The sequence below is a fragment of the Sus scrofa genome, chromosome 16, assembly GCF_054392235.1.
Source record: "Sus scrofa isolate SSC_HxYL_T2T_F1_AM1 chromosome 16, Sscrofa_HxYL_maternal_Yorkshire_Landrace_v2.0, whole genome shotgun sequence".
Lineage (NCBI taxonomy): Eukaryota > Metazoa > Chordata > Mammalia > Artiodactyla > Suidae > Sus > Sus scrofa.
The window spans coordinates 26868924-26941012 of record NC_139398.1 but is presented as its reverse complement, the minus strand read 5'-3'; positions in this window follow the sequence as shown (position 1 = coordinate 26941012).

The following is a 72089-nucleotide window of genomic DNA, read 5'->3' as shown; positions in this document are numbered from 1 at the left end:
AGTTCCCAGGCTAGGGGTTGAATTGGAGGTACAGCTGCGGGTCTACACCACAGTCACAGCAACACAGGATCCTAGCTGCATGTGCGGCCTACACCATAGCTCATGGCAACACTGGATCCTTAACCCACTGAGTGAGACCAGGGATCAAACCCACATCCTCATGGATACTAGTCAGCTTTATTATCACTGAGCCATGATGGGAACTCCTGGTATTATTATCACATTTAAAATAAATCTAATAATAGATTAACCTTTTCAAATATGGCTGTGAGGATGAAAATAGATACAAAATAGTAGATGTCACTTCTAAAATTAATAGATGTCACTTCTAAAATTAGTAGATGTCACTTCTAAAAATAATTGTTAGGAAAAGTTCAGTAAAAATTTCATTTCAATTTAATTCTTATAAAATCTTTGAAGGATAATGATGAAAACTGGTTTAGAGATCATTTTGTATGTTTGTTCACTCTAAGTTATATATATTATTGTGATGGTTAATTTTATGTGTCAACCTGACAGGACCATGGGTTGTTCAGATATTTGACTAAATATAATATATGGGTGTGTCTCTAAACTTATTTTCCAGCGAGATTTACAATTTAATCATGAAGTCATTAAAGCAGATTATCTTCCCCTATGTGAATGGGCAGCATTAAATCAGTTGAAGGCCTGCAGGGACCAACACATGGAAGAAGGAAGAATTTATCTCTTCTTCTGCCTAACTGATGAAGCTGGAACATCAATCTTCTCCTGCCCGGAGACTGGGGCTCCTCTGGTTCTCAGGCCTTCAGACTGAATCTCACCACTGACTTTCCTCAGTCTCCTGCCTGTAGATAACAGACTGTGGGATTCTCAGCCTCCATAAGCACATGAGTCAACTCCTCATAGTAATCTCTTTTCCATTGGTTCTGTTTTTTTTTGGGGGGGGGGTAACCCTGACTAACACAGATTTTGGTATCAAGAGGGGTTCTAGAGGAATAGAATGATGATTTAAAGATGATTTTTAAAAATTTGTTCCAGGGGTTCTGGAATTGATTTGCTAATCTGATTAGATTTAAAGATGCTCATGACTCTATTTCTAGTAGTTAAGAGGGCCCATGCTAGATAAGATGTCTGCACTAGATATTCCTAATCAACAACTTAAAAGAAGCAAAGAGCTGGGTAAGTACGTATGCAGTGCCTTTGAACACTTTTTAGAAAACTATTAAATATAATTGGGTTGGCTGCTTGCTCCTAAAATCACTGGATGAGTGGTATTAAAAAACATGAGCTCAAAGATTTAAATCTTCAGACCCAAGAGCTTCTACGTATGCAGTGAAGAAGACCTTTATCTTCTGAAGCTGCAGAGCTAAAATTGCTGAAAATCTAATGCAGTGTCTGATCTGGAGAATAGCTAAATTACAGTGCAAGGTGAGCTTACAGCTTCACAGGATGCCTACTACTAAAGTGAGGACATCGATTAGGAAAAAAAGGGATCCTATGGTGACGTGTGGAAAAACCCTGATGAGGCTACGGACATTGGGCTCCTAAAGTCTGATTTGGAGAATTAATGAAAGTGGCACTCTTCTTTGCCAGTGCAAGTGGCACTCTCAGTAGAAGAGACCTCTCCCCCCAGTGGTACCAGCCTGCCTATCCTCCTCTGAGGGGATTAGCCCTCTGCTGCCTGAGGAAACAGTAATGGACCTCCTCTGAGGCAGTTACCCTGAGAAGACTAAACAGATTCTTCTAGGGACCCACCACCATTACCTGACTTTGTTTTTAGACCAATAACCAGACTCCAGTCTTAGCAGACCCCTAAAGGTGAGGTACAAAGTGTGACTCCTGAGGAATAGCACTACTCTGCAAAATAACTGCTTGAATTTTCTAATGTAGAGAGGTAGAAATCTAGAGAACATATGTGGGAATGGATATTAATGATGTAGAATAATGCTGAAAGGAACATAAAGTTGGATCAACCTGAATTTATTAATATGGGCTCACTTAGCAGAGATTCTGTTTTTAATGTTGCAGCTCTGAAAGTTAGAAGATTTCTAACAATTTTTTTTGGTTGGTTGACTGAAACATTGACCACAGTGAGCAAACTGGAAATTTCAGACTTCCCTTGCTTTATATAGAGAAAGAGGTTCAAAGGCTTAGGGAGATTGGAATGTTAGAATGGATTTGTCATTTAAGACCTATTCAACTACACTGAGTGTCCAAAAAACATATGCTGTGATAAATAACAGTATGAATGGAGCAAACCCCAGCATCCTTGAAGATCTCTGTGACTGCACTTCTCTGTAGGCCAGACCTTACCATGATATCTGAAGTTACTGAACTGGGAAAACTAACTGCAAGAGGAGTAACTGGCTCCCTAGGAGGCAGGAGCCAAGCAATGGCATTCAACTGCCAAAGGCAGGGGAGTGGTTTACCATAATGGAAAAATACTCTGACTTTCACAGAACTATGCCATTAAGAAGTTGATCATGGTGTCTCAGGAAGTGAAATAGAGAGACAGAAAGTCTAATTTCTATTATTACTTGATCTGTATAGGCAAATTTTTCTAGGTCAAATGAATACAAGTCTAATCTGAATTACAAAAACAGAGAGTCAAAACCTGTTGATCAATTCCCAGCCTTGAGTCAGTTTACAGACACAGAACTACTTAAGGGAAGGGAAGCCTGGGTCCCCTTGAGGAAGGACCTCAGTAATGATAGTTTATATTATTAATCTTTCTCCTAGCATTCACCAAGGGGATTTACATCGTTTTGGCAGGGTAACTGTGATTTTGGAAAAAGAAAGTAATAAGAACTTTCAGGAATTATTGGACACTGGCTTTGAACTGACATTAATTCCAGGAGGCCCAAAACATCACTATGGCCTTTTGATCAGCATAAGGTTTAAGGAGGTGATCAATGGAGTTTGAGCTAAGGTCCATTTCACAGTGGGCCCATTATTTCTCAAGACCTAGCCTGTGCTTTTTTCCCTAGTTCCAGAATGCATGACTGAATAGACATACTTGAATGGGCAACAAGGGAGGATATTTGTGTCCCACATGAATGCTTATCAAAGAATTACCTCACCAGAATAAGATTTTAAATTATCAAGCAGGAGTTTCTGTCATGGCTCAGTGAAAATGAATCCGACTGAGAACCATGAGGTTGTGGGTTCAATCCCTGGCCTCGCTCAGTAGGTTAAGGATCTGGCATTGCTGTGGTGTAGGTTGTACATGCGGCTGGGATCCTGCATCGCTGTGGCTGTGGTGCAGGCTGACAGTTGTAGCTCCAATTTGCCCCCTAGCCTGGGAACCTCCATATGCTGTGGTTGTGGCCCTAAAAACAAACAAACAAACAAACAAACAAACAAACAAAAACCAAAAAACCAAAAAGGATGGCCTGTTCTATGGAAAACAGTTACCGTCTTTCCCAGCCTCTTCTATTATTGTCCAACAGGCTCATGAGCAAATGTTCATAGTGGCAGGAATGGAGATTATACATGGGCTAAACTACATGGACCTCCATTCACCAAGGATGCCCTAACTACAGCTGCTCCTGAGTGCCCTATCTGCCAGAAGCAGAGACCAACATTGAGGCCCGTCAGTCTTTACCAGGTGATCAACCTGTTACCTGGTGGCAAGCTCCATCATGGAAAGGGGAAAGGAGAAATATTTTGTTCTTAGAGGAATAGACACTTACTCTGGAAATGGATTTACCTTTCCAGTACACATGCTTCTACTGAAACCATTATCAGTGGACTTGCAGGATGCCTTATCCACTCTCATGACATTTCACATAGCATTGCTTTTTATCAAGGAACTCATTTCACAGCAAAATAAGTGAAGCAATAGACCCCTCATGAAATTCACTGGTATTACCGTGTTCTACATCAAACCAAGTAAGTGACTTGATAGAACAAAGGAATGATCTTCTGAAGATCCAGTTAACAGTAACAGCTAGATGGCAATACCTTGTAAGGCTATGACAAGGTTACCCAGAAGACTGCATACTCCATGAATCAGTTTATCTATTTCTGAACCAAGGGGTGGAGGTGGGAGTAGCACCACATAATATTATCTCTAGTGACCCACTACTAAAATATTTTTTTCTTGTTCCCCTGACTTTATGCTTTACTGGCCTAGAGGTTTTATTCCAGGAGGAGAAATGCTTCCACCAGGAGCCAAAGCAGTTATTCCACTGAACTGGAATTTAAGACTACCACTTAGTCTCTTGAGCTTCCTCATGCCACTGAATCGAAAGGCAAAGAGGGGAGTTACTGTGATCCTTGGGTAATTGGTCCTGATTATCAAGATGGAATTGGACTACTACTGCACAATGGAGGTCAGGAAGAATATGTTTGGAATATAGGGTATCCCTAAACCTGTCTCTTTGTATTATGGTACCTTTTGATTAAGGTCAATGGAACAACTAAATAAATCCTGTCCATACAGGACGAGTAATGCCTCAGATTCTTGAGGAATGAAGGTTTAGGCAACCCTATAATATTAAAGAATCACAACCATTTGAGGCGTTTTTTGAAGCAAAGTGAATACAGAGTGGGCAGTGGAAGAAAGCAGTTATAAATCCCAGCTGTGACGATGTGACCAGTTACAGAACAAGAACTGTAACTATTAGTTTTTCCTTCTTAGTTTCTTATGAATACATTTGTTTGATATGTGTGTATATAAAGGATATATCTTTGTTTCTTTTCCCCTCGTATTCCCTTATTGTATAATACAGAGGTGTTGACTCTATACCATAGTATTTAGTATTTTAAAATCCTACATTATAGTATATAAGTTATCAGATCAAGGAGAAGAGTGAATCTCATTTAAGGACTTTACTTCCTCTTTTGAGGGAAGTGATTAGAGCATATTCAGTTGTACTTAGGATAGTTATACCATGTTAGACAGAATTATAACCTTGCTATTGCCTTTATTTAAAAATTAAGTATTGGGAGTTCCCGTCGTGGCACAGTGGTTAACGAATCCGACTAGGAACCATGAGGTTGCGGGTTCGGTCCCTGCCCTTGCTCAGTGGGTTGACGATCCGGCGTTGCCATGAGCTGTGGTGTAGGTTACAGACGCGGCTCGGATCCCACGTTGCTGTGGCTCTGGCGTAGGCCGGTGGCTACAGCTCTGATTGGACCCCTAGCCTGGGAACCTCCATATGCCGCGGGAGCGGCCCAAGAAATAGCAACAACAACAACAACAAAAAGACAAAAAAAAAAAAAAAAAAGAAATTAAGTATGGTTTAAGATTTATTTAAGCCATGCCAAGTTGAGAATAATTGGACTTTGATTGTTAACTTTTTTTTGTCAATTTGAGTACCTTACAGAATACCCAGATATTTGGCTAAACATTATTTCTGAGTATATCTGTGTGGTATTTCTGGATGAGATTTGCATTTGAATTGGTGAAATCAGTAAAGCAGATTACCTTCCCTAATGTGCACAGGCACCACCCAGTCAAATGACAGCCTGACTGGAGGAAAAGAGAGGTAGCCCTTTCTTCTGCCTGACTGGTCAAGCTAGGATGTCAGTCTCCTCCTGCCTTCAGTATGGGATTTACCTGATTGGCTCCTCTGGTCCTCAGGCTTCTGGACTTGGGCTGAATTACACCACCGGCTCTCCTTGGTCTCCAGTTTGTAGACAACAAAATGTGGGACTTCTCAGCATTCATAATAACATGTGGCGATTACTCATAATATTTATGTGTCTATGTGTGTGTGTGTGTGTGTGTGTGTGTGTGTGTGTGTACTTATGGCCTATTCATTGTTTTTCTGGAGAACTCGGATTAATACATTAACTGAGGCACAAGATATAATAATTTTATAGGACACTTTCTGGAACTTTTAACTCAGAGTAGATGGAAAGGAGGCCAAGAATACATTTTTTTTTTTTCTTTTTTGCTTTTTAGGGCCACACTGATGTCATATGGAAGTTCCCAGGCTAGGGGTTGAATTGGAGCTTCAGCTTCTGGCCTATGCCACAGCCACAGCCACACAGGATCCCTGACTCACCGAGCGGGGCCAGGGATCAAACCCACATCCTCATGGATACTAGTCAGATTTGTTTCTGCTGCGCCACAATGAGAACTCCAGATTATGCATTTTAAGTAAGAACCCCAAACAATTTTTATAATCACTGTTTATTCCAGTTCAGACCTAAAAATAGAAACAAGTGGGTGAAACTATATTGTCAGAAAGTTCTGGAAGAAATTGCACTTACTAGATATTTGAATATGGACATGGCACTGAATGTTTTTGTTCATAACATGTGGGAAATTATACCTATTTTATAGGATTATTATAACAATTGAAAGAGAAAAAATGTATATCATGGATATAGTATAAATATTTGTGATATGAGTTTTGTCTAAAACAGAAATCTTTTTCTTGGTATCTTTATCATCTATCTACCTATCTGTCGGAGTTTTCTAACCATATATGTACTAATGTTGACAAAACTAACTGAAAGAAGGAAATGTCAGAATTTCATAATATTACAGGTCATTAATGGCTTGATCACAAAATTAATGAATTATACTTTGTTTCTTTATAATAATAACAGAAAAATATATTGAATAGATTTTCTTAAAAAGATGATAGAAATTAGCCTTAATTCCCCAACTCAGAAGCAACAGTGTTAACATTTTGAATTTAAACAAATATTTTTTTTTTTCATGAATCAGCATGTGTTATTCACACTCATTTTTAATTTTTATTCTTGCTAAAGAATTAGGAAATTTCCACAGCATCATTGAGTAAATGATTCTTGCTTTCCTATTAATTATAATGCTTTTTATAAAACACATTAAGTACTTAACAAATTCTAAAGCTTATTTATATTGTGTATATATGAGTGCACATTTTTATATATTAATTATAATAAAATTCATGTAACTAATATAAGCCATATCTATTAAAATATAACAGACAAGAGTCTTGCTTTATCTGAAAGAAATGTTGGATATGTTAAAAGTTAAATGTACTGGCAACCACTAAATATTTTTGCTATATTAACACCAATCAAAAAGTGAAATTCCATAAATTTAAATAATTAATCTTTTTGGGAAAAATGATTTTAGCTGTCATATAACTGAAAACAATTATTGTTCATATTCTTGTTCTAAGATATAAGTAGTCCTAGGAAAAAATAACTTGTATTAGCAAACTGCAGTACCAACTACAACTATGTACCAACTATACACACACACACACACACACATACATATATATATATATAATATTATTAGTGGTATTATCTTGGTATTTTTTTCTCCCTATACACCTTTTCAAGTTCTGAAGATATACTGCCCTTGAGGGACTTAGAATCAAATAAGTAGTTTATCTCTGATTCCCCGTCTCTGTGATGAACTTTGTTCTCTTTATTTTTCTCTTAAATCTACAATGGTCAATAATTGTTCAGTATCTCATATTTTTTTATTTTGAATGGGGGACCTCCTGATTATTGGCCAGCAGAGGAAAGACAGATCATGACCAAGTCCTCTAAACTTCCCATTACTTATCCATCAACGAGGTTTGACCAACATTTAGTCAGGCTTTCTCTCCTCCCCACATGTACCTTGACTTACATTTGCCCCTGAGCTCAAATAAGAACTAAGGTCAGAACACCTTATAGCTCAACTGAGAACAGACTGATTCCGGGGGAAAAAAAATCCTGTTAAGCATCCCTAATAATACCATCTATTTACCCCACCTGCTATAGTTTCCTAACAAAGTTCCTGCTAGTTCTGCTTACTCTTCCTTATACAAGAAAAGTCTTTCAGTTTGATTTTGAGACCACAGGTCTTATTGTCAGAGAATTCCCATTATTGCAATAGTCTCTTTGAATAAAATATTTTCTTACTTAAACTCATACTGATTGTTCATTTGATGGTTACAAATGCAAATTTAAGGGGAGAAATGGAACCCCCAAAGTAGTTACAGATTTGGGTAGGGTGACAAAAAATTTCACAAAAGGATAATACATATGAGACATATGAATATATATGCATATGATAGCATATGATAGAAATATTGACATACACAGGAGAGAAAGAAAGAAGGTAGGAGAGAAAGAAGAGAGAAAGAGAGAGAGAGAGACAGAAAAAGAGATCTCAAGTGCCTAGATTTGAGTGGAGGACTTTAGGGAAATGGAAATGGGAATATTTCATAAATAAACACTTTTGTAGCTTTCTTTATGCTTTACATATATTAATTAATTAAATGCTCACAACAGTTTTATAGAATATGGATTATAATTATTTTATTTTTTATGCATGAGTAAAATTAGAGACAGTAAAGCTGAAATAACTTGCCCAAGGTCATGATTTTAAGTGAGATGGAATTTGAACCTTAGCTGCCTGGCTCACATCACATTCTCTAAATCATCCTATTGGTGATTTTTAAAAAATGCCAGTTTGGATCATCAGAACATGGCAACTCATTATTTCTGAAATAGTACATGTAAAAAAGTGAAGCTAATTATCAATTGAGTGCCTCAGAAACACTCTGTAAACTTTGTTTCAAGAAAAGTAAGGAGATTTTGTACTCGGATGCAGCTTTCATTTTAAAAGGGAACCAATTACCTGGTATGATTATACCATTTTTTTTTTTTTTTTGGTCAATTCTTTTTGGGAACAGTTGCTTTTTTACCACCATCTTAGACTTCCACATCATAATATAATTAGTTACTGTCACAGTGACAGTGTATCTGTAAATTATTAATGAGAATATTTTAATTTTCTGGAGCACAAATTCTTTTGAAATAAAAACCAAAAATGCTCTATAAAATTGATGCTTATGAAAAATAACAATGTTGACAGGAGCAGATGTTTCCATCTCATTCTTAATCCCTTTATAAGTCAATTCAACTTCTCCTGACTCCCTAAAATTCCAAAAATAATTAGTGAAAAAAAGTGCTTGGAAAGGCATCCAACTTTGATAAAACCATAATCTCTCTCTCTTCAGATAAATCTGACTAACACTGGATCTGAACAACAACTGGCAATCAGTGACACATTCTGTATTTTCATAACTTAAAATGATGTCACCCTTTTTGTAACTAAATTTTAAAAATAGTAATTGAAAATTGCAGACATTTATTTTTTACTATTCCTTATGTAGGTTTTAGTTTAGAAAGTCAAATTAAAGTACTAAAAATCAGCTTTTATGTTTGCAATTCCTTCAATTTGCATAGTTATCTTTAAGAGAATTTTTTTAATATTTAAATCTAATTCTATTCTTGACTAAACTGCTTTCCTAGTCTAGCATTCTGCTATGTTTCTCTGAGTAGTAATATAAGGCCATATCTAATACTTCAAGTTGACAATGTTTAATTGAAGAATCTTAATAGAATTTTAAAATTGGAGAAAATATTACATCTGACTTAGAAGAGCAAAAAAAAAAATCATTTAATAAAAATGATCAAACATCAAGAAAATTAAATTATATAATCTAAAATATACTATTTCCTAAATTACTCCCCGTATTTGTCTAATAATTTTTAATTTTTAAATTATTTTCCATATTAATTTTTTTATTTGAAAAGTTTATATATCCTTCATTTATGTTCATATTTTTAGCATCTTTCTATTGATTTAATTTCTCAGTTTCTCACTTTCCTTCTTGTTCTCTCTTTCACATATATTAACCACATGAAATTTGCAGACATCCTGACACTTTATAAACTTTAGCATGTTTTACTGAAGAATATGTCATATGATTATAATAAAATTATTACACAAGAGATTTAATACTGAAAATATTATTATCTAATATACAGTCACTTTCCAAATTTGTCCCAATGTGTATTTTATAGTTGTTTTATTTTTCACTTGTTTATTGGTCTTCTCAATCCAGGACCCCATAAAAGGTCAAGTACTGCATTCAGTTATCATGTGACTTGAGTCTCCTTGATCTTGTATACCTTCCCTATCATTGTGTCTTTCATGATATTGGTAGTTTGGAGGAATCCTGATTGGTTGATAGATTTGCATTACCACCTTTGTCCCCAAAACACGTCAACATGTCTAAGGAATTTTACTGCTACATGCCTTATCATGTCGGCCCCCAATTTTTTTGGTCTCTATGAAAGAGTAAGAAGGTGCTAACACCTGTTGATTGATTGCTATTTATAATGTAATGGTTTTGCCCAAAATTTTATTACTAATTATTTGTATGCATATATGTATGATTTTATATGTATATACACATATATATTTTCATACATATGTAGGAAAACACATACATACACATAACATCAAACATGGGTGTATATTTTTTAACAAATGTTGATCTATATTATTTCTTTTAAGGTAAATCACATTATCACCATTTTGGTTATAAGATAAATCAAGGCTTAGAGCTAAACATATTATTCAAAACCACTTATAAGTAGAAGTTGGGGATTTTATCTCAGACTCTTTCCATGGCGGTATGCTGCTTACTCACTGGATGACATGTTTACAGAACAAATCTGTAAAGTGTCATTTCTATATATTAAAGCAAGAGTTCTCAATTGGGACAATACATAAAATTTATGCAGCTATTGGGGCAACTTAAAGTTGGGGATGGGGCAGGGGCAGATTGTGGGATAAGCAGGCAAGCTTTTCTATTAAACAAATCCTGCTGAGCTAACCTTTGCCATCAATTTATTGAGAAATACTCTATTCAGGAAAGAGTAATTGTGTCTACTCTTTTCATTTTGATAACAGTAATAGTGTCACTTAATTTTTATGTTAACTGTCTTACTTCTATAACGCATATAATTGAATTGAGTAAACATTTTAAGTTAGATGTATCCCTCAGCAATGTAGTAAATCTGCATTAAGGTAAGCATATTCCTTATATTTTGAGGACAGAAAGAATAGTTCTAATGATGAAAATGTAAAGTTTTCTAAGACAAAAATAGCACCACTATTGGTAAATATTACATTATTAACATATGTTTATTTTCTTTTTTAAACATATGTATTTTTCTTTTGCTCAAAAGGACAACATTTTGAATTTTCCATAGAAAAACTAAGAAAGCATATAATTCCCCAGCTCTCAATTGTATTGATGCCTAACAACTTGATTGCTGGTTAAAGTTCCAATTCCTGGGAATCTCTGTTAAAATGCCCCTTTGGTTGATATAAGGTCCAGTAATTTCAGTGTTAACAAGCACATCAGTTTTAACTAGTCTAATGCTCAATATTGCATGAAAACAACTGCTCTGGTACACTTCACAAAGAGGAGCTTTTGTTCCCAGTCCTCCTTAAATAATTTGGCAGTTACCACTCTATTTTCTTTGCTCTTCACCATTGTTAGCTCCATCCTGGGTCACTAAACTCTGTTCCTGGCCACTAGGTGAAACTTTGTAATGAAGTCTTATTTCTACTGCAGAAGTTAAAAATGAATGAATATAGAACAAGAATTACTTCTCTTAAATTCCCATTTTTATTAGCATAGCACAACTGTAGGAAAACCAAATGACTCTGTAAGGCAACTGCACCCTTGAAGATTAAGTCATGGGAATTACGCCATTTTCATGCAGACTTAATTTGACTGTCTTTTATACCAAGCATAAAGGAAAAAGCAAACAGCAAACAACAAAAACAATGATGCATATTTACCAGGAGGTCACTGCATGAATTTATTCAATATCAAATCTTTATCCTTATCCTTAGTACCACCATCTCAGAGGAGAAAAATTCTTTCACAACCTGAAATACAACATCCAGGAGTTCCCCTTGTGATGCAGCAGGTTAAGGATCTAACATTGCCATCACTGCAGGTGAGGTTGCAGCTATGGTTTGGATTGGATTCCCTGACCCAGGAACTTCCATATGCCATGGGTGTGGTAAAAGAAATAATAATAATAAAATAAAATACAATATCCACTTTTTTTCTGAAGTCTCTAAGTGAAGAATTAGCCTTGCTTTTGTCTCCATTTTTATGTCTCATTAGTGATTATAGAAAATGGGTGAAGACAGAAGGTGGGAAGTGTCAAAGGAGACATGGTCAAGTGCCTTGATCAAAGCTCTGTAACAGAGAAAGGTGGACCTAGATTTTGAGCTCCAGCAGTCTGCCTCTCAAGTGAGCCTCTTAAAAGAAAACAGGAACACTCCTTTAGGTTCAGCCATTCCAATACCACCAGGATAGTAATAACATGGCATCTTCAACCTTACTGGCAAGCACATGTTTCGACATCCTCATTTCTCTGTAAGCACCAGAACCAATTATTCTCTGTGGTCCTAGTTATGCACTCTCTAATGTAAGAGTTCATATTCAGGTACCTTTGTACACAAGATGACTATCTTTGTATAAATTTCAGTTTCCTGATGCATAAGTTTTCAGCTGATAATTTTAGAGACTTTAGACTAAAATGAACAATTTCTGCATAACTGAATGGGTGCTGTGAAACTGTTCTTATCCTAACACATTTAGCACTCTATCAGTTTGTTGTGGGGTTTTTTTTTGGCTGTCTTTTTTTAACTTTGGGGACTAAAATATTGTTCTTCACGTTATAGCTCTTGGTGATTTTTCTTGAGAATGTGTCGTTTGTTGTAAGTTAACACAATATTCTTATGAATTCTGCCTCCCGTGATCAGTGACCCATACATGCTTATGAGATTTTGAAAACTAGAAGCAGTTTTTTTAGAAGTTAGCAAATACAAAGTTTTTTCAGAATGTGGGCTCAGTGATATAGTCCTTTAAATCTTATTTTTAAAGAAAAATTATGAATAAATTATATATAAAATTCAGGTATACAACATGATGCTTTGCTATACATATACATAGTGAAATAATTATTACATTTAAGCTAATTACATAGCTTCACTTCATATAGTTACCATTTTTTTAAATTTATGAGAATTTGTTGAATCTGTTAAATTTGTGTCTCCAAAAACTAAGGGAAATATGGCCTTAAGAACCACAGTAGGTTGAGGACCCTGTTTTTCCAAGTACGTTCAATCAAATAAATTGTATCATAATCACCTGTGATGTAAAAGTAGATGATTCTAGACCCCAAACCTCAATTTCCTTCATCTGAATCTCTGGAATTTGATCATGATATCTGTATTATGAAGAACCACCACAGGAGTTCAGTCAGCATTAAAGTTTAGAGACCACAAGATTAAAGGGAATTACCAAAAAACTGCTTTCAGAGTTTGGAAGATTCATGCAAATCTGGTTTCTTAAAGATGCTTCTCAGATAAGACAAAATCACCATTATGATTTCAATAGCCTCCAACATGTTTCAAAAGTAGCTTTTTGCAACTCTACAGATGCAAAAATGCTAATCTGTGTAGGTTCAAGGCAAATTGAAGAAATGATTAAAAAGAGAGGTTACTCTGGCTCTGGATGAAGGACAGAGAGATCATTTTAGAAGTTCTGGAGACAAAGCTGAACAAGGTTACTGTAATTGAAAAAAGGAAATAGGTACCAAATTTTGGAAGTTAGATAAGTTACAAGATAGCATTTCCACTGGTTCACCAATGCCTATGAGTCCAAGTTGCAGAGCTGATATAACAATAGGCATCTGGCTTCTAGAACAAAAAGGTGATAGTTTTCTCAATACAGAGGGAAAAAGAGCAGGATGACAACATCCCCAAGATCTAAGCACTATTTACTGTTTCGTATTTTCATTTTTTTTTTCCATTTTATGGCACCTGTGGCATATGGAAGTTCCCAGGCTAGGGGGTCAAATCGGAGCTGAAGCTGCCGGCCTATGTCACAGCCACAGCAACATCACATCCGAGCCATATCTGTGATCTCTGCTGCAACTTGCAGCAATGCCGGATCCCCAACCAAGTGAGTGAGGCCAGAGATCCAACTGCGTCTTCATAGAGATCATGTGAATTCTTAACCCACTGAGCCACAATGGTAACTCCTATTTATTCTGTTTCTAACTTCCTAGTAAACTTTAAGCCCACACACATGGTATGTGCAAGAATTGAGACTGTAATCAAGATTAACAGAAGGCCAAACCCTATGTTCTTTTTGCTACTTTGAGGTTATCCTGGTTACTAGGGATAAAATAGATATGTTTGAGAACTATGTCTAGATACTCATGTTGCAGCAGAACAAAGGGTGGGGAAAAAAATGTAATGTATATAACTTGATCCCCTTGCTGTACAGTGGTAAAATAATAATAAAAAAGAATCTAACTAAATTTTCCAAATTAAAAAAAATAGATATGGATCACCCAGCTCCTATATTGTGTTGTACCTGTGGATCCTATCCATGAATCTGCCATGACTTTGGAGACTTTCCATATCTTCAGAGCCATCTTTCCATGGCCCTTAGGACAAGGGGGTTCTTGCATAATCATCCTGTTTTCATCAGTCTAAAACCCAAAGTGTTGGCATTGCTCCCCACTGTTCTCATTATGTCTTGTAACCTGAAAAACCTTGATGTAGATGAGCACCCTTCTCAGGGCTTCCTGTTGCTCAAGCATACTCTATACCTTCACTTCTTTACCTGCAAAGTAATCCTCAGTGTTGAAGGTACCAGTTCCACTGAGGGCTTCACTATGTTAATTGTTCATTTCTTCATACTCTTATTACTTTTAGAACAGGAGGTAGAATTGATATACTATCTGATTCACTTTTTTTTTTTCTTCACCTGCAGCATATGTAAGTTTCCAGGTCAGGGGTCAAACCCACTCAACAGCAGCAACATAAGCCTCAGCAGTGACAATGCCAGATCCTTAACCCCCTGAGCCACAAGAAAACTCCAAATCCCAAATATTCAAATGGACTTTTAGCTTCTATTGTTCCTAAGAAACTCTGATATGTTAAGGTTTCTTCAATTAGCATGAAGGGCAACAATGTTGTCACTCTCTTTTAATTTATTTTTCCACCAATATACTTCTTTCATTTATTGAATAACAACAATGGACTGCAAGAGGCCAGCTCCTGCGGCCAGGGAGTGTACACTTTTTCCCTATCGGACATGGACAGCGTCAGCGGAAATGTACAATACAGAGACAGCCCCTTTGTCCCTTCTTGCAGGGTGTTGGACTGCTCAAACTTTATTGGCAACAGTGGTTGATTATATAGACAGTTTTTCACTACAGATTACATCACAGTGTTAAAAGTACATTGGTTAACTATTACATGGTATAGCAGCTATACATCATGTTTTAAGATCTCTATCTTAACGAAACTTAGTGAGTACTTTGGAGAGGCCATAGACACAAGAATTTGGCATTCACAAACCTTGTTTGTAGACTGGTGCTTATCTTCAAAGCGTTATGGCAGGGAGATAGTGTAAGTAAATATAAACCAACTTAACTAAACTAGCTCTCACTTAAAAGCTTTTAAAATCAAGGACAAAACTCACAGCTAGGTTTTTTAGATAATATATGTCTAACTTTTGTGAACCTCATTAGGATCCTAACTCTAAAGTTTGCTATATAACTAGTTAATAGATAAACACTATGTTTTAACTAAGTTGGATTAAAATAGGGGAAAGTCCTTTAGGATGAAATTCTTATTATATTATTGTTGTAATTTTGTTAAATCACAAATCACCACAGGAAAATAAGAATGGGAAATAAGAATAATAAGTAAATAATCAGGAAAGGCTGAGGAAAACTGAATAGCAAGTGAATAACAGAAAAGACTAAGTTATCCATGGAACCATCCCCACTCAGCAACACAAAATGGAAATTATTTCCTGGGAAATTTCGTTTTCCACCCATGTCAGCAGGTGAGCCTTATTGTCTTCTGGGGCCTGTCCTCGGAATTGTGCCGTGCAGGCAGGCCCCTTTTCCTGATTAGGAGCTTGTCCTCGAAACTGCACCGTTCAGGCAGGCCTCTTTTTCTGATTAGGAGCCTGCCCTCGGAATTGCACCGTTCAGGCAAGCTCCCTTCCTTGGCTTCTTGTATCTTCTCAGCTCCCCGCAATTGACAATAACAATAAAGAATTAAAAGTAAGAAGAAAAAAGAAGGAAAGAGAAAAAAAAGAGAAGCATTGCCACTTGTGTTTGTCTCTTCTCTCTGTTTTATTAGCCTCCTTGTAACCCCAGCATCCATGGGATAAACACTTAAACTTCCAGTCTTATAGTGATTCAAATTTTCCATGTATAACATTTTTCTCATTGTTTCCCATAATACAACACAGCAAGCACCATAACTTGGATTTTTATCAGTTGCTTCCGTCTTCAAAACTGCTCAGCATATAATCCCACTCTCTACTTACAATCTCTTTTTCTTCCATCTTCTTTCACTAAACTTTTTCACTTTTGCTTCACGCTTATTCAGAAGTTTCTGCTGTCACTATATCCATTCATTTCATGTCTTCCATTATTAACCTCAGCTTTCTTGGTCCATCTCTTCTAAAATAGCTTTCCATTAATTCCAAATTCTCTAACTACGCTGTCATTTTGTTTCACAACTTGAACAAGTCTCAAATCCTAAATGAATTCAACTTTCTGTTCTTTCCATTTCTGAACCAGAGCAGTTTGGTGCTGATAGAGGAAGTCACACAACAGGGAATGTGAACGTGGTGAGTCATATATATTATATTGGCAATAAGCCAATCTTAATAATTGCATTAATTTTTCAATGATGAATACACTTTCCTATAATCCACAACCCTTTAAGTTCCCTTTCATCACTGCTGCATGCATAGAAAATAGAAGTAATCTGATTGAAATTTACTCATTTTGCAGATGCAATGTATGCAGAACTATTTTATTTTCCAATTTTTAGAACAAAGATAGTCCTATTTCTATTCAAATATCTACCAAATATTTTAGAGTCCATCACTACCATTTTTTTCTTTCTCTTAAATATTATGTATCCTAGCTCTCCTCCTCTGCTAGATATTTCTCACTTTAAAAAAAAATTCAAGAAAAGTAGGGAGGCACACAGAAATTAACTGAGGTTATGAGGTCTGTGTAGACCTCTCTTTCAACAACAAAGACCATATAAGGATAACTGTGAGAATCTTCCTAGTCTATGTCTCCAAGTATTTGATAATCTAGAGATAGATTGTTAAACCAATTATTAGATCCCACATGATCTCCTTATTAAAATTAGCTAGATTCTCATCCTGTCATTAGAATATAGACAGTAGACCTGAACAGAGAATTACTATGAGAAATATAAGATAAAATAAAAAATACAAGATAATAGCAAAGCTTTATATAATGTTTACCACATTATATGTAAGGGTCTACCAATTCTGTGTATGGGTCATCTCTTTCCATCATCATGAAAAATTATGATTATCATATCCTCAAATATAATTCATTTTTAATAAAAAGTGTTGAGAGAAAATTTGGAGACTATATTAGGATATGGGAACATCAGAAAAGAATGATATATTGGGAGGAGAATGGTAAGCCTTCAGTTAAATTATTGATTTCATAAAGGTCCCCTTGTATATTGCATATAATACTTTCTTGAGAAAAATAAACAAAAAATAGCCTAAATTTTTCACTTTTTAATGATTATAGAAATAAATTTTGAACTGAGTTAGTGGAATTGGAAGCTTGTGTCCATAGTATCACAAACATCATCATCATCACTAGTATTATGGTAACATTTTTTTTTCAAGAATGCTTAATTTTCACACAATAACATTGTAGTTTTAAAACTTTCTTCTTATTGCTACCACAGTACAAATCTGTTCTGTACAATTTAAAAGTATTTGATGTGTACTGTTTCAAGAAAATAGGTAAACCAAATATCCTTATCCGTAACATTTTCAAAAGGGAGACTAATCCAAACAATTAAAAGAAAGCATTTACAAAATTGCATTTTCCTTTATCTTAATGATTACTATAAGCCTATATACATCATCATAGTTTTAAGTACCTAAACTTTCTAAAACCAATTTAGACTCCTAAGTAATATGCATACTGAGTAAGAACAATGTGCACTGAATGTTCTGTGAATTAGAAATCAGTGCTGTAAAGACTGTGCTCAAAAAAATAAGCAGCCATAGAAACAGCTGGAAAAAAATTATGCTTATCCAGCCTTATGAAACGTATTTTAAAATGAAAGAAATGAGGAAAACGCTATTCATAATTTCTTTGAGACACAAAAGAATCATAAAAAGACCTCCCAGAGGACTAGTGTACTCAATCCCCCCTAATGCTAAAGAATGATTTTAGAAAGAGTCCTTTAAGAATATAATAACATGACTTGTCAAAACTGGACTTGTTTTTAGTTCTTATAATTTAGGGGCAAAAAGTAAAGTCCTTGTTCTGAAACATAGAACAAAATTAAAGTCATAATTATACAAAAGACTACACAGTGGCAGCTGCAAAATCTCTTATATTACTCCCCAATTTTAATTCCCATAATTAATCCTGATCTTATTGACTGCCGTATTTGCTGCTGTAAATAGCAGAGTAAAGTATGTTTGTGGGAGGAGGTTGAAGGCATCTGAGTACAGGATGACAAATGGCATTAAGATAATGTATTCTCTCCATCTTGAATGGTACATTCAAATCCCAAGTATATGGAAAAACATGTCAAAAATATTTATAGTAATATCAAAAGTTTATTACTTTCATAATTAAACCTGAAATATTTAATATTTTTTTATTTTACATGGGCTAGGAGCATCTGTTCTTCCAATTTGTTAAAGAACACAACAGAGCATAATATGATTATTGTTGTCTCCCCACCTTGTCTTTCTACTTTGATTTTTCCTGAGTTAAACTGGTTTTCTTTTGCCCCTCAGTTACACAATGCTAATTGCTCACAGCTATTGACTGTATCTTCTCCAAAAAACCTGTATTTTCATTTAGCTTGTTTTAGTCTACCATTTGAAATTACACCATATGGCACATTCATTTATTTATTATCTCTTCTTTGGATCTCTATTTTGAATCTGTCATAGCTTTGTGTAGTAGACATTTTGAATAAGTTCCTCATATACATATTATCTCTTCCATATTGTTCTACAGTAATACAGCTTGGGGAATTTGACTGCTTTAGGATGGTCCACAGTTAATCTTAGCTAATCATTATAATTAGGCTCTTCTCTTAGTTGGATGATTTAGGAATCATGGGCCAATATGGGCATTATATCCCACTTTGGATAATCACTGATTCAAGAAGACACATGACATGTGTTTGCCAATTTTGACACATTAAATTTGGCTCTTCAAGTTCTAATAATTATAATTCTTTAGATTATAATAACTTACTAAAATAGATACTAAGAATTGAGTGACTAATATTTGAAAACACAAGAGGTTGCTTCTTTACTGAAATATAATTGACAAATGCCATTATATTAGTGTCAGAGGTACATAATGATTCAATATGTGTATATACTGCAAAATTATCACCACAGTAAGTATAGTCAACATCCATCATCATACACAGTTACAAATTTTTTCTTGTGATAAGAGCTTTAAGATCTACTCTCTCAGCAACTTTCAAATATGTAATACAGTTTCATCAGCTGTAGTCACCACGCTATACATTACTTCCCCAGGACTTCTTTCAGACTGGAAGTTTTGTACCTTTTGACCACCTTCATCATTTCACTGACACCTCCATCCGTAACCTCTGGCAAGCACTAATCTAAATTATCAGCTTAAAATAATAAAGTGATATCTTAATAGAAATAACTATAACTAAAGGCTCATCCCCCCAAAAAAAAACAGTGAGGAAGAGATTATTCTTCAGATAATATTCCAAAATGACTTATTTTTGGCATCACTATATGGAACTCACTCTTATAAAAGTCATCCATTCATTCATTGTTGCCCCCAAATGAATACCTCTGCCTTCATTGTGCATTATCTATTAGCATTATCGAATGGCATTTCGTGAAGGTGCCATTTTCTTCCCTTGGATGTTCTGACATGTGTCCTTTAGTTTTGTTTCTAAATCATTGGAAACTTCTTATCCTGTTACACAGGCTTACTGCCAATGGTGAAAGCCAGGCCTAATCCCCTCTCTCTTCTTTAAATATTTTTCCCATTGATATTATCTTATTATTTGCCTGAAATTCCCAGACTTATACTCTTCCCTGAGCTTCAATTTCTTATATACATTTGCATGAATAATCTCCCACTTGTATTTCTAATGACATTAGAAGCCTAACAAACATAAACCTTTGTCTTTTTTTCTAGAACATGATACAGCTCATGCCCAGTCCTCCTCCACTTCAGTAAATGTCTTCACCAGATATCCAACTGCTTCATAAAATAATCAGAGGTTATCTATAATATCCTACTCTCCTTCACAGTCCACATTCAATCCATCAGTAAATGCCTTTGGCTCCATGGTTAAAATATATCCTCTATCAATCTAATTCTCTTTAATTTTATTATCATAGCTATAGTCCATTCACCATCCCAATCTGCCTGCATTCTTGAAATAAAATAACTTATCACCAGTCTCCTTGCTCTCATTCTTGCTCCCCTATGACCCATTTTCCAACAATACCTCAAGCTATTTTTTTAGGATTAATCTGATTATATAATTTCTTTAATCAAAATTTTCCAAACCTTTTGTCTGTACAAGAATGCAATCTAACCTCTTCATTATGCCTGCAAAACCTTGCATGATCTACTTAATCTGTAAGATTTCAGACTTATCCTAGAATGCATTAGGACACCAACCCTTTATCTGCCTCATCATTCTTGTGTCTAAAATATCTACTTTCTCCTTCTCTCTTATTTTGTCAGGAGTCAAGTTTTAATCCCAAATTATAGAAAAATCCACTAAAGCCCAGGATGTAATACACAAATTTTAGTGTGTTGCAAGAGCAGACAGAGTCACAGGGAAGTGCAGAAAATTCACATTATACTTAGCATTTCCAGGTCAGTCTGTCAGCTTATATTGTAAATATAGTATCTTTTGAAAGAAGAGAGAACAAGTATTATCTGCCTTATAATTGACGTATTTCCTAAGACCTTTTAGGAAATCAAAAATTAAAAAAAAAACAATAAAAATTAGAGATTGACTCCTATAACTGCAAAGAATACTGGGCTAGTTAACATTACAAACTGAGCTGCAAGAAATAGGTTCATAGAGAACTAAGGAAATTTCTTCTTCTTTTTATACTTCTGTATATAAAGCTAAACACACACACGTGCGCGCGCACACACACACACACACACACACACACAAAACCCCCAAAATGCATACAGAGTGGAAAGGCAAAAATACTGTTATTTTATTCATAGAGTGTTTGATCACCTATGTAAAACTTGTGTCAAACCTACAAAAATTCTAATAGAGCTGATGAGTTAGTTTACCACATTTGTAAAACACAAGATCAATATAAAAATGATTCATTTCCGCATAGTGTAAAGAACATTTAGAAATTGAAAAGATTATATTATTGTTTTTTCTAATAAAATTATGATACATTTAAATATGTCTGGTTTAATTAATGTGAGATCTCTAGAAAAAAATTAAACATTGCTGAGTAAAATTAATGAAAATCTAAAAAATAAATTTATGTATTATGCCCTTACATAAAAAGACTTGATATAGTTAAGATGTCAGTTTTTCACAAAACAATCTTTAGGTTCAATGCTATCCTCATCATAATCCTAGAAAGCAAGCTTATTTTTAAAATATATTTGTCAGAAATTAAGAAACTCCAAAATCCATATGAAAATGCCAAACAAGACAAAAAAACACAGAGACTAGCCAAAACTACTGCTAAAAGAATAACACATTTAAAGAATATATATGGTTTGATGCCACGCTTCTTATTAAGTTACGCTTACCATATTAAGTTACACTTATCAATGGAGTGTAGTATTAGCAGTGAAATAAACAAGTAAATCAGTGAAAAAAACAGAATTCCAGAAATAGACCAGCAAATATAAGATCTATTAATTTTTCAATGTTTCAAATTCAGTTCTTTAAAGAAAAAAATACTCATTTTTTATGTAGTTCTAGAACAAGTGGACATTTATATGATGAAAAATAGCCTTAATCCATAATTGTCACCTCATAAAGAAGATTTCTTAGATATTATACCAGTAAAGTTCAAAATATCAAGAATAAATTGATAAAACTGATTCCATCAAAGTAATATCTGCTTTTTTAAATAGACTGCTAAAAAACAAAAATGCAATCATAAATTTGGAAAAAATATTAGCAACTTACATATCTGCTTAAAGCTTGTATCCAGAATGTATAAAGAACTTTTGAAACTCAATAAGAAAACAACCATCTTAAAAACTGGGTAAATGGAGTTCCTGTCGTGGCTCAGCTGAAATGAATCTGACTAGCATCCAAGAGGATGTAGGTTTGACCCCTGGCCTTGCTCAGTGGGTTAAGGATCTGGCATTGACATGAGCCGTGGTGTAGGTAGCAGACACGGTGTGGATCACACGTTGCTGTGGCTGTGGTACAGGCCAGCAGCTATAGCTACAGCTACAATTCAACCCCTAGCCTAGGAACCTCCATATGCTGCAGGTGTGGTCCTAAAAAGACCAAAAAAAAATAAAAAATAAAAAATTAAAAAATAAAAACTGGGTAAATAATTCAAACAGCTCATCAATGAAGATATAGAAATGGCAAATAAACAATAAAAATATGTTTAGCCATATTAGCCATAAAGAAATTTAAATTAAATCAACCACAGTGAGATAAAAATATCAACTTTTAAAATGACTAAAATTAAACAGACTAAACATTGTTTCAGAGGAAGCATTTTTCAAAGCTTACCTACCTGAAGTGTGTTTTTTATTACTATGAAATTATTTCTACCAATGTTATTTAGAAGTTACTTCAGTTGAGTTTAAACTTATAAATTATTTTTATAATGAGTAATTCTCATTCACGTACAGCTAGATAATCTTGGAGAAAAACTTGCAGGAGAAATAGGTATAGAGGTAAAGCTTTCTGAAAGTGGAGTCTATGACAGATAGGTCTATAAAACAGTGTTCTGATATGTATGGCTGGTGCTGATATGGAGTTAATTGGCATGAAGATTCAGGTTGCCTGTCATTAGGCAGACTTATTTACTGAATAAAGTATGTATTAGACACTATATTTTGGAAACACATATGTTTCAGAGTTTTACAGGGAGCACTTCTGCAGCAAGTGGCCAGAGGTTACTAAAATAAGGGCACCTGAGATATTCAGTTAAATTTTATATCAAAATGTGGACTCTATCAAAAAGAGATGCCAATCTAACAGGTAGTTCAAATTGCTATTTATTATGACTTGGATGATTATCCAAACATTGCAGAAGAAAAATTGTACCACATAATTTTATGCTTAAGTCTTGTGATTACATATGGTCTGCACTCTCATCATCATCCTTAGGTGATTGAAAACAGTGAGTTTAGTTAAGGAGTGCATAATGATTGTTGATGGGGCTTTTCATTCTCTGCAGGGTGATTTTGGTATAGCTCCTTTGCTTGAATCTGTTACCTGAGAAGAGGCTATTAAAATCATCAACTGAGTTAGGATATTATCACAAATATTGTATGTATATATGTGGCTTATTCTCTGATGAAAGAACAGGACTGATAAGTGTATAAAATATTACCACAGAATTAATGCATAAGCCAAGAGCATAGATGAAATCCCTCAAAGAATGATGATGTGTATGAAAAGCAACCCAAAATAAAATTGTAGGAGAAAAGGAAAGAAAAGTTGCTTTCAGAGAAAACAGAAAAAGCACACACTGAAGAGGTGGATTAAAATCTAGCATTTTATTTTTATAAACCAAGAGGACATATTTGATAAAAGAGGATTCTGAGCAATGCTAATCACTGCTGTTTTTGGACAGAAACAGTGCCTGCTGTTCTTACACAGCTTATATTTGAGACAAAACAACATAACTAAAATCAGCACCATAGAGTTTCTAATTTATATGTATTTTTCACCAACCAAAATAGTTTATTGATTTCATTATTTGTTCTAATATAGAGGGCTCCAGGAAAACTAGCTTCAAGGTAAAATGCTTAGTAGTTTCTAATCCAATTCCAAAATAAAAAAGAATATTTGCAGAAAATGATATCAAAAATTTGGAGCGTGGGTTGTTTTGTTTTTCATCATAAAATTAGCTTATAATATGGATCTGGATTGTGAAGTCTCCAGTTAGCTTTCATGGATATCTTGACAATACAAGGGAGAAGTCAGGACTGTCAGCAAATATTCTTAGGGATGAGGAAAGGAATATTACTAAAACAATTGTTATTAAGATCAATTCTAGGATAAAACTAGATTTCCCTCATACTAAAACTGTGTATCTCTTTTGGGTTAGTCATTTCCCTAGAAGGTAAGTATCATTTTAATTTAAATCTTTCCCACAGAGGTGCTAAGGGGTGAGGCTTTTCACTCAGGCTATAAAATTTCAAATCATAGAGGCTGAGTAATTTGCCTGAATGAAATATATATTGTTTCTGGTAAGATACGGTGCTATGTTATTGAAAATAGTTTCCCAGTAAAACATGGTACTGTGTTGTTGAAAATAGTTTCCAAAATTCAGTGGTCAAACTATCAAAAGCTCTTCTCCAACAGCAGTATAATTTAGTTGATTGGTGCAGTAATGAATGCTGGTTATAGGTACCTCATAGAATTATAGTAATAACTACCAAAAGCATTTTTTTTTTTTTTTTGTCTATCTAGGGCCACACTCGTGGCATATGGAGGTTCCCAGGCTAGGGGTCCAATTGGAGCTGTAGCTGCTTGCCTACACCACAGCCACAGCAACACCAGATCCGAGCCATGTCTGCAAACTACACCACAGCTCATGACAACGCCAGATTCTTAACCCATTGAGTGAGGCCAGGGATCGAACCCACAACCTCATGGTTCCTAGTCGGATCTGTTTCTGCTGCCCCACGATGGGAACTCCCCAGAAGCATTTTAAGTACAAAACTAATGCATGGTATTATTACACACAAATTTTCTTAAATTTAGAAATTTTACATTTTTTCATTGTTTATTAAATGCACTGATTACTAATGATAAAATCAAGACAATCTTGATTTTCTGCTATAGATTTAAAATTAATTACAACTGTATTAAGAAAGCTATTCTACATCTATTCCAAAATTACATATGGTTGACAAATGCTTGTATAATGAGGAATTACATAGAGTTTTATAGGGCTCAAATGCTGTTTAATAATATTGTTGTTTAATTTTCTTGAAACAATTAGAAGGAGTATACTGAGTTAATGATACTTTTTGTATTAACTCATTACCTCATTCATTCAATAAATGTACTTGAGAACCCAGAACCACTGGTTGGGAAACAAAAATTTAGGCCAAGTCTTTGTTTATAAGAAGCCTACTTTTGGAGTCCCTGTTATGGCTCAGCAGGTTAAGACCCTGACTAGTATCCATGAGGATGCGGATCTGATCCCTGGCCTTGCTCACTGGGTTAAGGATACTGCTTGCAGCTATAGTTCTGATTTGACCCCTAGCCTGGGAACTTTAATATGCCACAGGTGTGACCCTAAAAAAAGAAAAAAAGAAGCAGCAGCCTATTTTTTTTCTTAAGTATAAAGAAATAAAGAATAAAGAAAAATATGCATGACAAGAAAATTTTATAGAATAATGTGAAATGTATATTTGAGATGAAAAAATAAATGGGATAATGTGATAGAAAATGAATAGAAGTAGGGGAAAGGAACCTCTGACTTTGGTTGTTCAGGGAAGGCAGTTCCTAGGGAATTCACATTTATTCACAAGAATCCAAACTTGAGATGATATAAGGCAGCTGAAACAGTAAGTGCAAGATGCAAATGAAGGTAAAAAATGCAGGTAGGCATCACAGGGCCACCATCTTGGGAGGCCTGGTTCAAGTCGAGGCCTCAGAGGGAGACAGAGTCTTATTATGACAATAAAGGAAACTATAGGACATGGTCATTGGTTGTAGCTTAAGAATGACACGAATTACAAAAAAGTGAACCTTAGGAATCTTATTCACAGTACCTAGAGGATCCTACCCCCGCAAAAAAAAAAAATCAATCAGAATATAGAAAGCTTCAGCTATCAATTTTCAGGACTGAATTTAATTTAACACAAACAGAGAATGAGGGCAAATTGCCAATCAAAAATTATCAGAGATATTTATTTATATGGAAAATAGAATTCAGATATTAGAAATAAAATTAATTGGAGTTTCCATCATGGCTCACCAGTAATGAACCTGACTGGTAACCATGAGGACACAGGTTTGATCCCTGGCCTCACTCAGTGGGTTAAGGATCTCGGTGTTGGTGTGAGCCGCGGTGTAGACTGCAGACACGGCTCAGATCTGGTGTTGCTGTGGCCATGGTGTAGGCTGGCAGCTGCAGCTCTGATTCAACCCCTAGCCTTGGAACTTCCATATGCTGTAGGTGCAGCCCTAAAAAGACATAAATAAATAATAAAAGAAAAAAAGAAAGAAAATTAATGAATTCCCGTCTGTGGTCTGTAGTGCTGAAAGGGATATATTCAAGTAAAAAGAGAGAAAAAACATACAGGGAAGAAAATTAAAACTAAGAAAATGGGCAAAGAGAAGCCATTTCTACACATTCTGTTCTAAATAACAGCACACACAATGACATGGAACAATTTAGGAAATAAAGGATAATCATCTGGACTATCTGAATTTTAGAATTGATCTTTATATGTATTCTGACAATTCCTTTGGTCTTTATTATTTTTTTTCCAAATTAAAATAGAAATCACAATAATATAAATGTATAAAAGTCAGAAATTCTGAGTATGTAAGTTTATCTCAGATGGTTGGACAAGATTTTTTCCTTCTCTGGCAACCAGAGTCTTGAGTCCCCATCTAGTAAATCATTTATATCAGTGATTTCAATCCCCAACTACAGTATAGTGGGTGGACAATACTGTCCACTGAAGTCATTCATGACTTTTGTAGGTAATACAAATGATCAATATTAGGATGATAATTTTGTCTTTTAGAAGTCCACTATATGCCAGGAACTCAGAGTCTAAATGCAGGAGATGATCACTTTGCCATTTATACAGATTTGAGATAAACAGCAAAGTTAATATGTTATTAAATCTAAAAATGCATCAAGAAAATTTTTGGCAAAAAAAGAGAAACTGGCTATTTCTAATAAAATATATTCAAAATGATGGAATTATTTGATTTAACATATTAAATATAACTTTTAGAAATCCTGGTTATAGCACCAACAAATGTTACACAAACAGTTTTAAAGGCAAAGTACCAACAGCATAATTTGGAAAAAACATAGTGTTTTTTTTTCCCCCTGAGGCTTTACAGGAATATAAAAGTCTCTAACTGTCAATGATATTTTATATGTCACCAATAAAAAACAAATATTTTCCAAGCTTTGTGAGGCATTGTATTTATGAGTTAGGCCTTGAATTCTTGACAGATTTGTGACCGTTTGAGACAGGACATCATTGGGTCATTTTCTCATCTATAAAAGAGTAAGCAACTACTGCAACTGCTAGCCAGGATTTAGCGAATATTATAGCTGAAATTTTAATAATTTAAGTGACTAAAATGACTGTAACATTTCACCAGAATCACATTTTAATGGGCTACATAATAAATATGTGAAAGCAACTCAAAGTATCATCTTTCACAAAGAAATTTTCTTAATATACATATGAGTTTCACCTTTTGGCTGAGGAAATCAAGGAGCTGTCCATACTATTTAACCTCATATAACATAGGAATGTTTGATCCTATTTCTGACTGTTCTGTTAACCTTGGCTAGTCAGCTATTACCCTTGTGATCTACCCATCTGTGCTTCTGTAGTTAACTTGTTACTGTTGTTGATGTTAATAGTATTATTACTGTTATTGTTATGTATTTTGCTGTTACCATAGGCCAGAAAGTGTTCTAAGCATTCCATCAGATTGCACAAAGCCTATCTTATGATCCAAGACTGTATCATTAATCTATGTTGCTTCTTAGTGCAAAGTATGTACCTGTTTAGATTAATTCATCTGAACTACTGTGTCCAAGAAGATGTTACAAAGATAAGAATCTGTAATAGCCACAAAAATGAGAAAATCACTAGTGTTAAGAGCTTCTTCTCCCACATTTGAAAAAAAAAAAATAGTTCTTATAGCTCAGTGCTCCCAGCCTTCCTGGAGTTCACAAAACAAGCAAAAAATTCAATTGTACAAGATATTTTGATGCAATGAAGCCTCTGTATTAATCAACTGTTGAAAGATATACTTGCAGCTTAGAAGGTCAGCTTTCAGATTTCCCCTCTGCACTCTCTGTTTTTAATGGACTCTACTTTTTATTCATTCTGACCCAGCCACTCTGGCCTCATTGCTGCTACTCAGACTCATCAAAGATATTCCTTCCCACACTGGAGCCTTAATTCTTGCTCATCCCATCTGTGTCTTCTTCCCTCACTACCTTCAGATCTCTGCTCATATTTCACTTTTCAGAGTAGGTCTTCTTTGTGACCTACATGCAATGGATTCTCTTCTCCATCCCTTACAGCAGCCCATCACTCTCTATATCCTGTATTATCACCACTTCAGACACACCCCTACTCATAGTCATACAAGATACCAGATAGAAAAGTAGATAAATAAATAGATAGTAACCATTCCCCCTTCATGATTTCCAAAAAAAAAAATAGTGAATATGTACAATATAGATTTCTTAAAATTTTTATTATTGAAAATGCCTGATTATTTTTTCAAAAGAATCTCTCTCTCTCTCTCTTTTTTTTCCCCTGACTGCCTGGCAGCATGTCTATAAACATCTCCTCTGCCTCCCCCGTACAGATTTAGGCACATACCTTTCAGCACTTCAGTCCTTTGTTTGAAATGTGTCAGCAATCTATCTTCTTTTCATTTTCGCTGCACTATTGTAGAACTATTTCTGGCTATCTCTCTTATAGATTCTGTCATTCCGTCTATTTTTCCTTTGTGAACATCTCTGTCACAATTGTCCTGACCACTGTGTAAGCTCTCCTCAAGCTCATGACATACAGCATTTTTCACTTTGTTTCCGCAGTCCTTTCCTCTATTAATACCTTCCCTGTACCTCCAACTACCAAATCCTCTCCTTTTTTTCAAAGATAGGACGCAGTCTAAATATCAATACTATTTTATTTCTTGTTAGGAGCATCAGCTAAGATCAATTTGTTAGCTGGACTCACAACATATTATACTTTATATCATATCCAGCATGATATAGTGGTTATTTGCATGTATCATAAAAGCAGGTTTATTTTTGAAACTATAAACTGTTGTATTCATCTTATGTACCTAAAAGATCACTGACCTCAAAGAGAAAGATGAACTACATCCATAAAATATAGAAAATTCTATAAGAAAATTGAAGTTTAAATGATAAATTCAGTGAAAAGTTTTCATAAGAAGACCAAAGAATGGTTCATTTTCCCCTATTGAAAAACGGGATATAGGTAAGAATAGTGCATTTAAAATTATAAATAGATGAATGATGACAGTGTTATGATATATTGCTTAATAATTTATTAATATGGAAGCTTCATTTAATCTGTTTTCTCTGGCTGGATCCCTAAAATATCTATAATTAAACAACATTAGCAATAGTAACTTTGTTGTTTTATGTCTTTTATCAGTCTAGCCAGTGTTATGACCAGGTCAAAGCTACCAACAAGGAAAGCACTTGCTCCAATGTGGCTCTCCTCTTTGAGGTTCCACTTTCATCTGGGCTCACATGAATGACTTAGCTCAGCTGAAACCATTGATTTTTTTTTTTTTTTCCCACTGAACATGAACACTGTGCACATGGCAGCATTGCAAAGACTCTGCCTTCTGCTGGGGAAGTTGGAAGATCTTTAGAGAAAAGTATCCTCTCTATGTTTCTCTGAGAAGAGCCTCACCCAAGAATAGCCAACACTGTGACATCTTGAAAATAGGCATCTCACCTCTACTTGATGCATTTTATAGATATCTTGCTTCCTTAGCAGAAGACATGCATAGGAAAATTGAACTCAGTTATTCAAATAAATTCATCAAAGAACTCCATGTTTACCAAAGTAACCTGGTGTATATATCATATACCAACTAGCTCATCCTATTAACTTATGATCCTATTTGTGTAAAAAGTTGTTTAGTAGAGATATAGGAATTCATGATTCTTCTAATGTATTATGTACCTTCCTCCACTCTATGGAGTAACTTTGGCTTAATTAAGCTTCTTTATTCTCCCCAGGATCAAACACATACACATGTGACTCTAAAGCATCTGTCCAAATATTTTCCCCTTTGTATTTCTTTTGAGAAGACACACTTTTAAAAAATGTTTGGATATACTGACTTACAATTCAAAACAATTGTTTCTAATTATTTTGTCACAGAAAATATGCTACAGCTATAAATATAATTCGTCATTTAGCAATTGAGATGACATAAATAAAGATAGCACAAAAACATATACCAAATTCTATATATCAGAAACTGAAGAGAAGGCAAAAAAAGGGGGGGGGTGGTAGAAAAATAAAAGAAATAAAATATTTTAACATAGGAATGACATAGTTTTTTCAATATACATTTACTTGTGAAATTACTAAAATCATATTTTTTGGAGGGGGGGAGTGGGGTTTCCCAGGAGACAAATGGGGCACAGTACTTGGATTGGGGTTCATGGGGTGTAAGTGTAGGTCCTGATGGAGGGCAGGAGCAGATGGGCTGGGATGTGCTGAGGGTCAGGAGTGGCTCAGAGAATGGTAAAATCAGGCCACAGGCAGAGCTGGTGCTGCCTGGACCACTCTATGCCGAGGAATCCCAATCTGGGGCGATCTAGGAAGTTCTAGGGGGTGGCAGGGAAGTCCTGGAGTTAGAAACACCTGTGTGTCCCAGGTGATCAAGGCCTCTAATAGGAGCCTGGCTCATGTCTTCTACCAAGTAAGCCCCGATCCTCCTTGATACCGCCCTCCAATCAGAGTCACGATGCGTTGGCAACTCAAGAAATCAGTTACTAATTATGGGAAAGGCTTTAGGAAAGTAAAAATTATAGAACTCCAGGCAGCAGACACTCAAATAAAAATAAATAATTCAAAAAATAGAGAAACTGATTTAAAGGGACATATGATAAACTTTAAAAAAAAACAAAAACAAACCCAACCATTAGTTAATTATAATATACATGGTTATAAAAAAGATGATATTCTTTATAAAAGATACAAACCATTAAATTTATAAGCAATAATGCATTAAATATGTATAAATGTGTATTTTAAAAATATGTGTATATAACAATATACGTAGATACATAGAGATAGAGACAGAGAGACCAGTTTCTCAACAAATGTACCAAAACAAACACAGAAGGTTCTCCAAGCCTGTTCACTGCACCTGGTATCACTCTTTCTCTTCCCTTACATCCTCTACAGAGCAGAACAAATTATTATGCTAAAACTTAAGTCAGTTCATGTCATTTCACTGCTCATAACTGTTTAACTTATTCTTAACTCACTCAGAATAAAATTTTAAATCCTAATGATGTCCTGAAAGGCCCTTCAGGGTTTGCCTCCCATTGTCTTTCTAGGCTCATGTCCCAGTGCTTTCTGCTCATTCCCTCTACTCTAGCCACACAGGGCTCCCCACCCTTCATCCCTGACCCTGGCACTCTGCCACCTCGTGGTCACCGCATACCTCTTTCCATAAACTCTCTTCTAATAACGAGATGCCACGCTTTCCTCTAATGACACCTTACTTCCTTTAGATCTCTGTTCAAATGTTGATTTTCAACAAGGTACCCCACGAACTCCCTATGCCCTCTCCTTGTACTCGATATTTCTTGTATACATTTGTTGTACATTTTGTCCACAGTTATTTTCAGCACCTACAATGTGCCTGGCACATAGATGGGTCTTGATAAATATTTTCTAAATGAATGAATGTTTACGTGCCCCTTTATCAATGATTTTAGGTGCTTGGATTACCTTTACCTTGATTAGTCCTGTCCAATAATGTCATTCTGATTTTGACGTGGTTCTAATTATATCCTATCTGGTCTTCACATTGTTTTTTCTCTTTCTTTTTTTTTTTTTCTTTTTACAGCTGCACCTGTGGCATATGGAAGTTCCTGAGCTAAGGACTGATATGGAGCTGGAGCTGCTGGCCTATGACATAGCCGCAGCCACAGCCACAGCCACAGCCACAGCAATGTGGGATCCAAGCTGCATCTGTGACCTACACCTCAGCTGGCAGCAATGCCAGATCCTTAACCCACTGATCCAGGCCAGGGAGTAAACCCATAACCTCACAGACACGAATGTTGGGTTCTCAACCCGTTGAGACACTATGAGAAATTCCACATGTAGGGACCAAGTCACAGAGCTTAATGACCATCTGAGCATCAGGGGAATCGAGAAAAGGAAAACATCTTAGATGAACCACTGCTTCTTAAATGAAGATTTAAAATTTCCCAGCATCTGCAGGACCCCTTGAACCGGTGAAAGTGACCATCCCTCAATGCATTATGTTTTCCACAAGTATAAAATCAACACTCAAAAATAAATACTGCATGAAGTACCAGGTACAATTTGGATTTCTCTTAGGTAAATTTAATTTGGATTATTTGGGCTGCTCAGCAAATATAGTTGAGATAGCCAAGAGACAAAGCACAATTTTTTATTAAAAATAATGTGAACCCTGTGGAGGATTTGTTGCTATTAGTACCTTTCTTAATTTAGAAAATTACACTCTGAATTAATGTGTCTAAATCCAGCTTTCTTTGATAAAGAAGGTATACTATTCTTTCACTATTCATTTATTGATGCCTTCATTAAAAGAAGAACTCACTACTGAGCCTCTATTTGTGCCAGGCAGCAGAGTTTTTATAAGGTTGAAACTCACCATGGGAATTCAGTGATAAAATTACGTGTAACCATTTACTCTAACTAAGACATTCTATGAAGAACTTGGGGTATAACTAAGAAGAGATAGAATGTTAACTAATTTAATTGACACCAAATCTAATAATTTAGGGCTATTAATTTAATTTAGAGCTTTTACAAATGAGAAAGAGAAGAAGCACGATAGAAGCTAATTTGTATAAGAACATGGAGCTAATATTTCGAAAGCTCAGTTCAAGGCCATTGGCTTCAGAATCCTTATTCTAAAAGACTAAAGTCTATTTTCTTGATTATGAATAAATGTAATTTCTACTATAAAAGACTTCATAGTATAACAGGAAAGATGAGCATATAAAATATATACTACTGTTGTAAAAGCTGGTATAAGTGCTTTAATAACAGTTTGTATGGAATTTTATAGAAACTCACCTTAAGAAGTAATTTTCTTCTTTGTGTAATAAGTAGTACAGCATGTAGAGCTAACAAGTTGCTGGTTGCCTACCCTTATTTGAAGGAGGCCCAGCCCATTCTAGGAAATAAGAAAAAAACAATTATGATGAATGATTAGATGAGTTTGTGAAGTCACTTCCAATTCTTCTTGAGTTAGTTTGTCTAACTCTGTCTCCATGAAATAAAAATCTGATTACTCTGAGATGTGAGTGTCTATTCTTGGAACACATCACTTTATAAATATGAGTAGACTGGAAGGGAGGGTATTAACATTCATTAGATGAATTCTTTATTCACTGTTAACATGTTTCGTTTCCCCCCTTCTAAATACAAATGGTACCTTTCAATTCCACGAAGAGTAAAAGATAATTGGGTACTTGGAAATCACATAAGCAAAGATGAAAGCCTTGAATGTTCCATTGTCAGTCTGCCACATTAATAAAAGTGCAATCATCTTGCTTTATTTTAAATATGCTATGTGTAAAAAATCCAGCATCTCTCCTATGCACCATTGTTATTTTTATTGCAGGTTGTTCTCTAGGCAAAAATCACAGATGTTGATCAAAATTAAAGTAATAGTTCACTCTCATGAAACTAGTGCTTTACAGATTACTTAGTTAATGTGATAACTATGAACATGGCCATATGCTTTATGTCCAGTCATTAGTAATATTAGCACATGTATTTGATTGAAAACTCTACATAATTAACCACTCAAAAGTTTTTGTTAAAACATTTTTACATTAAGTAAGATTGTCCTTTATGTTTTCAACCTTGGATATTATCCCGTGTACTTTCAATTAATCTTCTCTGAGAAAATGACATTTGAACTGAGGTTTCCTGTCTGCAAAATCAAAAGTGTACTTACATACCATCTTATTTTTTAAAAAATTATAATACATACTAAACTCGTATTGTGACCCAGTGAAGGCCAGTTAAGACCAGACCAAGTCAATTTCTATCAACTCCTGGAGTATTATTCAGTTCTTATGCTTAGCCACCTTGGTCCCTTCTCTGATGTTTTGGTGGTAGAGTCATTATATGTGGATTAATATGAAAGTACCAATTGCATTATATATGATTATGATTGCAAATTAAATATAAGAAATGAAATGAGTGGAGACCTAATTGCTTTCTGCTAACGATGCCCCTTTTCAGCAGAAAGCAGTTGGAGTGGTCGTCACCCCTCTTCCCCCCAAGTCAGAGTCTTCAACTCTAGAAGAGGGGATTGAGGCAGAATAATAACTCAGGTAGTCAGTATAGGAGCATAGGCTTCGATTTATTTTTTGATATGGCTATTGATTAATTAACATTTGTGGCTTAAGGGCTCTGGGGAGTAACATCCCCACAGGCCTTGTTTACTCTGGGGAGCATATCCCTAACATTAATCCCTAACCCTCTATGACTCAATTTATGGGAAGAAAAGGGCAAAGAAACCATGAGACTTACGGGATATTTCCACCCCTAAGATCTCTATCGGACAAGGACTGATATAGGTAGTTGGGCATGGCCAGTGGGAGAAAACCACATCTTTTTGGACCCCTGTTGGTACCCCTATTATAAGGGATAAAAACCCCTATAAGATAATAGAGAGAGGGGACTCTTCTCCCCCCTCCCAGCAGTCCTGGGAGCTATTTGCTTTCCTGTAACAAAGACTTTGCTTGCTTGCCACAAAAAAAAAAAAAGGAAATAAATTAGTTTAGGCTTGATGGGCTTGCGTATCTGGAGGATTTAGCAGACATTATGAACTTAGCTTCCTGTCTTCCTTCTTTCCTTCCTTCCTTCCTTCTGCCCATCCTTCCTGACTTCCTTCTTTTTTCCTTTCCTTTCTTTCCCTTCTTCTTCTCCCTTTTTCTCCTTTTAGCTTACTCTCCCTCTCTCTTCCTCTCCTCTGTTTTTTTTTCTTCTTTTTCTTCTTTTTCTCTTCCCTTTTTTATTCTCTTCCTTTTGTTTCTTTTTCTCTTTCTCATTCTTTCTGGAGAGATGGCAATATATTAAATTTAAAAAATTTATATATTCTGGAGTTCCCGTCGTGGCGCAGTAATTAACGAATCCGACTAGGAACCATGAGGTTGCGGGTTCGGTCCCTGCGCTTGCTCAGTGGGTTAATGATCCGGCATTGCCATGACCTGTGGTGTAGGTTGCAGACACGGCTGGGATCCCGCGTTGCTGTGGCTCTGGCGTAGGCCAGTGGCTACAGCTCCAATTGGACCCCTAGCCTGGGAACCTCCATATGCCGTGGAAGCAGCCCAAGAAATAGCAAAAAGACAAAAAAAAAAATTATATATTCTAATGGCTCTTAATCCCCCTCACCCATTCATCCCTTCCTCTATGTTCCCTAACTCAGTGTGTTCTAATATTCTCTTTGAATTACTTTGTTTTTTCTGCAGTTTATATCCATATGTCTCAATGATGCACTTATGGTCTTATTAGTAAATTTAGATATATTGAAACTGAGAAACTAAATAGAGAAATTTTAGAGTACAGATGACACATATGACTCATATAACTTAACTATTATAAAAAATCAAAATTGGAGTTCATTTTATATAAAATTGACAAGAGAAATGAACAGGCATTTTATACAAGAGGTTATTGATGTGGCCAAATAATCACATGAAGAGATATTCAACTTCTTTACTAATTAGAGAAATACAAATTAAATCAAAAGAAGAGGATTTCCTGTCATGGCTCAGTGGTAAGTAAACTGACTAGTACCCATGATGATGTGGGTTCAATCCCTGGCCTTGCTCAGAAGGCCAAGTATCTGATGTTTCCATGAGCTGAGGTGTAGGTCACAGACATGGCTCAGATCCCATGTTACTGTGGCTGTGGCGTAGGCCAGCAACTGCAGCTACAATTCGACCCCTAGCCTGGGAACGTCCATATGCTGCAGGTGAGACCCTAAAAAGCAAAAACAAAACAAAACAAAATAAAAGCACAAGAAGAAACTAATACAAACTCACAAAATGTCTAAATGTCTAAAATTAGAAGATTGCCAGTTATAAGAGTAGAGAGAAGTTTCAGTAAGGAAATCCTCAGAACAATCTTGATGTACTTTTAGGGTTTCCAACCTGATGTATTTGCTTTAGGAAAGCTGTTTATCTTATCTAAGAGAATTGAAAATTATTATCATGACTCCGCTATTCCACACAGAGGTAGATACCCAACTTGAATGCATGCACACACAAACCAGAAGATATATAGAAGAACATTCATAATAACATTTCTCATTGTAGCCTGAAACTGAAAACAGCATATGCTTATCTACTGTTAAATACATTATGGTTTACTAATATAATAGATTATTATATATAAATATAGATAAACTATGGGTGCACACAAGTGGATGAAATTCACAAACATGGTATTAAAAAATAAATTCAATAACAAAAATATACATTGTAAACTACAGAGACCTACAATTTTATTCTATTCAAGAGCGAATTTGGTTTGATTTTAATTGAGTTTGATCACCTAACCATAACCATAGTTGTGCCAAATTAATATATGACCTGAAAACCCTATTTTGAACTGAGGGTTAATTGTTTCACTGAACCATAAAAAAAGATGTGTATTGAAAAATTTAATTCCAAAAAGGAAATATTAAATAGGTGACCAGTACAATAAGGTTCAAATGGTATAGGTGGATTCGGATTTCTCTTGTACCTGTTCCTACATGTGTGCGATTGCTACAACTACCATAATAAAATACCACAGACTGGCTTGCATAACAAAAATCTATTTTCTCACAGTTCTGGAAGCTAGACACCCAAGGTTAGTGTAGCGGCAGATTTGTTTTCTTCTGAGGCCCCTTTCCTTGGCTTCCAGGTGATCATCTTTTCATTGTGTACTTAAATGGTCTTTTTGTGTGGTACTGTCTCTGGTATTTCTTTGTATTTCCAAATTTCCCCTTCTCATAAAGACAGCAATGAGATTGGATTAAGGTCTGCCCTAAGGCTTCATTGAACTTAATCACCTCTCTAAATGTCCCATAGTTGCATTCCAGGGACTAAGGGTTAGGGCTTCAACATATGAATCTTAGGGACACTATTTAGCCCATAACACTACTGTTTTGTAATCACATCCTAAACTCATCCTATGGGCTTGAGGTATGGTGCCTTTGACTGCTGAAAGGAAGGAGAATCAACCTGATTTTCTGATTAATCATCATGGTATTCTACTTATGAATATGCAGTATTTCATGGGCAAAGGCCATATATTTTATCTTGCTGTATATTGACCTAGAAAAATAACATTTAATAAATGACAATTAATGATGTTGCTCCTGTCTTTAAAGCCCACAGAATGGATATATTTGTGGAAGAAGATCTAAATAATAATGCAAAAGTTGAGGTCTATCTTGCCAATGTCAGTCAGCACCTTTCTCTGCTCAGTGGGCCTGTGTACCAAGTAGCCAAGATGATGAGGATCAAGGTCAATGCTGGGCTCAGCAGTGTAAACTTCCCTCACCAACTCCCAACTGTTGTCACCATTACTGTGTGCTCACTACAGCAGAGGCTAACACATAACTCCATATGTGGAACTATTCCCTGAATAGTCTTGAATGAATAGCAATCAGACAACATTAGTAGCAGAAAAATTGCATTGGATATCTTTTATCATGGAGGACTCATAATTTCCCAATATTGGATTAGATATATATTCAGGGAACCGACTTGCATTCTTTGACTGCAGTGTTTCTGCTAGCACTAATATTCATAGATATATATGTAGAATAGTTTACCCATACCATATTAATCCCACACAGGATCTTTTCCATCTAGTCAATCCACTTTACACTATCACTATGGATTCATATCTCAAGAAATAATAGCTCTTGAATCAGCTAATTTGATGGGATAGTGAAATCCTTGCTTAATATCCAACCACCATACATCCTGGGAAATATGACCCTTCCACTCTGAAGATGTATCTCAAAGGATTGTTTCAAACATACCTTAAATCAGAAGCCAGAGTATGCTGTCCTCTTTGTCATATGAAGGAAAAAAAGGATACACCTAGCAGTGTTACCATTATCATTATCAAAATAACCCCTTGGAGCCTTTTTTTTTTTTTTTCTTCCTGCACTATAACTTTGAACACAGTTAATTTGGAAGCACCAGTAACCCAAAGGAATGCTCACATCAGGGAATGTGGTAATTCTGGGTCCGTATGGCCTGGGATTATTGGTTCCTATGAAATAAGCAGATGTGGGTGGCACTGGACAGGAATTCTAATTACCACAAGTAAAGTGCACTGCTAGTAGACAATTCAGGAATCGAGGATTATGTCTGAAGTCTAAAGGGGTCACTGGATTGTCTCCTAGTACTTTCTTACACAATGATCTTGGTCAGTGGATAACTAAGGCAACTCAACTTCTATAAGATTAAAGAGCCCTGTTAGATGACAGAAAATAAAGGGAATACGAAAAGGCTGAGAGAAGGAAACCACGATGGTCACCAACTTGAGTTCAAAAGCAGTTGCAGAAATGAGATGTAGGTGCGGCCCTAAAAAATACATATATAATAACAAAAACATCTGTGATGTTTATTATAAACAGCCCTTTATCTCTCTGCTGTTTTATATGAAGAGCATGATGGTAAGTGGACATATCATAATTGCCTTCATATCAGGATGATTTGGTAGCTGATTGGAATTTTTGTGTTTTCTGTTACACAATTTATCAACTTAAAAGAGGAAGATAATGATTGTTGTGGTGCAAAAGGGGTATAATGTGTGAGGTATTTTCCATTAACCCAACTTCATTTGTTTTCCCCCATAAACACTCACATGTCTTGAGTGAATCAAAAGGCTCCCTTGCTCTTTGTTCTCTGGTGGCCATGGCTAAGGAGAGGTACCAGCAAGAAAATGAAGAGAAGAAGGTGAGTGACTTTGGCAGATTTATTGTCTCAGTCCCCTTGTTAGGGTTTATAGCACTCTAGTGATATCCTCTTAGCACAGGTCGCTGCTGACATAATGATTCTCTCTTTGTCAGTTCTCTCTCTGGTTCTGCTAACACTTCTCCCCTCCTCCCTGCTCCTTCAGATCTTTGGTGGTTCAAGTTCCCCACTGTTTATTTTTTTGATTGTTTGTTTTGTTTTTTCATTTTAGGGCCACACCTGCAGCATATAGGGGTCGAATCGGAGCTGCAGCTGCCAGCCTACGTCATAGCCACAGCAATAGGGGATCTGAGATGCATCTGTGATCTACACTGCAGCTTGTGGCAACAGATCAAACCCACATCCTCATGGATACTAGTCAGGTTCTTAACCCACTGAGCCACAACAGGAACTCCTCCCCATTGCTAATAGCTCTAGGAAACTATCCTGTTCATACAATCATAATTAGACTCTTTGTTATTCTTCTAAAATTAAAATATTTTGGAGTTCTCGTCATGGCTCTGTGGTTAACGAACCTGACTAGGATCAATGAGAATGAGGGTTCAATCACTGGCCTTGCTCAGTGGGTTAAGGATCTGGCATTGCTGTAAATTGTGGTGTAGGTCACTGACACAACTTGGATACTGTGTTGCTGTGGTTGTGGTGTAGGCTGGCAGCTGTAGCTCCAATTTGAGCCCTAGCCTGGGAACTTACATATGCCATAGGTGCAGCCCTAAAAAATACATATATAATAATAAAATAAAAATATTTTATTGGTTCGTGTGAAGGGTTGATATTAAGGATGAAGTAAGGTAATAAATAATTTATAAAAATAATTAGTTCCATGTTAATATGTCCATATGACATCAACTACATCTCAGATAACCTCAAACAAACCTTGGGATTTTCTTCCATTTGCATATATTACTTTTATTTGACACTTAAAACTATTATTGTTAGGCAGAATTGGCTAACCTAAGACAACTAATGCACAAAAGAATCAGGCAAAGAAAAAAGTGCCATTTGGGGGTAAGAAATTTAGCAGCTGATGGCACTTTGCCAAGCGAGAAGCAGATGTTTGACTATAACTGTCAATGAAACATGAATAGAAAAAGAAATAGCATCATATTATTAAAGTTTCACTTTAGAAAGTATAAAGTTTTAGTTTAAAAAGTACGCAATCTGAAACCTAACATAAATGCCAAGATGGGATAGAAAAGGTGTAATGGAATCAGTCACTGTTTCGTTGATGTTTCTAAAAAATAAATGGTTCCTTTTTTAATGCAAAGGCTATTACATGAGAACAAATTCAAAGTCAATGAATTTGATGTGTCACATGATTTTTGGACAGTTTAGAATAAAACCCCTGGCAAGTAGTGAGAACAAAGTTCACCGAAGTGGCTAGACTATATTAACATTTGGAATAAATATGGACTTTTAATGGATACAGCATCCAAAAAGCAGTGTACTCATTTGCAGTGCTCAACAAAAACCACTGATCTTGAAAGACTTGCTTATGAAAACAGTATTTTGCCAGATAATTAATATCTTTCACTAGTGAGTTTACTCAATAAAATAAAAAAAATGTCCTCCCTGATATGAAGAACATCAGTTCAGAGATCCTTCTATGCTCAATTTACAGATTATTTCATGGGCAAATGTATAAATCTCTTTTCCCCTTGGTCACATAGCATGCACCCGTTATGCTTTCATGGATATTAAATAGTAACTACAAAATGGTTATTCCTAGAAAGGCCAAATTTTATATTTGGCAACATAACCATGCCAAATTTGCAACAGCAATCTTCTAAAGACAGGTTGGTTATTTATTATACACATATGTAACAACCCTGGATTCACCAGGACATTTTCTTCATTTTTTGGAGCATTTCCAAAAAAGAAATAATATTAAAGTGAGTGTAGGTGTAGAAATTTGTATCCAAAGGCTAAACTGGCATTTTATATGATAACTTCTGAGAAAGAAAAATCAAAGAATCACTATACTTTAATGGTTATTACACATTAAAAACTCACAGGTATGATTGCACACTGTTGTTTCCAATAATAATCCATGTGATACAGTCTACTCCCTAACAGATGGTGGAACAGATAATGCTATTCTCCTACGGCTACACCCTAGATTTTTAAAAGTATAAGAGTGAATTTTTAAAAGAAATACAAACTGGCAAGCTTCTCTTCATGCATAAACATTTGTTTGAGTTTAAATTATCCAGTTAAAACAGCAGTGTGATTTTTTTGGTAAAACATTGTTAGCAGTTTTAATGTTTATGTAGGTATGCACTTGAAGTCTAAGGGGATTTTTCCATTCTGTTTAAAATGTAGTTAAGCATAAGAAGCTAAAAAAAAAAAAAAAAAAAAAACAAAAACCTGGTATTATTCCAACCAATATGTCAAGTTTTATATCTAGACTGTTTATATTGGTGCAGAATATTTAAAAAAATAAAATAAAGACAACCCAGTTCTTCACCTTTTTTCTATAAATGTGAAAACCGTTTAAGTGACATGTGAAACAGAACACAGCTAATTAACAACAGAACATCTCTAAAATGTAAACATCCCATTTTCTATAATGGCTTCACCAATTTATAGTCCCACCAAAAAATGTGTTGTGTTCCCTTTTCACTATATATTCAGTAACACTTATTTTATTTTATTTTTTGTCTTTTTAGTTCCAGACCTGCAGCATATGGAGGTTCCCAGGCTAGGGGTCAAATCAGAGCTGTAGCTACCAGCCTATGCCACAACCACAGCAGCATGGGCTCCAAGCTGAATCTGTGACCTACACCACAGCTCACCGCAACGCTAGATCCTTAACCCACTGAGTGAGGCCAGGGGTTGAACCTGCATCCTCATGGACACTAGTCAGACTTGTTTCCACTGAGCCACAATGGGAACTCCATATTTTTTGTCTTTTTTGATGCTAGCCATTATAACAGATGTGAGGTGGTATCTCGTGGTTTTGATTTGCACTTCCCTGATAATTAGTGAAAAAATCAAACATACAACAACCATGTGATCTAGCAATCCCACTTCTGGATCTATACCCTAAGGAACTGATATCAGGATCTTGAAGAATTATCTGCATTCTCCTATTCATTGCAGCATTATACACCGTAGTCAAGATATGGAAACATCTTCTATGTCTATCAATGGATGAATGAATAAAGAAAATGCAGTGAATACATACAATGGAATATTATTCAGTCTTAAAAATAAAGGATATCCTGGTACTTGCAACAATATGAATGAACCTGGAGGATATTAGCCTGAATGAAATAAACCAGGCATGTAAAGACAAATAATACATGATCCCTCGTATATGTGGAATCTAAAATAATCAAAAACAGAGAGTAGAAGGGTGGTTTATAGGGGCTGGGAGGAAGGGGTAATGAATTGATATTGGGTCAAAGAATATAAAGATTCAGTTATTCAGAATAAATGTGTTGAAAATCTGGTATACAGTATGATAATTATGGTTAACAATACTGTCTTATACACTTGAAAATTTCTAAGGTAGATCTGAAGAGTTTCCACCATATATAAAAATAAGAAAAAATGATAACTATTTGAAGAGATGGATAATATTAATTAGGCCGATTTTGATCATCTTACAGTGTATACATATATCAAAGTATCAAGTTGTGTACTTTAAATACATACAAGTTTTAACAATTATACCTCAATAAAGCTTTAAAAATTTTCCTGAATCAGGAGTTCCCATTGTGGCTCAGTGGAAACGAATCTGACTAGTATCCATGAGGACACAGGTTCGACCCCTGGCTTTGCTCAGTGGGTTAAGGATCCAGCATTGCCATGAGTTGTGGTGCAGGTCACAGACTCGGCTTGGATCTGGCGTTGCTGTGGCTGTGGTGTAGGCCAGCAGCTGTAGCTATGATTGGACCCCTAGCCTGGGAACCTACATATGCCATGGGTGCAGCCCTAAAAAGACAAAAAAATAAAAAATAAAATAAATAGGTAACATTTTCCTGAATCATATTTAAGGATTCCTTCTATGCTATTCTGCTGCTAATAATCGAGGTTACATTTTTTCCAAAATTGATATGTCTTTAAAATTCACAGATCTTCCATAGTACATCTGCTTCAATAATGAAATATCTAAAAAAAAATATAAATTGCACTAATTTACATAAACACAAAAGATTATTTCCAAAAATGTGAGTTGGGAGAAAGATTCCATTAATTACACAGTTACTCTGAGAAACACTGTTACTATAAAGAGAATATCCATAGGATGCATATTTCTGAATACATGATAAATGGGGAAATATATGCCACCTATTATAAACAAAGCTTGGTCCTGATTAAGATATAAACATATTATTGACAAAAATATAATCATATTCAGCTGAGCTAGTTGATATGCATTTCTATAAACAGAAACATATCTATATGCTCAAGAGCGAAAACAATCACTGGTCAAGTGTGGAACATTGTGGTTGATGCAATTAATGTGGCTGAGAGATAAACTGATTATAAAATACCTACCCTCCCGACTCCCTTCTCATATACACCAGCACATTCCCATTTTACTGCCGTTGAGTGAAGCCGCAAAATCCATACCTACTCTGTTACTAAAAATATACTCAGTCCATTCCATGTTTGTCATAACGTTTTCCACAATCAGCCTTTTTAGAAATCCAGTATAGAGACGACACTGCATCCCCCAGTGTCGATTCTCCTTATTGTTAGAGCCATTCCATACCCTTTACTGAGATCCAACCACATTTACTTTCGATGTCGTCAAAGGTGTAGAGATGTCTCTATCCTACAGCATGGCAGGTACTTCTAATATCAAGCATACATTGAAATTAAATGGATCAATGGCCCTCTCTGGATAATAGCCTTGTGTAAGTCTCACAATTCCTGATGCTTTTTAAAGTCTCCATTTGGATTTTGTCGCTTTTCTAGTTACCTTATGGACATGTAATATTACATATAAAACACATATGTCCCAAATGAAAAGTGTGTACCCTCGGAACACAAACCCACTAAATTTTGTATTTCCTTCTTTTTTGTGGCTTCCTTCAAACACAGTGATTTGACTTTCAGTTCTAGGGAGTATCCAAAATAATTTCCTAAAACTTCATAATGACTCTGAATTTAGCTGGTTTTAGGATGTGTCAGTCAACCTCCATATATTATGTGCATAACTACTATTGGCGAACCTCCTATTTAAGGCTAGCTACATAAATTGTGGTGCCCAGCATAAAATACAATTCTGGAGTCTTTTTTTTTTTTTCACCAAAAAGTAAGAAAGCATTCTAACCTCTCTTCACATCTTTTGCTTGATCTTTCATAATGTTCTCTATGTGCTGTTTATTGCCACTCTTCCTTGGTCCCTATACTCTTGAGGTGAGTGCAGACTATCACGGGTTCTCTGGACCCCTTGTCATGACTTAGTATGTGGGCATGGATATTCTTAAACCTGAACTTCCTGTGTTTGTGCCCAAGCACTCTCCAGGGGCAGAAAATTTATATTCAATTTAGCCTTACTTTCCCACCATTATAAAAAAGTTAAATATTTTCTTATCTTCTTACCTCTTGTTTTCCCAGAAGTTTTCGAAGTGTTTTCCCATTTACATACTCAACATGAGGTAACTGAGAAATTAGATGTACCGCTGTTATCTTTGTGCTCTTTTGCTGCCCCCTCCCCAGAAAGAAAGCCATGTGAGAAGCATGTCTGAATGGATCCTGGACTTAAGCATTTGCTCTGTTTTCAGTAGAGGACACATGATTTGAGAAGTGTCAATATTGATTACTGTATAACAAATCCAACACAGCTGATGGTTACAGCATTTCTAATCAGGTTAGCGAGCACGTTCCGTTAACGGTAGAGGAAAGAGCAGTTTCCATTGTTTGTATTGACTTATCTAGGTGGGAATTTTGCTCACTTGAAGGTTGTGATTTGGGGTAGGTGCCTGTAAAATGGCTCTTCAGGATCCCCAACTCCTTCACACCCCTGTTAACCCTTTCCCTGGATTGTGGGCCGGGTCTAGTATAGTGACTTAATTCCAACTAACAGAACATGGAAAAGATGATGGACTATCACTGATGTGATCAAGTTACATGGAATTGTAACTGTTGTCTTCCTAGCAGACTATCTTTCCTGACCTCTCTACTCCACACTTTAATGATGCCTGATGTGGGGAAGCTTATATGGCAGAATGACTGAGAGTGGCCTCCAGCTAACAGCCAACAAAGAACTGAGATATTCTGTTCCATAGCCCTTCACTGGATTCTGCTAACAGGCACAGGATCTTGGAAACAGATTCCTCCATGGTTGAGCATTCAAGTGAGTCCTCATCCCTAGCTGACTCTGTGATTGCCACCTTGTGAGAGACCCTAAAGTAGAGGACCCAGTGAAGCCATTGCCAGATTCCTGACCTACAGATAGGGTGAAATAAAAAAGTGTTTTGTGTTTTAAGCACTGTCTGTGTAATATGTTATGCAAGATATATCTTGGATATAACTAACATTTAATAAATGTTGACTTTTGATCATTCAGTATTTATCCAGTAAACCCTTGATAATGGTATAGCTCATATGAAGTAATTAGATGCCTAATCATTGAATCTGAGAATTCAAAATAGTACAGATTCTTCAGGCATCATCTGCTATTTTTCTATATGTGTCCCAATTGTTTTATACTGCAATCCTTAGTTTCAGTAGATAATTCTTTGCTCTGGTGCTGAACCTGGGCAGCTGTAAATTTTGATATTATTTGTATCAAGGGATAACACTATGATTATGGTATTTTTTCAAGACTCACGGAAGCATTGGGATGACAGTGAGAGCCAGTTCTTGTTTTCAATACTAATCTTAAAGTAATATGATTAGGGCCTCCCTCCTCCATGGTTGATGGTTTCAAGTTTGCCAGTGCCTTCTACAGCAGCAAGGGAATAGCATCATTTGTCATTTCCCTGTCACTTTGGCTTTCTTTTTCTACTAATTTAGTCATTTACAAAAGGATCATATGAATAATTTGTGTCACGTGCCCCAATTTTTTTCATTAGTTCAAAACTGGGACGAGTTGGCAACCATCCCAGCATAAAGATATTGTAAGTGTCTCCCTCCTCACTGGATTTTAAATCCAATAAACTTTTTGTCATATTTACTGGCGGAAGGGCCTGTCTTTGCATCACTGTCACCACTGTTATCAATCTCTGTGCTACATAGTCTCTAGCTGGATATCACTCAGTTCTCCGTTCAGAACTGATGTAGGTATCCAAAAGACACTTGGCTGCCAAGTTTACATAGCAGGTAATGGAGTTTTCATACTTCAGGTGTAGCTTCTAGGCTCCTCAACAATATGATGAATACATAATTGAAAGAGATGACCTGGGGAGTTCCAGTCATGGATCAGGTTAATGAATCTGACTAGGAACCATAAGGTTGCCAGTTCGATACGTGGCCTTGCTCAGTGGGTTAATGATCTGGCATTGCAGTGGGCTGTGGTGTAGTTTGCAGATGCAGCTGGGATCTGGTGTTGCTGTGGCTCTGGCGTAGGCCAGCAGCTACAGCTCTGATTGGACCCCTGGCCTGGGAACCTCCATATGCCTCAGATTTGGCCCTAGAAAAAGACCAAAAAAAAAAAAAAAAAAAAAAAAAAAAAAAAAAAAAAAAAAGAGATGACCTGAAGAAGTAGGAAACAATTTCAACTCATAGAGGTTATATCCTCAAATCACCACCTATCTTTTTTTACTGTGCTTTTCATATAGTTTTTTGGAGTACACACCAAGGTATGCTTTTCCTAATGCAGCTTCACTAAGTTCAAAGTAATCAATTCCAGTAAACTAGTCCAGTCAGAATGTTCTCTCTTTATGTTAACGTGTGTAATTTGCAGAATGATGTTACAAGAAGGTAGATCACTGGTCAAAATATCAAGCCTCCCTGGACTATTCTAAAATAGCATAGGGAAAAAGAAAAAGACAAATAAAATTTAATGTAATCATAAAATGCAAAACTATAAAATGATCTATCATCCACAATTGTTTTTCAAATGAAAATATCTCTAGTAGGTAGGAGTAGGAACTAATAGAAATAACATTATACCAAAAAGGTCAACATATATTTATTGTCTATCCACCACTAGCCTATCACACTTCCAAATTTAGTAGGAAAATATGAAAATATAAAATTTAGACATTACTTTTTCAATACTGAGAGGATTATAAAGTTTATATTTCTGCTTATTCTTATTTGTAGGTCTTAGACTCATTTTATTAAAGCACTTTATAAAAAGGAAGAAACGTTTGAAATCTGTCACCTATGTCACATGAAATAAAGCACAACAAATAGAACAAACAATAAAATGATAGTCACATATTTTAAGCTAATGGCTTCTCCAGTTAACACTTCAACTTCAGAAGGGAAAGCAGGCTGTAACTAAAATACCAACGATATTATCTTTGGATTCAGCCATTTTAGTCACCATGATAAGCACTGAGCTTTGGATAAGGGGATTACGTGATTATTTTTCATATTGTGTTTTGTTAGTTCTGTTTTAGCCTTAGGCTGATGTAGATGCTAATTACAAATAGCACTGATCAGGGGAAACCACTATTTTTGTTTGTTTGTTTTACTTTTGTTGTTTCGGCTTAAATAACAAATATTTATTTCTCACTGGGAAGTATAATATCAAGGAGCTCACTGACTCAGTTACTGAGAAGAGCTCCTTTTCTGGCTTGAAGAAGGCAACCTTCTCACTGTGTCCTCATACTGTAGAGACAGAGCTCAAGGACAAGCTATCTGGTGTCTACTTACAGGGGCACTAATCTCAGCATAAGGGTCCCATTCTATGACCACATCTAATCCTAATTATTTCCCCAAAGCCTCATCTCTCAATGTCATAGCATTTGGAGTTTGGGATTCAACATATAAATTTAGGGAAGATTATTCAGTTCATAACAGTATTTTTAAAATTGCAAGCTTACTGAGGTTACTAAGCTACAAGGGAATCTAGGAAATACACTGGTTTTTCTTTCTATTTTTGATCCTTTGGAAAAAGAAAGATACATTAGAAAGGAGATGCCGGCACCATCTGGTTGGGCATAACCTGAAAACAGCATGAGAAACCACGTGGAAGCTGATGCCCCAAACCACAGACATCACTATCCATCACCAAGAGGAACCCATATTGATTCTGTTCTTCAGTTCTTGCAGACTTTTAATCAATGTCTATTAATCAGAGCTACCCTCAACAGGTAGCTCCATGACTTGTTTTCCCATTTGATGTATTGTTGAATCTTTTCTCATGTTCATAAACATTCACACCCTCAATTTCTTTTCTTTTCTTTTCTTTTTTTTTTTTTTTTTAGGGCCACTCCTAAAAAGCATATGGAGGTTCCCAGGCTAGGGGTCCAATTGGAGCTACAGCTGCCGGTCTATGCCATAGCCACAGCAATGCCAGATCTGAGCCGCGTCTGTGACCTATACCACAGCTCACGGCAATGCTGGATTGTTAACCGACTAAGTGAGGCCAGGGATTGAACCCACAACCTCATGGCTCTTAGTTGATTCATTTCCACTGTGCCACAATGGGAACTCCCACACCTTCAATTTTAACAGCTCCCTGATATTCTGCAGTCTGGATAAGCTATAATTTATTTAACCAAATACCTATTGCTGGGATTTTTAAGAATATATGTAGGTTGTTCCTAATTTTCCCCTATTAGAACACAATTATGAAAAGAATTTCAAAAGTTAAATCTAACAATAAATGACAGAGCAAAATTGTTTAAAAAGTTTTAAAGACTTTGAATACATATTAATAAATTGCCTTCCAGAAAAATCATATCAAATTACACCTACATGTAATGTTAGAGAGAGTGCTTATTTCCCCATGTCTTAAACAACATTGTATATTCTCCTTAAATTTTTCCCAACTTTATAGTGAAAATTTCCTTACCCTGCCACAGTTCTTTTTTAAAAATTGAGATATAATTGATGTAAAATATTGTGTAAATTTAAGATTTATAACATACTGATTTAATACATTTATATATTACAACATGATTATCAGCTTCCTGATAGCTAACACTTCTATCATGTCACATAATTATTATGTGTGTGTATGTGCATGTGCTAAGAACATATGAGATCTAGGCTCTTTGAAGTATATGATACTATACTATATACCTATATATCTATATAGATATACACACACTATATATACATATACTAAATCATAATGCTGTATATTAGACCACTAGAACTTAGGTCTATCTCATAACTGGAGATGTATACCCTTTGACCCATATTTGGTTTTGGAATCTCTGTTTTTGAAAGGTGAGCCAAAACTAGAGGACCACAGCATGAAGGTGATACAAAGTTAATAATCAGGCCACTTAATACCTAGACTTCTGACTAAAACAATACAAAATTCTCAAACTGCACATGGGGATTATTTACCCATGGGGGGGAACTACAGAGAATACTTATACAAACATGATTTTATGTATTTTAAATAATATGAAGACATTATGAGCTAACACGCATTGCACACTTAACATGGTCTACGTAATTTAGATGTATTCAACTAATCATAGGGCGGGTAGATCACTATTCTCACTGGCCTGGTACGAGAACCAAAGAACAGAGAAGATAAGTAACATGAACAAACTCACCTGACTAGAATTTGAACATAGTCAATCTAACACCTGAACTCATGCACTTGACATGGTAGTAAGTGGAGCAGTGGTCACTGATGGAGAATTAGATATTAGAGACAATGAGAATATTTTTATAACTAGTAAACTATTAACAAAATATTGATTTTAATGATTAGTGTCATACCATATTAAACACACACACTCCCACATATGTTATAACATACTATAAACATACATAGAAAATCATTTTGATTAAGAAAACATTATTTTTAAAAGAGCCACAAAACCAACTACTAGTTACTTAACAAAATGGAGGAGTAGGTAGGAGTGAGATGAGGATAATGAACAAAGAGATAAGTTCATTAGACATCAACAAGTTTCCTATCTGCATAAATTCCAAAAATTTAGTGGTAATGATATTTTATGAAAATACTTTGTATGTGCTTTATATTAGATTTTAAATGATTTTTCCTTTTCTCACAATCTACTTCTAAGGAAAGGGCTGCTTTTTATAGATTTTTTAAATCTAAGATTTCTGTGAAAAATAAATTGCAAAATTAAGTCTAAATTTTCATATAATTTTACAAAAAATATTTTCGTAGTTACATGTATTTATTATGGATACCACAATAGAGATCAATTAATATCAAAGGTGTTGAAATGTGAATTGTATTTTTAATGATATAATAATAGTGAAAACAATGCTTGGTATACTCTCTCTTCCACATAGATTACCATTTTAACTGTGACTCTTATCGGATTTTGATTTATCTCTTTATCCATTCTTGTAGCTAATGGGGAACAAATTACTTATTACTCATGAAAGACACTAACTACCCAGTGTTGCAGAAAAAGAGAATATTACAATTTACATTTAAATGAGATTTGAAATGTTAATGAACAGACCTAGTATTCTAATTATCTCTACAAATACTTTAAATTAAGGTGAACTTTTGTAGATGGATCGTTCCTGGAGTTTTACTCTAGAGTGCCCTACAGGGTTCTTTGATAGCATATTAGATACATGTATTGTTATAATGTAAAATTATGCAGTCAAATAGCTGTGATTGTTATCAATAAACATAATTTCACTGTAATGAATAAGCATAATCACATAAAATATTTTTAATTTGTAAAATTATCGTATGAGAATGTTTTTGAGTTTTGGGTTTATTCATTCATTTTCTTTTGGTTAAAGAAATTGGAGTTCCTGATGTGGCTCAGCAGAAATGAACCCGACTAGTATCCATGAGATGCAGTTTCAATCCCTGGCCCTGCTCATCTGGTTAAGGATCCAGCATACCCTGAGCTGTGGTTTGAGAAGCAGACTCAGCTCGGATCTGGTGTTGCCATGGCTGTGGTGTAGGCCAGCAGCTGTAGGTCTGATTTGACCCCTTGCCTGGGAACTTCCATATATGCTGCAGGTGCAGCCCTAAAGAAAAAAAAAAAAAATGAAATAGAGATATCAATGGTTGTAAACATTGATGTTTTGATAAGAAAATTTCCATACAACAAAGATATTTGCCTATTACTTTACCACAGCACACTTTCTGTAAAGTGTAAGTTTCTTTACAAGCAATAAATAACAAAAACATGGAATCAGAGGTCACTGAGTTTTCATTAGTTCACTATGCTTTGGGCTACCAACAAGCATTAGTTCAAAATCAAATGTTCTATCCAACTAATGTAGTGACTTAGGGGGAAACACAGTTCAAATACCTCATCTTTTTTTTTTTTTTTTTTTTTTTTTTACATCCCTGTTTAAATATTTGTGCCGTCCTAGAACAGGGCAATGTGTTCTCCTCCAAAATTTATGCAATCTTGAGAGTTCCTGTTGTGGTGCAGCAGAAATGAATCCGATTGGGAACCATGAGGTTTTGGGTTTGATACCTGACCTCACTCAGTGTGTTAAGGATCCAGAGTTGCTGTGAGCTGTGGTGTAGGTCGCAGATGCGGCCTGGATCTGGTGTTGCTGCATAGGCCAGCAGCAACAGCTTGGATTAGACCCCTAGCCTGGGAACCTCCATATTCTGCAAGGTGCGGCACTAAAAGGACAAAAGAAAAAACAAAACAAAACAAAAAATTTATGTAGTCTTCTTGATAAACTATTTGAGGAACATCCCAAATTTGAGAGCCTCTCTAGGAAACAAAAACTTATATGGTGACTGAAAAAGAGAGGCCATACATATTGAAGAGAAGTTAATAAAACATTTTGAAGGAAATCACGCAAAGCAATAGGTCTAAAGGAATCTACATTGTATGAGAAAACATCAGTGAGGGTAAGTGGGACAGAAACACAAGCTTAATACATCAAGTTATCAAGTTGTTATCTGCTTTAAATGAGATTGGGGGAAAAAACTTGCAGTGGATTGAAGATAATGACTACAATGCCTAGCACTGCACAATAAAACTTCATGGTATTTGGTTTCATTAATAAGCATATGAATAGCTTTTTTTTCATAGATGGAGAAAACAGGCACAACAAACACTGGATTTGTATTTTAAATCAGAGCAAAGAAGGAATAAGAACATTAACCACAGTCATCAACCCTCCTTGATGCTACAGAATTTCATTCAAAGCATGATGATGTCCATTTGTATTATTTTGCTCAGGCTTCTATAACATAATGCTATAGATTGGGTGGCATACACAAGAGACATTTACTTCTCACACTGCTGTAGGTTGGGAAGTTGAGATCAGGATGCCAGAATGATGGGGTTCTCATGAGAATCTCTTCTCAGCTTATAGAAGGCTGCCTTCTTGCTGTATTCTCACATTGCAGAGAGAGAAGAGAGTGCACAAGCAAGCTAGCTCTGATCTTATTCTAAAGGCACTAACCCCATCATCATTAGGCCCCACCCTCATGACCCCATCCAACCCTAATTACCTACAGAAGGCCCTATCTCCAAATACCATCACATTGGTGGTTAGACCTTCAACATACACATTTTGGAGAGATGCAATTCAGTCCGTAGTATTCAAACCCTAACCCCTTAAATTCATGTTCTTCTCAAATGTAAAATATATACATTCCATTTCAAAGCCCCATAAGTCTTAATGCAATGTTTCATCAGCTCTAAAGTCTAAAGTAAATATCATTTAAATCATATATGGGTTAAGACTCAAGGTACCTTTCATTGAGGCAAAATTCCTCTCTCACTGGAAACCTTGAAACCAGAAAAGTTACGTGCTTCCAAAATACAATGACAGGATGGGCACAGAACAAGCAGTCCCATTCCAAAAGAGAATAAGTGGAATGAAAGAAGAGGTAATGGATCCCAAGCAGAAAAATCCCAATAGGCCTTGAGGCATGAGAATAAACTTCCTTGGTTCCATGATCTTCCCTCCAAGCCCACTGAGGTGGCAACTGGCCCAAGGAAACATGAGAAGTAGCCCCACCCTTTGAAAGCCAGGAGTTATGGCTCCTGGTCCTGCTGTGGAAGCAGCAGCCCTGGTAATCTGTGAATTCCCTTTGGTATCATTCTTCCTTTTCTTGAGGAGTAGCCCTGTTCACAGCAGAATAGCTCTGTGTCTTGTCTCATAAAATCTAGGAAGTCTGACAGCCTTCCATCTTTCAGTCCCACTTGATCTGTCCCTTGTAGTTCAAACTGGCAGTGTCATTGCTAGTATAAGTCCATCTCTATTCCAATCCTCTGCTAAAATGGTTGATTACATTTATGAGTGACATCCATAATCTCTTTATGAAATTAATGCCCAGCCTTACTTTCAGTGTCTCTTCAGAGCAAGCTATCTCACATTTTGCAATATGAACAGGCTGGCTCTTTTGGCTTTAATTTATATCTCTTCATTCACATTTTACTGTAAGCACTCAGTAGAAATCAAGCTGCTCCTTCAACACTTGCTTAGAAATCTCTTCAGCTGATTATCCATTTCATCACTTGAAAATTTTTACCTTATACAAAAATTAAAACATGGTGCAACCAAGTTCTTTGCCACTTACAACAAGAATCATCTTACCTCCAGTTTCCAATAATATATCTTTCATTTCCTGAAACCTCACCAGAATGGCCTTTACTGTCCGCATTTCTACCAATATTGTGTTCACGACTATCTATGTGTTCTCTAGCGAGATGGAAGCTTTCTCTGAGCCTTGGTCAGAACTACCTTTAAAGTCCCTACATGGCAATTCCATATTTTCCTGGCATGCACTTCCAGCCTCCACCCATTACCAAGTTTCAAAGCCACTTTCACATTTTTAGTTACTTGTTATAGCAGCATCTCACTGTGGTACTAATTCCTGCCTTAGTTCAGGTTACTGTAACAACATGTCTGTGGATTAAACAACAGACATTTATTTCTCACAGTTCTGTAGCCTGGAAGTCTGAGATTAGAGGGCCAGCATAGTTAGGTTCTTGATAAAGAGCCTTTACCTGGCTTGCAGAAGGCCATCTTCTTGCTGTGTTTTCACATGATAGAGAGGGGAAAAGGGAGAGAGAGAGTGCAATCTCTGGTCTCTACATATGCAGTATTAATCTCATTATGAGCACCCACCTTCATTTCATCTAATTGTCTCCCAATGGCCCCACCTCCAAATACCATCATTATGAAGGTTAAGGTATCAATATATTCAATATATGAATTTGGGGAGCACACAAACATTATATCCATAACATCATCTTTCCATCTTTTTTCCATAATTCAAATCAAATCCATCCAACCAAGGAAACTTCAACCAAATCCAAGTCAACCAAGGAAACTTCAGATCTTTCATCTAGGTTTTGTGCTATATTTACTATAGCACTTACTTATTTACTAAGAAGTTATGACATTTAAGACTGGAGAAATTTTCCTCTAAAAAGACTAAATAGGAATGGAGTGTTCTGTGTCTACTCTGTCTTTAGCATCAGAGTGTTGCCAAAAAAGAAAAAAATCATAATTCAGAGATTTTAGGAACACATATACAGTGTCCCTAAACACTTCAAACAGCATTTACAAATGAAAAAAAAACCCAAATGAATTCAACTACCTAATCATCAAACTAAAAATTATTATTCAACTTACATTCAATTTTAATTATTATATAAACAGAAATTTCACATTTATGTATTTAGTTAACATTATAGTAAATATTTTAATCTAATTTGTATTTTAATTGGGAGATTGCCAATTAAAAAAAGAAATTCAATGTGATCCCAACATATGAAAAAGTAACTGAAAATTGATAAGAATTATAAGCGAAAATCATAATAAAAATGTTATTGCTTATGCTACTGAAATAAGGTAGCATAGATATTTGGGCTTATTTCAGCCTTTCCTCATTTCTAGAAATTGAATCTCTCTAGTCACAAAGTGGCAGTGGGAACCTCCTGGTGAAAATAATTCAATCTGTTCTTGAACAGAGTTGATTGCTTTTGAACACTTGACCCTAATTAGGCCAATGACAATCCATTTCCTGCTCTTTGTGCACTTAAACACAGTGTTCTATTGAGAGATAATGTATGTTCAAGAAGGGATAATGGACCTAAATAAGAATTTGTCCCAGAGAAATTTACCAACAAGCTAAGAAAAAGTTTTTTTTCCCCCTCATCAAATGGCTTAAAGAATTAGAGAATGACAAAACTATAGACCTAGTAAGATACATTAGATGCATAATTAAGAAGAGAGACTAGAGAGGGGTAGGAAGTCATTATGGTCATCACACTCTTAGTTCCATTTTCTCCTGAGTCACAGATTTATTATAATGCCTGAATTTTGTATGAGATTAGAATTGTAATAAATCCCTGCTCACATAGCCCAGTGAATCTTTGTTACAGGGTCATATGATTGAAAATCAAGACTCAACAGAGGAGACTCATTATGGGGTTTTCCTAAAGGCAACGAATATGGGATGGCAGGAGAAAAACAAGCACAGATAAGCAACAGGGACACGGAGACTTCCAGGAACTGCTCCCCAGGATGCACTTACTCAGATTTTAAGCATCAAGATGTGTACAAGAAATACCAGTTTCAGAGGAATTTAAGCAAAAGGCTCTAGCAATGTGTTTTTAATGTCTCACTGGTTACAAAACCAAGTCCAGGCTGCATAACCCTTTAAAGCAGACATAAGTTATCAATCTACAAGTACTTAAATAATATAATATAACTGACTCTGAGTGTTGCTAGGGGAATTTAAAACTTTAATAACATGTTATAAATAATGATCTAGCCCACGTCATTCTTATTGGGCCAAAAGAAACTACCTGCCTGCTTGGAGACAAGAAGAGATGTGATATAGTGCCATCTTATACACAATCTAACACAAATGGCTGGATAAAATGTATTGACTACGCATTTATTTGCTTATCATTACCTGGTTTCTTAAACATTTCAAAGCATATTATAAAAATACTTTGATGTAGTAAATTTTTATAAATATACATAATCAGGTACATGGGTTAAAATTTCTTAAACTACTATAATTGTATATTAGAATTGAACAATTAAATAAATAGATACAATTGGTAGCAGTCAGGTTCCTCACTACTGGAAGGAGAGGCTGCAGGTAAATATGGGAAGAAGGCTAGAATAATACAGGTGACCGTGGATTAGGGTTAGAGATATTGGTATGAACACACATGCTTAATACAGATAGAGATGGTTACATATAGAAGTACTTACAGGTTTGCATATGTAACTATGAGGCTATACAAGGTTAGAATAGACACATATATTCCCTTGTCTATCAGCTGAGTGGGCCTAGAAGCAGGGACATCCAGGTAGCAATGAGTATATTCAACAACCAGATCTTGGTTTCTAAATACCCCTCTCCACTATTTAAGGGAGCTAGTTCTCCTTGGAGAAATGGTTGGTTCTAGAGTTGGGACAGGGAATATTTAAGATAAGTCTGGAGCATCTTATAGGCCTATACATTAAGGAACTGCTCAACACACACACACACACACACACACACACACACACACACACATACACACACACAGTGATGGCAATACATCAAAGGAAACAATAGAATGAGCTTCCAAAGGCCAAAGTCTGAACAATTTGAGCAGAAACATAAATAAAAGTGTATTAGATTATAACCATATAGTAAAATATTCACCTGCCACCCTGACATAAATAAATGAATTAATAAATGAATAAATGTGAGAAAATAGAAAACTCTTGTGCAGAAGAATTCCAAATAATTTATATAGAAACTTTGTTCTCAGAAATGAAGAATGACTTTCTATTCCTTAAGCGTAAGTTGCATAAAGCAATTTCCTTCCAAAAAGTGCAGTATGGAAAACAAACTAACAAACAAAAACAGTGCTTTACAATGGAGAAACTCAGTCTCAGGTGATCATGATTAACAACAGTGATAAATCATGTTGATTGCATGTTACATTTGATAAGACATGGTAAGAAAGGCACTTTATTTCTATGATCTTCCTTTCAAAAAAACAGAGAACATATGTATTAATAAGAAAAAACTTCAGGACATATCCCAATTGCCAGGCATTCTACAATACACCTGATCATTCTAGAGTATTCCTTAAAATATTCAAGGTCATTAAAACACAACAACAACAAAAAGCCTGAGAAACTGTCACAGCCAAAGAGGCTTAGGGAGACATGATAACTAAATGTATAATATGGCGTCCTAGATGAGATCACAGGACAGAAAAAAGACATTAAGTAACCCTTAAGGAAATACAAATAAAGTAAAAATGAAGTTTAGTTAATGCATCAATATTTTTCATTAGTTGTGATAAACATATACAAAATAAGTTTTTAACAATAGAAGAAATTGGGTGTGGGCTGTATGGAATCTGTATTTGCAGTTTTTTCTGTAAATCTAAAAGTTATAAAATTAAGTTTATTTTAAAACACATATAAAAGCACAGACATATTAATGGAGAGATTGAATAAATCATTAATCTCCACTTGATGGAATATGCAGCCATTTAGCATTTTGATATATGAAAGTTTTTGCAACAATTACCATGTTATATATAACACTAGTTAAAATATATTAACGTATCTTTATAACCAATGTGCTTTATATGTGTGTGTATGTGTGCATATAACACCATAGCTTCATATCCATTAATACAATTGCCAAGTGTGTTTGGGAAATCAGTTTTACTATTGCTATCTTGCAAAGTTTTATAACTTTAAATATTCCCCTCTTAATGTAATATTTTATGAGAAATAAATAAATACAAGTTTTCATCTTATCAAATACGGTATTACTAATCTTTTGGAAGTAACTTATTCCTTATATGAAATGAAAGATTTATTTATTTTAAATTCTCTTTATCAGTGGGATTCAGTGCACATGATGTCTTTGGGCCATCTAGCTAGTAGAAGTGGGGAAACAACCCTTCCAGGTTGTTGTAGTTCTTTCCCTCATCATTGGGGGTTTATTAATTATTATGTCTTTTAGCATTGTACACATCTCAGTAATAACATTCTATGATTTCAGTCTTATGAGAAGTACTTAATGATTTCTAAACACCAGAATCTCAATCTGCAAAAGGTTTTGTGAGCTTTCTATGAATACAAACAGCTTTTCTCCTCTTTTCATCACTTTCTGATCCACCTTGAAATATATTCCGGCCCTACAAATTGCCCTTCTCCATAGGCAAGTCAAAAATGTCATCTAAGCCTAGTGTTTTCCACACTGAATATAAGTGTATGACCAGAGTCCAGAGGTTGGCAGATATTTTATTTTCTTCCTTCTGTGGTTCTGCTAATTTACATTCCTTAGTGAATTACACTCCCTCTGTCTCTTTATCTACATCAGTAACATAAAACTCTATAAACATTTATTCTAAATAAGGGGTGCCAATAAGGCTATGGCTAGTTCCATGTTTTGCTCTATTCTTGTTTTTGTTTTGTTTTGGTGTTTTTTTTTTTTTTTCATTGCATTTACAGCTTTTTTAATGGAGCTTTCATTCCACAGCATGTAACAGAACAAATAAATGTGAATGGATTGGGCCATGTCTCAGTTACATACTGCTCTTTTAATCCAAGACATTGTTCCAGGGATTACTGCAATATTAAAATTCAGATAGAGAGGTAATGAAAAAGATGCATTGGACATGCACAAGCAATTACTGCTATTAATTTTAAAGTTTTCTTTTATCATAGCAAGAGAGAGTTCAGCTATAATGCCCTTGAGTATGCATGAAAAAGACAATGAATAAAAGGTATTGAGTGATGCTGCTTGTCAAGATAAAAGTGGCACATTGTATATATATTTGATTACATAGCTACATTTTCAAAAGTATTTTCGACATAAAATCTCATTGACTTCAATTAGAATTTGCAATCTAAGTACGCCATATGGCTTTGCTTAAAAGCAATGAGACTATTAAATTTAATTACTTTTATATGTCTCTTGCATGGTAAAGGTGCTTGTTAAAGGAGCAGCACTATATGAGAATTATTTCTAGTAAAAATTGAAAACTTAGAAGATGGCTACCGTCTGGTGGTTACTAATTGGCAGTCAGTGCTACAAGAAAAGTAATTTTCAGCAATAGTAAAAAATAGCAGGCAGAAAACAATGTTACTTTGCTAATTTTATTGCTGCTCTATATAGCAGTATTTGAATGTAATGTGAATTAACACTACTGCTCTAAAACAAGGTATAGGTTTCCCCTGCTATCAGAAAGTAGAGCCTTCCTATGAAACCTTTCACAGGGAAAAGTGACAAAAAGGAAAGAAGCAATTACCTTAGGACACGTCTTGCTAAGGACTGCCCAAAATAAGCTGAGATAAAGCATAGATGCTCACAGACACAGTTCAAAGCTATGATGGCTGGATGCTGAGATGCCAAGTGCAGTTCCTGGGGAAGGAGCTTGGCAATGATTATCACTGCTCTTGGTAAACACTGCCTCTATAATCTCTCTCTGCAAAACGAACATTGAGTGCTGTTTTCACTTTTTGACTTATTTCATAAAAATGAAAGTCCTCTTCAGATTTCTTTCAGTTAGGGAAAGCAGGTACTAATGCAGGTCTTTCTAAATGCAAAGTGGCATAACTCAAACTTTTGAAAAGCAGAAGGTACCCATATTTTTTCTACTTATAGGTCTTATCTTCCTTTCTCTCTTCTTCATAACAAAAGATATATATATATATATATATACATATATATATATATACACACACACACATAGAGAGATACACACATATATATGTGTATATATATATATATATATATATACACACACACATATATATGTATATACGACTATATCGATGACATTATAGTTATTTCTTTCATCGTGTTTCATTATAGAAAATTTTGCCAGGTCAAATTGTTAACAAAGTCAGATATGCAATGTAAAGAATAGACTGGATTCTGCTTTATTGTGTAAATGTATATTATTGGAACTTCAACAGGGAGTGGTAAAATCTATGAAAAATTGGACAGCAGACACCATTTTAAAAGTATATTATTTGTTATCTACGACTAATTTTTCTTTGGGATAATTTAATTTTATCCAATATCACCAGATATGTTGAATTAATTTTTTAAAATGGCTGTAAATATAGATAGGAAATAAAAATCTTCACATTTTAAAATATGGAAAATAATTAAAGTAGACTACTTATGACCAAAATAAGCATATCTGCAAGCTAAATGTGGCTCATGAGCTGTCTGTTTTTTTCTTTTTTTAGCATTTGATTTTATACCACCAAATTGCTAACAAATTAAAAAAACATTATTTCCCTACTTATTCATGCAGTCAATAAAATCAGAAGTATCTGAAATCCTAAGCAATGAAAATAAAAGCTGTTATTTCTTTAAATAAAACATAAACAATTAAGAAAACAGTATAATAAAACTGAAAATAATTTTCCATTACCAAACTTCACGAAAAGCTAAAAAGCTTTCTAAAAAGTGATATACAGCAATTTGTTTTATCTTCATGATAAACTGTTTTTTTCTGACTCTGACTTCCTTTAAAATTCTGTGGTTATTCTTAGTTCAAAGATGGTTGATTGAACGTAAACAATTATCACTCCCCTTACCACAATCCCAATGAAATCACATAATAAATATTTTTCAAATCAGCACATATTCCATTCTTGAAAAATCATAGTGTACATCCTAAGTACATGGACATGTATTTCTTGAAATATAGTGAATATGATTACAGAAGTAGCTAAATTCAATGAAACAGAAACCCGCTGTTCTGTACAAGCAAAAACAGTTTCTCCTTCTGCCTAGCCTCCTAAAAAAAAAAAAAGGTAACTGTTTCCACTTTCAGATCACACTTAAAAGATGAAAGGTAAGGAAATTTTGGCTGTTTCTGTTTCTTGTTGTTTTGTTTTATTTTTTTTTGGAAATGGCCCTGGGGCTATTGACAAGGTAAATTTTTGTTTGTTTGTTTTGTTTTTGGGGATTTTTTTAAATTGTTATTTCCCCAATACAATTTTTTTTCTACTGTACAGCATGATGACACAGTTACACATACATGTATACATTCTATTTTCTCCCATTATCATGCTCCATCATAAGTGAGTAGACACAGTTCCCAGTGCTACACAGCAGATCTCATTGCTAATCCATTCCGAAGGCAATAGGTTGCTTAAAGGATGTGGAACAGCAGTGCCTGTCATCTGTCTCAACCACTTTTTTCTTCATTTACTTTCCATATAAAGCTATGTACACAGTAATCTAAGTTAGAGATATATGTTTCTGAAGACACCCAGAGCAGATCCAACCTAAGCAGAAACCCTGGCTACCTTGCCCACAAGAAATGGTCTTTTTTACATATTTCCTTAAAAGCAACATACAGTGCATACCAACAACTTACTATTATCAGAGTTTCTTTAGTTATTGTCAGAGGAGCAAAAAGTATTACTTACACTAAGGAAATAAATGCAAGCAAAACATATGTCTCAGAAGAAGTCCCTATTTGTAAATATTAGCAGACAAATACAGATAAAAATTATTTGACAGTTGGCAGAAGTCAATAGCATAAAGGGAAAATTAAAAAAAAAAAGCTTTCAAAGAAACAAACAAAGAATAGTGGGAAAAATAGCATGGGTTTTATATAAATAAAATTATTACCTTCAAAATAACTAACACTAATATCTCATGTAAAACCAAAATTAAGCTGTTATCAGAAAATGTTGGCCAGATTTTTTTAAACTAAAATTGTACATTCTAAAAAACACATTTTTGAGGCAGAAAATCTAACATGGAAAATTACTGTTATTTCAAAAAGTGAAATAAATTTAAAAAATGGGAAGACTTAAGAACATGAATAATTGATCCAATCAAATAGGAGTTACAGAGAGACAGAAAGGAGATAAATAGAACAGAGGCAGAAAAATAAAACCCCTGTGCTAAAGAATTTCTTAAATCTTCAGTAATGAAGACTTAAACTCCCTCATAGGAAGAAGAAAAACGTAAAGGAAAAAATCATATGTCTTCATGTATCTTGGTGTGTTTACTAAATGCAGAGGTCTTAGAAATACATTGTTCATAGGAATCCATGGAGAAGGAATAATTCCAGTACAGCAAAAGAGGATGAACCTGAAGAATCGTACGATAGCAGAAAGTAAGGAAGTGCTCAAAACAAAACAAAACAAAAAAAGGGGTGTCGTAAGTACAAAAGAACCAAACTGAAAGAGCCTCCAATAAATAAATTTTACTGTTTACTCCAATTTGAACAGTAAAATAAACAGTAATATCTTTGGATTTTAACCCATCATATAAAATAAATATACAAAAATCATAGTTATCAATAAATGAATAAATAAATTACAGAGGAGAAGGGACAGCTTTCTTTTATGGAAGCATTCCATTTAGTAAGAAAGAAATGAGGAAAAGAAGAATACCACCATTAGAACATCACCATCATAACTGTTGCAGGACAAAAATCTGAAGAGTCAAAATGTTTGCATCATCTCGCATTGTCTCTTTTAAAATGCCTCTTAATTACACAGGGAAAAAAATTAGTCACTTTGCAGTGCAAGAAGTCAGCAAACTCCACTTAGAGTGAAACAGAGGACAATGGTGGCATAAATGAAATCTAGTAGAAAAAAAAAACCTACATTATAATTGTAAGATAAATAAAATTTTAAACTATGGAAGTGTCCAAAATGTCTACTAAAGATTTGTGAGTTAAAAAAGGAGTACATTTTTCTTCAACACCAGTCCCTTTAGCTTTATAAGCATGTCTATTGATAGTCTTATAAAAAAAATCATTGAATTCATGAAAGGAATTTTCAAACAGTTAGGGAAAAACATCAGATTTTGAATAGTTGATAATCTTGCTGCCATTTTCCTTAAAGTAATGCAGACTCATTCTTTGTTAGTAAAATGAGTTGAAGTAACCCAAATAAAAGATAAAATATATTTTTTCCTATCTGTAGAAACATCATCATTGAATAGTTGTGTAATTTTACTCAGTTTTAAAATACGAGGGGAAATAATTTGTTTTCTCCCTTTGTATATATACAAACACCCATAAATAGGCCCAAACCTACAGAAAATCAGTAAGTTGTTTAGATATCTTAAAGACAAGCACCATATTTTTTGTTTAAATTGAGAGTTCAAGCTTCAGGATTTTCCTTTTTGCATAGCAATTCTGTGAGAAAAAGAGATGAAACCAAATCTTAGAAAGCATTTTATAATTTTGGCATGGATGAAAGGCCATGTAAGTATTTCTTCTTGACATGAAGCCATTTTCTTTTTCTCCCAAGTAGTCATATATTTCTCCTAATTTTTTGAAGATATTAAATTCAATATCATCATGTTATACATCTATTTCAAGGTATATTCTGATATTTTATACTAGCAAATATTTTATCTGTGATTCCTGGCCATTTCTTTAAAACTGAATTATACCTCCTGCTTTGGAAAGAAAGGCTTTGAGCCACATTTCTTCCTATTATAATATATCCTCAATTTTTTTGGGGGGCTGCATCCACCACATATGGAGGTTCCCAGGCTAGGGGTCTAATCAGAGCTACATCTGTCGGTCTATCCCACAGCCACAGCAACGCAAGATCTGAGCCACATCTGCAACCTACACCACAGCAATGCCAGATCCTAAACCCACTGAGCGTGGCCAGGGATCCAAACCAAAATCTCATGGTTACTAGTTGGATTCGTTTCCACTGTGCCACAATGGGAACTCCATGTACCCTCAAATTTAATTCAACTTGTCCTTCTAAGAGAATTTAATGTTATCAATAATATGGTAGATGCCACAGTAACTCAATCATTTCAAAGAAGAAACAGATAAGTGCAGCAATATTTTGGGGTCAAAGAGTTCTTGGCATAGAATGTAGCTAGAAAGAGACACACTAAATCACTAAATCATTTGACTGAAATTTGAATACCATAAAAACTGGCCTGGAAGAGCTTTAAATCAAGTAGATCTAGGCTTACTTATTGTGGCTAAATGAAATTTTTTTGCATTCCTTAAATAAATATAATACATAATTAAATGGGTAGATTTAATTCTGTGTTCACAGGATATTTAATGGGTTGTAAATTTATCTTTAGTTTCAAAAATATTGGAGTTCTTGTTGTGGCTCAGTGATTAACGAATCTGACTAGGAACCATGAGGTTGCGGGTTCAATCCCTGGTCTTGCTCAGTAGGTTAAGGATCCGGCGTTGCCATGAGCTGTGATGTAGGTTGCAGACGCGGCTCGGATCCCACATTGCTGTGGCTCTGGCATAGGCCCGTGGCTACAGTTCCGTTTGGACCCCTAGCCTGGAAACCTCCATATGCCACGGGAGCAGCCCAAGAAATGGCAAAAAGACAAAAAAAAAAAAAAATAGAAATCATACTTAATTTTATACTATTTTATTTGACTATGTATGATTTGAATATGCATGTATACATACATATACACACATATATATGTACACAAATATACATACATATGTATGAAGAAATACAGACTATGAAATGTTATGGTATGTATACTTATTTTGCTATTTTTTTAAATGTCTGAGATCCCCTCTGGTATCCTAATATCTGTCTCTGCTGCACCCTTTTTGCAACCTTAGATTACAGTGGGTTACTGTTCTTTTCTACCAACAAACATTGATCTGGTAGGTCTAGTATTTTTAGTTTTGCCTCAGTTACCTTTGTTCATTCAACAAATTCTCACAATAACCCCTTTTCTGCAGGTATGACAGATTTCAACACATTACACAGATGATGAAAGTAAGCCTTATAATAATAAAATTAATTGTTGAAAGTTAAATGGCAAGATATCAACCATGATGTCTCAATCCACAGTATAATTATAGAATAGCTGACTCAGTCATCATCTCTTATATAAACTATTCTAGGTGGTGTTTGTTTGGAACCAATCCTCAAAACTGAGGAGTATGGAAGAAAAGGGAAGACTAGAACCAACCAGTCTTGGTTCCATTTGCAACCATGAAATAGCAAATGAAAAAGATCTAATCATGCCTCTGATATTGATTATTTCAATTTTTAAAATCAATACTATCTTAAAAATGATATGATAAACTCATATTCCATATACTTTGTATTATTTCAAAGTATAACTATTACTGTGGTTTTCATATTTTCCTTTGTGATTTTCCATAAAAAACATCTTGAAGATACACTTAGTATACCTTAACATTAAGATTATTACTGCAATTTGCTTAATGTGGTAGATGCAAAATGTTGCATTTTGTGTTAACATGGATGTAATTTACAATTAATTAAATAGGATTTTCTTTCATTTATTCAAGAATAGACAATTTGTTTGAAGACACTCTTACCACAAAGAACAAAGCTGTCATGATCAAAATAAACCAATAATAATTTGAGTTTCAAATAAAAGAAAAGTATGCTTCCCATAAATAGCAGTAAGAGCTCTGAAAAAATGTCCAGTAATGGATGTAACCTCTTTGTAGTTTACATTGCTTACATTAGAACTATTCTTCCTGGTTTATATTTTTCAATCTCTGGCTGGACTATAATTTTCTGATCAGAATGCAACTTTATCATAGTGTTGGACCTTTATCCATAATTGTACTAAAATCCAGGTAAAAAGTTTTAATAATATCATCTTTACCACAGACTTCAATTCTTATTAAGCTAGGTTTCATAGAAAAGCTATATTTGCCTATTCTTCTTCATGCAAAACCTAACAAGAATGCAGCATGATTTTGTAAAAGCCCTTCTGTTTTATATGGCAAAACTAGATTACCTAATTTGAAGAACATTTTTTATTATGGATAACACGAGTTGATTAAAAATATATTTAACTATAAAGTCTGTCCTTTTTCATGCTCAGCTGCTATAGAACAAATCTATAATGTTAAACAAACTAAAGCAACTTGTACAATTTGAAAGTTTTATTTTCAGAACTTTCCTAGAAAACTTTTTGACATTTAAATTTACATGCTGGCTATAGAATCTGTTTTCTCAACCATGGTTTTCAGCAACATTGCAATACATAGATTCTCAGCCTACACATACATACGTACATACATACATACATATGTGTATACATATATACACACACACACATACATCTCCCTCTATATAAAGATAGATATACATATCTATATCTTACACATATCTATATTTTTCACCTATCTATATATCAATAGAGACTTTTTAAAGTTTTCTTTTATCAAGAATTTAGGAGTTCAAAACATTCCTTAAAAAAGACACATGCAGGAGTTCCCGTCGTGGCGCAGTGGTTAACGGATCCGACTGAGATGCGGTTGCTGGTTCAATCCCTGCCCTCGCTCAGTGGGTTGACGATCCGGCGTTGCCTTTAGCTGTGGTGTGGGTCGCAGACGCGGCTCGGATCCCACGTTGCTGTGGCTCTGGTGCAGGCCAGCAGCTACAGCTCGGATTAGACCCCTAGCCTGGGAACCTCCATATGCCGCAGGAGCGGTCCAAGAAATGGCAAAAAGACAAAAAAAAAAAGACATGCACCGTCATGTTCATTGAAGCACTATTCACAATAGCCAACACATGGAAACAACCCAAATGTCTATCAACAGATGAGTGGATTAGGAGATGTGGTATATATACACAATTGAATACTACTCAGCCATAAAAAAAGAATGAAATAATGCCATTTGCAGCAACATGGATGGAACTAGAGACTCTCATCCTGAGTAAAGTAAGTCAGAAAGACAAATACCACATGATATCACCTATATCTGGAATCTAATATAAGGCACAAGAGAACCTTTCCACAGAAAAGAAAATTATGGACTTGGAGAATAGACTTGTGATTGCCAAGAGGGAGGGGGAGGGAGTAGGGTGGTTGGGGAGCTTGGGGTTAATAGATGCAAACTAATGCTTTTGGAATGGATTAGCAATGAGATCCTGCTGTGTAGCACTGAGAACTATGTCTAGTCGATTATGGTGGAGCATGATAATGGGAGAAAAAAGAATATATACATGTATGTGTAATTGGCTCACCAAGCTGTACAGTAGAAAAAAAATTGTATTGGGGAAATAACAATAAAAAAAATTAAAAAAAAAAAAAAGAATTGAGGAGTTCCCGTTGTGGTGCAGTGGAAACGAATCTAACTAGTATTCATGCGGGTGCAGGTTTGATCCCTGGCCTCTCTCAGTGGGTCAGGGAGCCGGCATTACCGTGAACAATGGTGTACAGTGCAGACATGGCTCAGACCCCTTGTTGCTGTGGCTGTGGCATAGGCCGGCAGTTGCAGTTCAGATTCTACCCCTAGCCCGGGAACTTCAATGTCACAGGTTCAGCCCTCAAAAACACATAAAAAAAGGAAAAAAGAATTGAAACTGTACTTTTTTTAGCACTATGTCCATTCCCAGTGAGTTGAATACAGCACAGATGTATTCAACTGTTGAGTCATGAAGCACCTGAAAATACAAGGTATTATTTGTTTTAATTACTAATTCAAATGCTTGTGTATGAGCAGATGTTTGCAAATTTTGCCAAGCAATTAAAAGATATTGATATAGCTGAGTTTTGCACTGGATTGGAAAGATGAACAAAGTGGTAGTCAAGATTTATGACACTTGAAAATTGGTCATTGGTGGCAATAATCTTTATGGAAAAATGATTATTTACATATAATTCATTGCCCTGTTTAAAAAGAAAAACAGTTTATTAAAAACCAGCAGTGGGTAGAGTCCAAATACAAGATTCTGATTTATACTGCTAAATAATCAGAAGTACTATCAATACATGTGAGGATCCTAGCTGTGGTTAACTATCACAAACATTATACTACCTGAAGAAATTCCTAGGATATAATGTGTTACTGGACATGAGTCTCAGCTTCCTCATTGAATTATCTCTCTTCTCTAATCTCTTGTACATTTAATTGGTTTAGATGCACTTGCTTTCTTTTAAGATATTTAATCAACTTAGCATTATCTTTTCTTAAAGGAAAAGAGTGTGAAAAAAATATTGAAAGTTATATTTATAGTAATGAAGAATATATATTCTATATATTCTGTATCACAAATTATTATACATTAGAAATCCAATGTAAATGCAATCCAATAAAAACAAATTAATTTCTTGCAATGTTAGACAATTTGCAGAGTACTAGAACTACCTTTTAGACTTAAAAAATGTTTTCATCTTTATATGTCTTTGAATACAAATAATTTGCTTCAGTTATAGTACTGGTTTTTACAGGGCACATTACACTATGCAGAATTTCAATATGTATTCAAATTATTTTCAAGACAAACACATACACATATATATTATATATGGCTAAATACAAATATATAAACATAAACGATTTGCTCTATAACTTTTACTAAATTATATATTATTAGTATATATTATTATATTATTATAATATATTATTCAATAATATCTACTGATTGCTTTCTAAATGGCAAGTTCTATTGTGATTGCCAGGAATAACATTTCAATGGTTGTTTAAATAGAGGAAGACTGAAAGTAAATATCCAGCATAATTACAAAGGATACAAAGAAAATTAGGCAGGGTAAGAGAATGAAAGTGGTGGGATGGGTGGGGCATTCTTTTTTTGAATAGAGTTCTCAAAAGAGACATCTTTAATGAAAGGAAACTGAAGTGGAGATATAACAAGGGATGAGAAAATTGGCTTTGTGATTATTTAGGAGAGAGTGTCTTCAGGGTAAATATTAACAGTTGCAAATATTGAAAGCTGCATCTTTCTGAGGTGCCAATGTGAGAGAGAAGCCATGTGGGAGAAGCACAGCATACAAGGGGGTGTTCTGTGAGATGAAGTTAAAAAAATAACCACAAGTGAGTTAATGAAAGTCTTTTTAGAATATTAAATAAGTGTAGGTCTCTTCACTGCTCCCTACACTCTTTTTCCTTGACTGCCTAGAACTTCAACTCCATCAGCTAAATTCTGGGAGTCCTTAGTGGTTTTGTGTGTTCCCACTGTACACACACACAGAGGCCTTGCCTGCTGCAGGTGGAGGTCCCCCAGCCAGGGATAAAACCCATGCCACAGCTGTAACCATAGCCACAGCAGTGTCAATGCTGGATCTTGAACCTGCAGCCACAAGGGAACTTCTCTCCTTCATTATATTATTGCCAGGAAACTCTCAAGACAGTGGCAATCATCCACTGGGCTCAATTTGCTTTATTTATTTATTGTTTGTTTGTTTCTCAAGTCTCAGGAATTGATGGTATGCTTCATTGCCTTACATCTAGTTACTTGAAAACTACTGTCATGTATATCATCCAATCAAAAAAAATATGTTTCAGGAGGGAAAATAAACCAAGACCCTGTAAGTCTATTTCGGTCAGAATCAGTTCAACTATGATTGAAATATCAGCAGCCACCTATTTTAAAATCAGATTTAAAATTGTGCAGTTACTATGACATCTAAAAGCATAAAATAGCTAGGAATAATTTTTTAAACATGTAAAATGTTTAGAGTTAAAAACTATAAAATATTGCTAATGAAAAATAAATGAGGACAAATAAATTGATGGTAAGTTTGTGTATTAGAAGACTGATATTATGTCATTGTTTTCTAATTTGATGTATGGATTATTAGAGCCTCCATACTATTCCCAGCAGATTTTTTGGCTAGACTTTGACCAGCCAATTCTGAAATATACGTGGAAAGACAAAGAATATAAAATATGCAAAGTTATCATATAAAAACAAATTTGGGAAAGTCACACTCACTGACTTCCAGACTTACATAAAGCTACAGAAAATTAGAAAGAGTAATACTAACCTAAAGATTGTCAAATAGAAGAACAGAGTAGAATAAAGAGCCACAAATAGACCACATTTCTATGACCATTTGATTTGTGACATAATTTATTTTTTCTTTTAATTTTGCCCAAGTGCTCCAATGAGGAAAAAAATGCCATCAAAAAAAATAGTGCTAGGATAGGTGGGTAGCCACATGTGGCAAAAATGAACTTTGAATCCTACCTTACATCACATATAAAAATTAACTTGAGATGTAACTCAAATTGAAATAAATAAGCTAAATTTATGATTTAAAAAAAAACTACATTTTTTAGGCAAGTTGGGCATAGCAAACATTTTTTTATCCTTAAATGCTATTTTAAAAATAATAAATTAGATAATATGAAAGGGGAAAAAAATATCCAAAAATAGTGTAAACTCAATTAAAACAGTGGCCACAAACTAATATAAAAAGTTTTCCAAACTTACATCTGATAAAGGATGGTTGTTCAAGAAATATGTAACAAAAATATCAACAGCCTAATAAAATAAGCAAGAGACTGTAAAAGAAAATATCTGAATGGACAGTAAAGCATGCATATACAAAAAATACTCAACAACATTTATCACATTTGAATCGCAAATTAGGTAATAATGAGAAATCAGTGTATATTCACCAAAATAACTGAAATTATAAAGACCAAAAACATAAAATATTGGTGAGAAACTGGATAATTTCTATTTTAAAGTGTCTGGCAGTAGCTTTAAAAGTAAAAACTATCCAGCAACTCGTCAATTCCTCTTTTAATATTCATCCTAATTAATGAGAACATGTGTCCTGCAAATTGTGCAAGTATGTTTAATACCAGGTTTATTAATATCATCCAAAAGTGGGTGTATGCAATAGATAAGAAAAATCTGACATATTTCCACCATGAAACACTATAAATTATTAAAAAGGGGGAGTTCCCACTGTGGCTCAGTGGTAATGAACCTGACTAGTATCCAGGAGGATGCCTCACACAGTGGGTTAAGGATCCTGCATTGCCTGAGCTGTGGTGTAGGTTGCAGATGGGACTCTGGAACCCTTGTTGCTATTGCTGTGGCATAGGGTGGCAGCTGTAACTCTGATTTGATCCCTAGCCTGGGAACCTCCATATGCTGCAAGTGCACCCTTCAAAGGAAAAATAAATAAATAAATAAACTTCTGATTCAGAGCTGCTTTGGCAATTCTGGGTCTTTTGTGCTTCCATATCAATTTTTGGATTGTATGTTCTAGTTCTGTGAAAAATGTCGTGGGTAATTTGATAGGGATTGCATTGAATCTGTAGATTGCTTTGGGTAGTATGACTATTTTTACAATATTAATTTTTCCAACCCAGGAGCATGGAGTATCTTTCCATTTCTTTACATCTTCTTTAATTTCTTTGATTAATGTTTTATAGTTCTCAGCATATAAGTCTTTCAGTTCCTTGGTCAGGTGTATACCCAGGTATTTTATTTTTTGGGGTGCAATTTTAAAGGGTATTGTATTTTTGTATTCCTTTTCTAATGTTTCATTGTGAGTATACAGAAATGTGACTGATTTCTGAGTGTTAATCTTATATCCTGCTACTTTGCTGAATTTGTTGATCAGTTCAGGTAGTTTTGAGGTTGAGTCCTTAGGGTTTCCTATGTATAGTATCATGTCATCTGCATACAGTGACAGTTTTATCTCTTCTCTTGGATGCCTTTTATTTCTTTTGTTTGTCTGATTGCTGTGGCTAGGACTTCCAAAACTATGTTGAAGAGCAGTGGTGAGAGTGGGCATCCCTGTCTTGTTCCAGATTTTAGTGGGAAGGTTTTCAGCTTTTGTCCATTGAGTATTATATTTGCCGTGGGTTTGTCATAAATGGCTTTGATTATATTAAGGAATGTTCCTTCTATACCCACTTTGGTAAGAGTTTTTATCATGAATGGGTGTTGGACTTTGTCAAATCCTTTTTCTGCATTTATTGAGATGATCATGTAGTTTTTGACTTTTCTTTTGTTAATGTGGTTTATGATATTGATTGATTTGCATATGTTGAACCATCCTTGTGAACCTGGGATGAATCTCAACTGGTTGTGGTGTACGATCTTTTTTATATGTTGTTGGATTCGGTTGACTAAAATTTTGTTGAGAATTTTTACGTCTATATTCATCAAAGATATTGGCTGATAGTTTACTTTTGTGGTGGTATCTTTGTGTGGTTTTAGAATTAGGGCAATGGTGGCATCATAGAATGT